The sequence below is a fragment of the Lampris incognitus genome, chromosome 2 (genome assembly GCF_029633865.1).
Source record: "Lampris incognitus isolate fLamInc1 chromosome 2, fLamInc1.hap2, whole genome shotgun sequence".
NCBI lineage: Eukaryota > Metazoa > Chordata > Actinopteri > Lampriformes > Lampridae > Lampris > Lampris incognitus.
The window spans coordinates 33,597,903-33,658,850 of NC_079212.1; the positions used below are offsets into that span (position 1 = coordinate 33,597,903).

Consider the following 60,948-nt stretch of genomic DNA (forward strand, 5'->3'; position numbering starts at 1 on the left):
TTAACCGGCAAAGGAAGAGCATTAATTAGAGTTAAGATGGCAATGCGCACTATTCACAGAGGAGCTGGGAATGGTTGCAATCACAGTATTGTAAGATGGCGAAGGGTGTCAAAAAAAAAAGAAAAAGTCCCCTCCCGATTTAGGAACGGTTGTTCCCTCTTCGCATGACCTCTTAGAGTACATCTGTCGCCATCCTACAATGCTGTGATTGCAAAAATTCGCGAATCCTCGGTGAATAGTACACATTGCCATTGAAACTCTAGTTAATGGTCACGTCAATTTGCATATTGTAGCGAATTCGGGGGGGGGGGAACCACAGGAACTGCCGCAGTTGGGACGCGAACCCGTATCTCCCGCACCGCGGGAGACATCGCTAACCGCTCGAGCGGTTAACGTTGTCGCTTGCGGTGCGGGAGCCCCAGGTTCGCGTCCTGGCTGTGACGAATCCCGAAGGAAGGGGGCAATGTGACGATCACGGATGACTAGGCTCGCTTAGCCCTTGGCTAACGGGTCGGACCCTTTAGTCGAGCGGTTAGCGATGTATGGGTTCGCGTCCCGGCTGCGGCAGTTCCTGTGGTTGCCCCCCGAACTCACTACAATATGAAACTGATCGTTGGTTTCGGTCGTTATGCCACTGTATTGTTTATAAGGGTGGGGATACCTGCAGTCAGTTGAAACTGAAGAGGTCACTTAGATGAGTGATGAAACGTTTCTCTCTCTCAGTAAGGGTTGTGTCCAGATGAACTGATTCAACTTTATTTGGTTTTCTTACGTGAATTATTGAGCATGCATAAAGACGGTATACAGATATGAAGAGAAGTGCAAAACAAATGTGCTTTCAACCTGGTGATCAAGTACGGGTCAAAAAGCCACGGAAGGTCTGGAAAAGAGAACAAAAGTTCACACAACCAAGAACGGTGGTGAGAAAGAAAAGCCCTTACACTAACCCTACTGGATGACTGAATTGAATTGAACAGATTCTATTTCGAAGATGTAAACAAATAACAAATAAAAGAAAAAATGACCAAGCATGAACAAAAAAACAACAAATGATAAAAATAAAACCAAAAAAATCCAACAAATATACACTACCGTTCAAAAGTTTGGGATCACCCAAACAATTTCGTGTTTTCCATGAAAAGTCACACTTATTCACCACCATATGTTGTGAAATGAATAGAAAATAGAGTCAAGACATTGACAAGGTTAGAAATAATGATTTGTATTTGAAATAAGATTTTTTTTACACCAAACTTTGCTTTCGTCAAAGAATCCTCCATTTGCAGCAATTACAGCATTGCAGACCTTTGGCATTCTAGCTGTTAATTTGTTGAGGTAATCTGGAGAAATTGCACCCCACGCTTCCAGAAGCAGCTCCCACAAGTTGGATTGGTTGGATGGGCACTTCTTTGAGCAGATTGAGTTTCTGGAGCATCACATTTGTGGGGTCAATTAAACGCTCAAAATGGCCAGAAAAAGAGAACTTTCATCTGAAACTCGACAGTCTATTCTTGTTCTTAGAAATGAAGGCTATTCCATGCGAGAAATTGCTAAGAAATTGAAGATTTCCTACACCGGTGTGTACTACTCCCTTCAGAGGACAGCACAAACAGGCTCTAACCAGAGTAGAAAAAGAAGTGGGAGGCCGCGTTACACAACTGAGCAAGAAGATAAGTACATTAGAGTCTCTAGTTTGAGAAACAGACGCCTCACAGGTCCCCAACTGGCATCTTCATTAAATAGTACCTGTTAGAGCCTGTTTGTGCTGTCCTCTGAAGGGAGTAGTACACACCGGTGTAGGAAATCTTCAATTTCTTAGCAATTTCTCGCATGGAATAGCCTTCATTTCTAAGAACAAGAATAGACTGTCGAGTTTCAGATGAAAGTTCTCTTTTTCTGGCCATTTTGAGCGTTTAATTGACCCCACAAATGTGATGCTCCAGAAACTCAATCTGCTCAAAGAAGTGCCCATCCAACCAATCCAACTTGTGGGAGCTGCTTCTGGAAGCGTGGGGTGCAATTTCTCCAGATTACCTCAACAAATTAACAGCTAGAATGCCAAAGGTCTGCAATGCTGTAATTGCTGCAAATGGAGGATTCTTTGACGAAAGCAAAGTTTGATGTAAAAAAAATCTTATTTCAAATACAAATCATTATTTCTAACCTTGTCAATGTCTTGACTCTATTTTCTATTCATTTCACAACATATGGTGGTGAATAAGTGTGACTTTTCATGGAAAACACAAAATTGTTTGGGTGATCCCAAACTTTTGAACGGTAGTGTATGTTCGAAAAGGATAATGGAAGGATCTGGAATGCATCAGACCTCTCTCCACTACCAGAGTTGAACACTATAATGGACAATGACAGAGAACTGGCTAATCCCCAACCAGACTCATGCTAACCATTCTAATGAACAAAAAAGACAGATCAGGTGTAGAAATCCGCCTATCTGGGCTAAGGACTATGTTCTGGGCGAAAAAAAATGCATGGATGCTGTTGAATTCAATTAGGCTGGCTGATTTGTCTGTTGCAAACGAGTACTTAGTGTTACGTCATCGTTATTTATGAAGTTACCTTTACTGAAAGAGGGAGATGGGGTCAGATTGTGTTGTACTGCATTTGCGCGTAGACGTTGTGGCCTGGTTGCGGTGTCCTGCCGCTAGAGGGTACTGTTGGTTAAGTGAGTGGATTAGTGGGGCAGGATGAGAGGCGAGGGAGAAAGACGTGTGGTATGGTGCGGAGAATAAAGATGGAGGCCTGGTAATTATGGAGCACTAACATAACATTGTCTAGTAGCCAGTGTTAGTGGCCTACAGTTCATGTTAGAGCTTGAGTCTAGTTGAATCACGATGTAGAACAAAAACACCTTTAAAAGTTGCCCCCCACACACACACTTACACCCCCACTTCCCATGCCCTTATGCAGTAGGTTTCAACATCATGCCACCAGCCTGTTAAAAATAATCTTTGTCACATTTTACAGTGTATCCTTTTTGAATAAACAAATAGAAAATGATTAAATATGAGGATGTGGACTACAAACTCAGCTCTGATCTTGGTGTTTTCTTAATACATTTTCAATACGTTGCTTCTGAGGTTCAAACAGCTCAAAGCAAATGGACTCACCTGAAAATTAAAAAAAAAAATTCACATACAGGTCCAAGAAAACTATCACAACACCAAGAGACAGGGGTCTTATTCGATTTGTCAAAACTGATTTATATAACTCGGGAATTTTGATTTTTTTTTAGATTAATTAAGTACATTTAAAAATACTGCTTGTTTTTGTTGTCAAAAAATAAATGGATTTAAGCTCACCATCTGAAATCATAATGAACAGATTCAACACTTTGCATGAAGGCAAGCTGCAGTGGAAGCGGTGCAGCACCATCAGATGTGCCATCAGCAGGGCTGGACTGTAGAGAAACGTCTGTGTGTACAAATGCGTTTGTAACTGTGTGCGCGCTGTGGTGATCAATCCATCAGCATGTAACACCTCGAAGGTCATCGTACCCAACAATGGATGGTTCAATGCCGGGGAGGATTCTCCAACAAAACCAGCACCTCCTCAGCCTCCAGATTCCAGCCCTCACATATCCCCATCTGTGGAAGGACAAATTCCTCTTTACATTTCCCAAGGCATCAATGTCACTTTCGTTTGTGGTTGACTGCTGATGGATGGGGTGTATACGTGTGTCTGTGTATATGTGTATACATTCAGAGGTGCTGCTGCAGCCACAGCACTGTGTTGAGGAAACAGTCTGCCTGTGTATCCACTCTAGCCAGGGAATGGCCGTCCTCTGGAAACCACAGCAACCTAGAGAGAGAACAGCATTTTAACACCATCTCCCACATTACAGAGCATTAACACCGGATTATGGGACTGTTTATTGTTGACTATGACAGAGATGCAGCTAGGTTTGATGCATACACCCGAATGCATCCATCAACTTATATGCATTCTCTGAATTAAGTTATAATACATATAACTCAGATATTACAGAGGTCCAACACAGAGAAATTCATAGTACAAAAAGCATAATCCCCTGCATATGGTTGAACTATCAAAAACTTGAGGGTGTAGATTATGGCTAAAATGATAACCGTGATAACTTCAGTAGATATTGCGATCACAGTTATCATTCAGTTTTTAATCAGATTTATAATTCTTGATGATTTTAGGGGCATGCATTTGTCTGTACTTTTTGCACACTCTTGAAACGCCATAACGTTAACATGTTTATCAGCTCCCTTTTACAGTCTAAATAACAAAATTTTTCAATATTGCTGATACGCCAATCATTCTATAATCATTAATATGCAAGATTAAATCACAATTTGCATTTATTCATGATCAAATGTACATTTCCACCAAGCATTTTTCTGACAAGGCTGAGCCAATTTAGACATCTTAGAGATGATTTTGGCAAAGGCATGTGAGGCAGGTGGGTTGTGGTTTGGTTATCGGTTTAGAAGCAGGAAGTGGCTCATTTCATCAACCTGTTAAATATCCTCATTTGTGTGTGTGTGTGTGTGTGTGTGTGTGTGTGTGTGTGTGTGTGTGTGTGTGTGTGCATGCTTGGGACCAGATTGAAGTTGCTTTCAGCCCCTATAAAGAGATTAGTAGAGAATGTAGACTGTCCCTGAAATGACGACTTCTGTTGACTGACTGTCTGGCAATTGTTTTACTCCTTTATTAATTTGTCTTGAACAAATCCAGACTACAGTTATCTCAGTGTGTTCTTCCGCTCAGGTGCACACAACAGCAAACTATATGCTAGCCAAGAACATCCACTCTTTCAGTTGGTCTCACCTGACAGGGGAGCCTCTGCTCTTCAGGACTTTGTAGAGCTCCAGGCCCTGGTGGGGAGACACTCTCCTGTCTCTACCTCCCAGCATCAACAGCACGGGGGCCTGGATCTGCACACATCCACGCAAACAAGTGCCAACATGCACACAAATCCATTCACACAGACATGCAGGCAGGCAGCCATACATTAATATACACAATAACGAATATACGCATGCAAAAACGAGGCCTCATGAATTCCATATATGTTAACGATATCAATATTAATGATTTTATATATGTATATGTATATGTGTGTGTGTGTGTGTGTGTGTGTATATATATATATATATATATATATATATATATATATATATATATATATATATATATATATATATTATATGGCATGAAACAGGATTATACTGTCTCATAAAGAATTTGCTTGACTCACTGGATTATTTTGCTCCTTATTTGTTGAGCACTTCCCCTTCCGTTGAGTGTGTCTTTTAACAAAGTTGTATATATATATATATATATATATATATATATATATATATATATATATATATATATATATATATAGTAGCTACTTGGGAAGATGGTCACTGGACTGATGACGGCTATAGTGCAAGGGATTATGGGACTGTTATGTTCACATTCAGGTCATTGTTTTATTAATGTTGTGTTCATGTTTTGATTGTTGTATTGTTGTTTGACTCGGACTGAGTAGATGACCCTTTTATGGACTGACTGACTGACTGTAGGACCATGTCTAATACTGGTGTGTTTAATAGTGACGTGGTTACGGGAAGCCATTGTGCAGCAACCACTGAGGAGGGACAGAATAAATGAGCGCTCCTGGGGTCGTGCAGCACATGGGACACAGGAGCTGCTATTCAAACTGAATCTTTGCCTCTCCTTTACTGTCAGTTCTGTTTGGTTCTGACAGTGTGTTTAAATTAAACAGCAATCCCGGGGTCGTGCAGTTTATGGGACACAGGAGTTGTGATCGAAAGCGATCTCTGTCTCTCATTCTCCACACAAACTCACCACATTTCATATATATCCAAAATTCACTGGGTCCCTGGTGGCTTCATGCGTGCTCAACAGGGTAAAGAGCAGAAATGTATCTATATATCTATATCTATCTATCTATCTATCTATCTATATATATATATATATATATACACTACCGTTCAAAAGTTTGGGATCACCCAAACAATTTTGTGTTTTCCATGAAAAGTCACACTTATTCACCACCATATGTTGTGAAATGAATAGAAAATAGAGTCAAGACATTGACAAGGTTAGAAATAATGATTTGTATTTGAAATAAGATTTTTTTTACATCAAACTTTGCTTTCGTCAAAGAATCCTCCATTTGCAGCAATTACAGCATTGCAGACCTTTGGCATTCTAGCTGTTAATTTGTTGAGGTAATCTGGAGAAATTGCACCCCACGCTTCCAGAAGCAGCTCCCACAAGTTGGATTGGTTGGATGGGCACTTCTTGCGTACCATACGGTCAAGCTGCTCCCACAACAGCTCAATGGGGTTCAGATCTGGTGACTGCGCTGGCCACTCCATTACCGATAGAATACCAGCTGCCTGCTTCTGCTCTAAATAGTTCTTGCACAATTTGGAGGTGTGTTTAGGGTCATTGTCCTGTTGTAGGATGAAATTGGCTCCAATCAAGCGCTGTCCACTGGGTATGGCATGGCGTTGCAAAATGGAGTGATAGCCTTCCTTATTCAGAATCCCTTTTACCCTGTACAAATCTCCCACCTTACCAGCACCAAAGCAACCCCAGACCATCACATTACCTCCACCATGCTTAACAGATGGCGTCAGGCATTCTTCCAGCATCTTTTCATTTGTTCTGCGTCTCACAAACGTTCTTCTTTGTGATCCAAACACCTCAAACTTGGATTCATCCGTCCAGAACACTTTTTTCCAGTCTTCCTCTGTCCAATGTCTGTGTTCTTTTGCCCATCTTAATCTTTTTCTTTTATTGGTCAGTCTCAGATATGGCTTTTTCTTTGCCAATCTGCCCTGAAGCCCAGAATCCCGCAGCCGCCTCTTCACTGTAGATGTTGACACTGGTGTTTTGCGGGTACTATTTAATGAAGATGCCAGTTGGGGACCTGTGAGGCGTCTGTTTCTCAAACTAGAGACTCTAATGTACTTATCTTCTTGCTCAGTTGTGCAACGCGGCCTCCCACTTCTTTTTCTACTCTGGTTAGAGCCTGTTTGTGCTGTCCTCTGAAGGGAGTAGTACACACCGGTGTAGGAAATCTTCAATTTCTTAGCAATTTCTCGCATGGAATAGCCTTCATTTCTAAGAACAAGAATAGACTGTCGAGTTTCAGATGAAAGTTCTCTTTTTCTGGCCATTTTGAGCGTTTAATTGACCCCACAAATGTGATGCTCCAGAAACTCAATCTGCTCAAAGGAAGGTCAGTTTTGTAGCTTCTGTAACGAGCTAAACTGTTTTCAGATGTGTGAACATGATTGCACAAGGGTTTTCTAATCATCAATTAGCCTTCTGAGCCAATGAGCAAACACATTGTACCATTAGAACACTGGAGTGATAGTTGCTTGAAATGGGCCTCTATACACCTATGTAGATATTGCACCAAAAACCAGACATTTGCAGCTAGAATAGTCATTTACCACATTAGCAATGTATAGAGTGTATTTCTTTAAAGTTAAGACTAGTTTAAAGTTATCTTCATTGAAAAGTACAGTGCTTTTCCTTCAAAAATATGGACATTTCAATGTGATCCCAAACTTTTGAACGGTAGTGTATATATATATATATATATATATATATATATATATATATATTGCTTGCTTGCTGGTTGTCCATCGTGCCCGGTGATGACCATCTTCTTCTATTTGTGGGTCCTTTGGTGGCTGAATAGTCCGATCCTGGATGCACAGTTGCGGTTGCAGACCGGGCATGTAAAAGTGGTGCTGGAGGGGGTAGTGGTAGCTTTGCGAACATGCCTCTTCGCACGCTTTGCTACACGGTGTTGTGTGCACTGGTTTTCCATGTACTTAACTCCCTCTGACATGTGAGAGCGCCAGGTTGTGCGGCAGAAAGCAAGTTCCCTCAAAGAAGAGGGGTTGATCTGACATCTTTTTAGTGTGGTCTTCATTTGGTCTTTGAACCACTTCTTCTGCCCACCAGCAGTGCATTGGCCAAGGCGTAGTTGGCTGTAGAGGACTTTTCGTGGGAGTCGTTCGCTGGGCATGCAAATAACATGCCCAAGCCACCTGAGTTGATGGTGTTTTAGGGTAGACTCCACGCTGCAGCTGCCTGCCCGCTCCAACACCTCTGTGTGTGGCAGTCTGTCCTCCCAAGTAATGCCGAGGATCCTCTGGGTGGAAACTTGGGCGGACATCCAAATTTCTTCAGGACTTGCCACGGCAGGGCCCGGTTAACTGTATCAAATGCCTTTGAGAGGTCTATGAATGCTATGTATAGATCCTTGTGCTGTTCTCTGCATTTCTCCTGGAGCTGGCGTGTCACAAAGATCATGTCAACGGTCCCTCTATCCTTTCGGAAGCCGCATTGTGACTCTGGTATGACCTGTTCGGCTATTGCGAGTGTTAGTCTGCGGAGCAGGATCTTGGCTAGAACCTTTCCACTAATGGCCAGTAGTGAAATACCCCTACTGTTGGAGCAGATGGATTTGTCTCCTTTGTTTTTATAAATGGCCACAATGTTGGCATCTTTCCACTGTTGGGGGACACACTCGCGACTCCACACCTCAAGGATATAGAGATACAGTGTCCTCGTACAGAGGTAGCCTCCTTCCTTGAGGATTTCAGCAGGAATATTATCAGGTCCAGGGGTTTTGTTGTTTTTCAGGGTCTTGACTGCATGTAGGATTTCTTTAAAAGATGGTGGGAGGTCTAGGTCTTGCAAGGTAGGCTGTTCAGGGAGTTCTGCCAGTACAGTTGAGTCCACTGGGGTGGGCTGGTTGAGCAGGCTGTTAAAACGCTCGGCCCACCGCTCCATTAACAGGGCCTGATCCTTGATGAGAGTTGTTCCATCAGCAGACCTAACGGGTGTCAGGGAGCAGTTTCTGGGACCATAGATGGCCTTAACTGCATCATAGAAACCATGCATGTCGTTCCTGTCTGCATTAGCCTGGACTTTGTTGGCTTTCAAAATCCACCACTCATTTTGCAGTTTCCGCAGAGCTGCTTGGGCCTCAGAGCGGAGGTCTTGCCATTTTTTCTTGAGAGGTTGGGATAGTGGGTTGCTGAGGGCAGCTCTGTGTGCCTTATGCATGTTGTCCAGGAGGGTGGAGATCGTTCCGGCATTGTCATCAAACCAGTCCTGATGTTTCTTGGTTTTGAAGCCAATGGATTGGGCTGCATTGTCAAAGAGGGTGGTGCTCAGAGAGGTCCACTTTTCATCCATCCCAGACTCTGAGTTGATGAGCTGTTCAATGTCAACTAAGTTGTCGGCTAGAGAACGACGGAAGGTGTTTCGGGTATCGCTGTTGGGATAGTCTGGCGCAGTGGAGTGGTTGGCGTCTCTAGGGTCGGACATGTACTCTGACTTTTGTCAGGATCATACGGTGGTCTGTCCAGCAGCCTGCTCCTATATATATATATATATACTAGAAGAACCCCGCTATAATGTAGCGGTTTGGTTATCCACCCGTCTAAATCTCCCTCCTCTTCATCCTGCCAGCTAACCGCCTTCCCCCTGCCCCTAAACCCCCCCACACTCCAACTCCCTCCCCCCAAATGCTCAGAATCATCTGAAATGCCGAGAAAAGTGGTTTTTAGACATTTTTAGAAAATGCATAATTATGCATAATTATTATAATTATTTTAATTTTCTGCTATTTTCTGGTCCTCTCTGGAACAATACCTACCACCTCCAAAAAAAATTAGGATCATAAGTGCATTTTTGCAAAAATGCATATTTTGCATAAGTCCCAGAAATTTTTTTTATATAGGTGAAAAAAATCAAAGATGCTCAGAACCGTCTGAAATGCCGAGAAAAGTGGTTTTTAGCCATTTTTAGAAAAATGCATATTTTGCATATGTATGCATAATTATGCATAATTTTAATTTTCTGGGATTTTTCCCATACTCTCCGGAACAATACCTACCACCTCCAAAAAGAATTAGAATCATAAATGCTTTAGTTTTCGGTCCCGTCATCTACACTAACTAACTAACTAACACACACACTAACACCACACACACACACATTACGAAAATATAGAAGAACCCCGCTACAATGTAGCGGTTTGGTTATCCACCCGTCTAAATCTCCCTCCTCTTCATCCTGCCAGCTAACCGCCTTCCCCCTGCCCCTAACCCCCCCCCCCACTCCAACTCCCTCCCCCCAAATGCTCAGAATCATCTGAAATGCCGAGAAAAGTGGTTTTTAGCCATTTTTAGAAAATGCATATTTTGCATAATTATGCGTAATTATTATAATTATATTTTAATTTTCTGCTATTTTTCTGGTCCTCTCTGGAACAATACCTACCACCTCCCAAAAAAAATAGGATCATAAGTGCATTTTTGCAAAAATGCATATATTTTGCATATAGCCAAAACATTTCAAAGTCCCAGAACATTTTTTTTACATAGATGAAGAAATCAGAGATGCTCAGAATCATCTGAAATGCCGAGAAAAGTGGTTTTTAGCCATTTTTAGAAAAATGCATATTTTGCATAATTATGCATAATTATGCATAATTTTAATTTTCTGGGATTTTTCCCTTGCTCTCTGAGACAATACCTACCACCTCCAAAAAGAATTAGGATCATAAGTGCTTCAGTTTTCGGTCCCGCTATCTACACTAACACCACACACCACACACACACACACATTACGAAAATATATGAGTAGATATATACATACAGTGCATCCAGAAAGTATTCACACCCCTTCACTTTCCCCACATTTTGTTATGTTACAGCCTTATTGCACAATGGATTTAATTCCTTTTTTTTCTCATCAATCTACACACAATACCCCATAATGACAAAGCGAAAAAGGTTTTGTTTAAAATTTTGCAAATTTATTAAAAATAAAAAACTGAAATATTGCATGTACATAAGTATTCACACCCTTTGCTATGACACTCAAAATTGAGCTCAGGTTCATCCTGTTTCCACTGATCATCCTTGAAATGTTTCTACATCTTGATTGGAGTCCACCTGTAGTAAAGTCAATTGATTGGACATGATTTGGAAAGGCACACATCTATCTATATGAGGTCCCACTGTTGACAGTGCGTGTCAGAGCAGAAACCAAGCCATGAAGTCAAAGGAATTGTCTGCGGACCCCCGAGACAGGATTGTATCGAAGCACAGATCTGCGGAAGGGTAAAAAAAAATTCCCACAGCTTTGAAGGTCCCGAAGAGCTCAGTGGTCTCCATTATTCGTAATGGAAGAAGTTTGGATCCACCAGGACTCTTCCTAGAGCTGGCCACCCAGCCAAACTGAGCAATCGGGGGAGAAGGGCCTTGGTCAGGGAGGTGACCAAGAACCAGCGTTCCTCTGTGGAGATGGGAGAACCTTCCAGAAGGACAACCATCTCTGCAGCACTCCACCAATCAGGCCTTTATGGTAGAGTGGACAGATGGAAGCCTCTGCTCAGTAAAAGGCACATGACAGCCTGCTTGGAGTGTGCCAGAAAGCACCTAAAGGACTCTCGGGCCATGAGAAACAAGATTCTCTGGTCTGATGAAACCAAGATTGAACTCTTTGGCCTGAATGCCAAACGTCACGTCTGGAGGAAACCAGGCACCTCTCATCACCTTGCTAATACCATCCCTACAGTGAAGCATGGTGGTGGCAGCATCATGCTGTGGGGATGTTTTTCAGCGGCAGGAACTGGGAGACTAGTCAGGATCGAGGGAAATATGAATGGAGAAAAGTACAGAGAGATCCTTGATGAAAAACTGCTCCAGAGCGCTCAGGACCTCAGACTGGGGCGAAGGTTTACCTTTCAACACGACAACGACCCTAAGCAAACAGCCAAGACAACAAAAGAGTGGCTTCGGGACAAGTCTGTGAATGTCCTTGAGTGGCCCAGCCAGAGCCCAGACTTGAACCCCATTGAACATCTCTGGAAAGACCTGATAATAGCTGTGCAGCGACGCTCCCCATCTAACCTTACAGAGCTTGAGAGGATCTGCAGAGAAGAATGGGAGAAATACCCCAAATATAGGTGTGCCAAGCTTGTAGCTTCATACCCAAGAAGACTTGAGGCTGTAATCACTGTCAAGGGTGCCTCAACCAAGTACTGAGTAAAGGGTGTGAATACTTATGTACATGCAATATTTCAGTTTTTTATTTTTAATAAATTTGCAAAAATTTCTACAAAACCTTTTTTGCTTTGTCATTATGGGGTATTGTATGTAGATTGATGAGAAAATAAAGGAATTTAATCCATTTTGGAATAAGACTGTAACATAACAAAATGTGGGGAAAGTGAAGGGGTGTGAATACTTTCCGGATGCACTGTATATACACACACACACACACACACACACACACACACACACACACACACACACACACACACACCATAGTATACTGACGGTCTTTCTTGGAGTTCTACATTTCTTGTCACTGCCTAGAGAGATATTCACAATACATAAAACAACAGAGGTGCGTCAGTTAAAGGACAAACACATCTGTGTGTGTGTGTGTGTGTGTGTTTGTTTTGTCCTTGTATCTCACCTGACTAGCATGTGTGATGGGGGATTTCTCTAACATTGAAGCCAAGGCTTCAGCAGTTGGTATCTGGTCAAAGGAGTACTGCAGACCCACACTGGAGTAACGCCTGGATGAATGACAGATAAGACAGAGAATGTGTGACTGAGTGAGTATGTTTGTGTGTCTAAGTGAGAGTGGGCAAGTATCTCACCAGTCCACTATATCACTGGTTCCCAGTAATGTAGCTGCATTGATGACAGGGTTCCGGGCTGCACATGCTCTGTAGAAGTCTGGATACTGACCAACCAGATGACAGGACAAGAAGCCACCATGTGAGCCACCAATCACAGCCAAGCGTTTGGGGTCAAGGGTCATGTCACTTTGCAGTGCCGTAAGTACAGCTCTCTGGGTAAAAACAATAATTTCAAATGCTTTTTTAGTTTCCGTTTATAATTTTTTAATATAATGACAGTATATAGAATATATTCTGTTGGCACTTAAAGTTGAAAAGTTGGTGCCAACTGCCTTTTTTTTATGAAGTTGAACATTACCACCACAGAGAACTAGTTCCACTTTTTTCTTTAAAGTTAAACTTTTTTATTAATATGCTTCACCACAAATTTACATTTTGCTGCGCAGATTGCCCATACTGGGAGCAGCACAGCATCAGCTGCAGAGCAGAGCCACCCAGGGCAGCTTCAGGGCAAAGTGCCTTGCCCAAGGGCACAACGTATGGATCTGGGATCCTGATACAAACAACCCTTCAGTTGTCAGCACAGACCAAACTAGGTTTATCCAGCCAGGCATGGAATTTGAACCAGCAACCCTCCAGTTACGAGCTTTATTCTCTCAGCGCTGGGTTACGGCGTTTCCTTATCAGTTGTCATACTTTATTGCAGAGATTTACATTATTCATATTATTTACTGTCTTTAACACTGAGACTGCTGACAAACCTCACTCCACCTCAGGCTCTGAAATCATGAGGGGTAAGTAACCAATACCTGCACATCTCTCACATCCTGGTTACCGATCTGACCAATCAGGGACAAGATGCTGTCCTGGCCAAACCCTGTGGAGCCACGGTAGTTCACTGGTGAGATGGAATAAAAGAGACGGCGAAAGAAAGACGGAGGTAAAGAGAGAGAGAAATATCAGCAATTAATACAGTATGATGACATCATCACAGGCTTTAATAATGTGAAGCTTATCTGCATGTGAGCAAATTGTAAGACTATGACTGCCAAAGTGAACAAGTGTGTGTTGGTGTGTTACCCATGAGCACAGCGTAGCCCAATTTGGCCAATCCAGCTGTGGTGGTGTTCCATTCTGCAGGGAACTGGGAGTGTGGACCACCTGGATTAGAAAAACAAATGCAACAAACATGAGCTAATAATAATAAATCAGTGGTCTAAAACACCACATGAGTGATCATGATGACACAATCTATGATGATCATAAAAGGCTGTCTTAGAGCAACTGTCATGGGTGGTTTTGAGGTGACACAGTACAAACCGCAATACCGGACAATTTCACTGATTGGAATGAGCCACAGACAGTAGAAGAACCTAAGAGATACAAGAATCTAGCAAATGAAAAAAAATAAAAGAAAATTGAGAATTAATCAGAGCTGAATACTGACCATGGATAAAGACAATTAGAGGTATTTTGTCTCCACGGAGAGAACAAGGGGGCTTCACCAGCACAGCCCCAAAATCTAGACCAGCTGGATGGACAGAAAGAATGAAAAAAAAAAGAAACAAAGAAAGACAGAGGGAGAGAGAGATAAAAAGAGAGAAAGAAAGACTTAAGACTCACTGATTGGTGGATATATTTACTAAGTGGCCATTAAGACCGGTTTCTGAAGTTGATGTATGGATACTTTTGGCGACGGTATTTTGTCATAATGCACATATTTAAGGCTTGGCTTTCCATCTGCTGTCTCGTGTTTGTGTGTTTATGTATGTCATACTGACAGTGACATGAGTTGTCCTCCTCTGGTGTTGGGGTGACATCCAGAACAGTCCAGCTCCAGTCAAAGGTTACTGGTGGCTGTTGCAGAGTGACCCAGGCCACAGCCTCACCTGCCGAGGGGATGACACCCACCCTCTACACACACACACACACACACACACACACACACACACACACACACACACACACACACACAAACAATTGAAGAATGACAACCTATCAGGACTGACAGAGGAGCCATTAAATTTGGAGCGGGTTACACTCTCCGAGTGCTCTTGTTTTAGCGCTTTTGTAGTGGTCCAAGCGTGAATGCCCATATGAGTGCCTGTGTATGTCTACATACCAGATTGTCAGTTGTATGCATATCAATGCACATGTGCCATATTGTACATCGTTGGCCTCATGTATACCCGGTATCAAAATGTGAATAAGGATAAAATATTTGGACACGGGGGCATCTGCGTAGCATAGCGGTCTATGCTGTTGCCTACCAACATGGGGATCACCTGTTCGAATCCTCGTGTTACCTCTGGCTTGGTCAGGCGTCCCTGCAGACACAATTGGCCGTGTCTGTGGGTGGGAAGCTGGATGTGGGGAGGTGTCCTGGTCGCTGCACTAGCGCCTCCTCTGGTCAGTCGGGGCGCCTGTTCGGGGGAAAGGGGGAATAGCGTGATCCTCCCACACGCTAGTCCCCCTGGTGAAACTCCCCACTGTCAGGTGAAAAGAAGTGACTGGCGACTCTACATGTATCGGAGGAGACGCGTGGTATCGGACGAGACATGTGGTAGTCTGCAGCCCTCCCCGGATTGGAAGAGGGGGTGGAGCAGCAACTGGGACAGCTCGGAGAGTGGAGTGATTGACCAGATAAAATTGGGGGGGAAACAATCCACACAAAAAAAAAAAAAGTATCTATATATATATATATATTTGACATTTGGACAGTAATTATACGGTGGTGCGCTGGACGCAGCGGCTACTGCGGCTTCCTGTTCAGTGTTGTGTTTTCTTTGTTATTTATATGCTAGTTTTAAGTTTATTTACAAGTGTAGGTCATGTGCTCTTCTACAGCCATCAGGAACTTTTAAACCTCGAACAGATTACTCACTTCCCTCTACCATCATGGACAATTTCCCTATCGATATTATCTGCTCACCGGTCTCGCAGTGGAAACACTGTCCCTGTCGGCAACATAAACAGAAGAGGGGGAAACGAGGCGGGCTACATGCTAAGCTCAGTAGCGTTCCCTTCAAAGTTTCTCTCCCCAGCGTCTTCATGGCTAATGGCTGATCGTAAGCTAACAAAATGGACAAGACTCAGGCTATCCTCTCAGAAAAGGCTGGAGAACTGCTGCTGATGTTTACAGAGACTTGGCTCAACAGCAACATAGCCGACTCGGCTGTCGAGCTAGCAGGCCGCACAGCCTTCTGTGTCGACAGGACAGCGGACTCCAGCAAGATCCGTGGAGGAGGTTTGAGTATTTATGTCATTAACTCTTGGTGCAACAATATAAAGGTCGTTGAAAGGCATGTTAGATTAGGTGACCACATCTCCTCCAACCTCACCCTCAGCACAGGTGCCCCTCAAGGCTGTATTCTGAGGCCTGTCCTTTTCTCCCTCTTTACCCATGACTGCCTGCCAATCTACCCTTCAAATGTAATAGTTAAGTTTGCAGATGACACCACAGTCATTGGCCGCATCACCAACAATGACGAGACGGCCTACAGGGACGAGATTTAGCACCTCACATCATGGTGTACTACCAACAATCTTGTTCTCAATGTGCAGAAGATGAAGGAGCTGATTGTGGACTTCAGGAGGTCTAGAAGCTGTAGCCACTCCCCCATACACATCGATGGGGTGGAGCGTGTCTCCAGCTTTAAATTCCTTGGAGTCCACATCAGCGAGGAACTTTCCTGGACATCAAACACCCAGGCACTTGTGAAAAAGGCCTAACAACACCTTCATTTCCTGAGGAGTGCCTGTTTATCCCTCAAAATTCTCATCAACTTCTACCACTGCACCACAAAGAGCATGCTGACCAGCTGCATCTCTGCATGGTACGGCAACTGCACCTCAGTAGACCAGAAAGCTCTGCAGCGGGTCGTCAAGGCAGCCCAGCATATCACCGGTACCCAGCTCCCAGCCATAAAAGACAATTATCACAAAAGCTGCCTTCGAAGGGGTCTCAGCATCAGCAGAGATCCCACCCACCCCAACCATGGACTGTTCTCCCCCTTGTGCTCTGGGAGGCGCTACAGGAGCCTCAGAGCCTGCACTACTATGCTGTTACCCATCTGAACCTGGCTACCCACTGAATGTCTGTAAATATTTTTAAATATTTTTATACTCGTGCTTTTTTTTAAACTTATTTTTAGCTTTTAGTCTTCATCTGTATATATCTTATACTATGTTTGCTATGTTTGTCTACTATGTCTGTCTTACACTGTTTGGTGAAGCCGCAGCCCTTATTTCATTTTTAACATGTGCCTGCACATTGTTTGAATGACAATAAATTGAACTGAATTGAATTAATGTCGACTATCAACAAAAGAAAAACAATGTGCTTTTTTTCCCCCTTTATTTATAAAACAGATGTGCATGTAAACTGCCTGGGTTTAGAAGTGTGTCAGTGTATCTGAATCTGGCTAAAGCTCACTAGATCCCATTCCAGTATGACTACCTCCAAAGGTGGTCTGGCAGATTCAGTGTCATTCCTATGGCAGTGCGAGTTGTACAAATTTACGCCTCGCGTGCATTTTCTTTAATCTTGAAAAGATATGCAGAACTAAATCCCATCGGACATCTGCATGTGTAAATGCTTGTCTTGTGTGTGTGTGTGTGTGTGTGTGTGTGTGTGTGTGTGTGTGTGTGTGTGTGTGTGTGTGTGTGTGTGTGTGTGTGTGTGTGTGTGTGTGTGTGTGTGTCTGTCCTCTGACCAGAGTTGGTGGTGTGTTGGGGCTGGAGCAGCAGACAACCATCAGGTCCTTCTGAACTGTCAGCAGCTTCCAACTTCCATACGCCATTGAGGGACCTTGGTAAACCAAGGTACACAGGAAGTTATGACATTAATCATCTTTAAAACACTTCTTTTTGTCTCAAATTAATATGCATATAGGTGCCTCCACAAACAAATTAATTTTGGGTGTATGCATAACATTTTATTGAAAATTATTTTTATATTTATGGATACGGGCATGGTCATTTAGAATATCTGTGACAACAAAAATGTACCTCAATGGGGGAAAACAAAGTGTAAAAAAAAATCCATTTATTTATTCATCGATTATTATTAACTATATATTTACTTTCTCCAATAACTGACGAATGCTATACAGGTGGCTTAAGCAACACATTCACGGGCTGAAGCCGCCATATTTTAGACAGACTGAAGGATGAACAGCTTTTAAAATTAAATCAAAGAGACAGAGTCTGGGATTTTGAGGGCTACAGAGTCATCTCATATGCATCCCCAACAATATTTAACTGAAAAGATGAATTACCAGTCAAAATCAACCATCTGCACTTGACATTTATTTTAAAAATTAGCAAAATTCATTAATGCAAACTTTTACTTTGAAACTTCCAGAAAAAAGTTAACGACAGATGTTGGTTCCCTCTCTCTTGTATGCTTTCCATTTCTTTTTCTTTCTATATCTTTCTGTCTGTCTTTCATACCTTCTGAATCTTTCTGTTGGTGGTGCTGATGAAGACGAAGAGGGGGCTGAGAAAGATTGGAGAGGGGAGGAGGAGGAGGAGGAAAGGGATGGGCAGAAGGTTGAGGAAGAGGAGAACGAGGAGGAGGAAGAAAGGGAGAGAGGGGAGGAGGTGAAACGGGAGGCGAAAATGGAGGTGGAGGTGACGGGGGAGGGAGAGCAAAACAGGCAGGGGGAGGGGAAGGTGGAGATGGAAGGTCCGAGGGGGGCAGAGAGGGTAGGGGAGGGGCGGAGAGAGGAGACAGGGGTGCAGGGAAATAATTAGAGGAATGAGAAAAAGACAGGGGCAAGAGAGGAAGAGTAGGATTACAGGAGAGAGGAAGAGGAGAGAGAGGAGAAGGTGGCAGAGGAGGAGGGAGAGTAGAGGATGGACTCTTACTATCAGAGAGGAAGGTAACCTTCTTTGTTATTCTGTCAACCACAAAGAGGTCCTGAGGGAACGAGAGAGAGAAAGGAGGGCTGGTGAGTGTTTAAACATGTGATATATACACAATATAGTGTGTGTGTGTGTGTGTGTGTGTGTGTTACCTTCCAGTTCCTACATGCACTGCTGAAAACCACTCTCTGACTGTCGTTGGACCAGCAGCAGGATGGGAGAGCCTCGTATAAACCTGCAAACTCACCTGAGGAGAAGAGAGATAGCAAGTAGAAAAGAGTGACAAAAAAACTTTCAATGGCATTTAAATACTCTTAAACATGAGAGGAAATATCCTTTAACATCTTGTAAACAACTACTTGAAAAAATATAGAAAAACTGCTTAAAAATAATTTAAATGCCCACTATGTGAAGACCGGGGTTGGGAGGGTAACTTAATAAATGTAATCCATTACAATTACAAGTTACCTGTTAAAAATGTATCGGTAACTTACTCTAGTATCACAATATTAAAGCAATGTAATCTCGTTACTTTTGGATTACCTTGATGCCAAACATGAAAAAAGACAAAAGAAAAGATATCAATAACATGACTTAAGTGCATTTTGTAAGACAACAAAACAATGTAACCTTAGACAGGACAATGGGGACACAAGACTCTTAAGCATCCAAACATGTCACAAAAAGACAGAGACAATGCTGTTTTAGTTTAATACATAGATTACAGGCACCCACACCCACCCTCTCTTTTAGGTCTGCTACATGAATTAAGAATATCCACGGTGGGGTTTTTTAATCAAGTCAAGTCAATTTTATTTGTATAGCCCAATATCACAAATTAAAAATTTGCCTCAAGGGGCTTTACAGCAACACAACATCCTGTCCTTAGACCTCGCATAAGGAACAACCCCAATCAACAAATCAGGTGACCACTTACTGTCCAGTCAAAAAGTACATAAAATAAATCCAGGCAGTTGGCCTATGGACTCCACATTAAAGTATAGGTTATGTCTATATGTGTCTCACATTGTCCCACACAAACACACATTTGGTTTGTTGGCATCTGGTCACCCTACATGCAAGCCAGAGGAAAAGAAGGTGCCACAGAGACAAATCTGGGCAGCCCGTCAGTAGGGTTCCCTCATTTAGCTCAGAAAAATAAGGGACACTTAACCCTATCCCATCTCAGCTCCTACGACCCCTACCCAGACCCCATAACCCCCACCTCAATGGAAAATATGGCTTTTTTTTTTTTTTTACAATTTCCCTGATTCTATGGATGCACACACGGTGTGGTATTAGTTCAGAATGTAGAACAGAGGAGTGAAGTATTGGGAGCATTTCAGTGTGTAGACCTCACACTCCTTTGTTCTCCATCCATCCATCCATCCATCCATCCATCCATCCATCCATCCATCCATCCAATATCCAAACCGCTTATCCTGCTCTCAGGCTCGCAGGGATGCTGGAGCCTATCCCAGCAGTCATTGGGCGGCAGGCGGGGAGATACCCTGGACAGGCTGCCCCCCCCACCACCACACACACACACACACACACACACACACACACACACACACACACACACACACACACACACACACACGCACACACACACACACACTCACATTCACATTCACATCTAGGGACAATTTAGTATGGCCGATTCACCTGACCTACATGTCTTTGGACTATGGGAGGAAACCGGAGCACCCGGAGGAAACTCACACAGACACGGGGAGAACATGCAAACTCCACACAGAGGATGACCCCCAAGGTTGGACTACCCCTGGGCTCAAACCCAGGACCTTCTTGCTGTGAGGCGACCGCGCTAACCACTGCGCCACTGTGCCACCCCTATGTTCTATGTTTTACAATTTTTGTCTTGCATCCATTTTTTTTTCTGGATGTGTGCATACTTGGTTCTTCTTCATTAGCTCAGAAAGTGACAGGCTTGAAAGGTCAATGTAAAGGGAAATATACAGTAGGCTATACACCTGCCTACAGTAAATAGACCTGTCAGAGTAATATGTCTCTAGATAACACACATGCAGCTACATAATGCTTCAGTTAAGGGCTTTATTGTGTATCTGATTACATAGCGCCCGTTACTGTATTCCGTTACTCCCCAAACATGATGAAGACTCCTACACCCACCCACAGAGGGACAGAGAGAGAGAGAGAGACTGTGGCTCTACTGACTGGACAGTTAGCAGATGTGTAATGACAATTGGAAAGTGTGATGGATGAAGGTTGTAGGATGACTACATATTTGTGTGTGTGTGTGTGTGTGTGTGTGTGTGTGTGTGTGTTTAAGAGAACCCTCTCTGGGACAAATAAAGTTGAAAGAAAATAAGAGAAAAATTATACTAATATGAACTGTCTAGCCTACCAGTCTGTGGTCTGTTAACAACCTCCAATAGTGCAGAAATCTTTCTGCTCTGCAGGTCATACTGTAGTAGAGAAGTGAAAAGGGACTGTTACTACAAAAACAGAAACACACACATGCACACACGCACAAACTCAAAGCCCATTTCAATTTCAGACTAGGGCAACATGTCTTGAATGCTTATATCTGCCACCATTTTGCCATATATTGGGATTTTTTATGTATTTGTGTTTTTATTGTACATGTATGGGTAAAAATTATTGTTATTTTCCTGTACTAATAATGCACATTGTCCAACCCCCCCAACAGATTCACTCTTCAGCCACACAACTTAAAGGGTAATTTTTTATTTTGTTTTGTTTTTACAAACTAGGTTTTATATTTTTAGTTTTTTGAACATTGTACATATCAGTTATGGTATTTTACTCGTCGGCTTCATTGTCAAAATCTCTGATACAGGACAGCTTTACAATGGCATTTTATGGGTCAACAGAAATGAGTGTCAGACATGTTTCAACTAGTCCAATTTAACCCAGTTACCTAAACCATGTATTTGGGAATAAAAATGAAAGTACAAGTTAAAAGTTATCACCTTAAATTTCCAACATTATAAATGGTATTAACATTGCTAGCTACTTCCTGGTTCAACTTGCAGAAATGACCATCTTATTGACTGTAGGTAGTGCTACTCATAGACACCTGGCCAGCACAACTGAGAAGTAATAGATTGGGAAATCATGTACATAATGAGGTGCTACATTTATTCATTTATTTTTGGTAAAAGGACAGGTTTAAGACTTGTCTCCATTTGCCCCATAAGACGCCATTGTTAAAGTGTGTCTAGTGGTAGCCCCATGTCCAAAATCTCTACAGTAAAGCCGGGGGGGGGGGGGGGGATGTTAAAAGACACCATAACCGAAGATAACAAAAACGTAGAAAATAAGAGCCAGGTTGTGAAAAAACACAATTATCCTCTAAATGGTGATAGTAATAATGATATTCATGATAATCTTAATCAGCTTTTCAATAGTTTGTGTTTTTTGGAAAATGCAGTTGGTCATAGAAACACACACACACACACACACACACACACACACACACACACACACACACACACACACACACACACACACAGTACCTGCTGAAGACTGAGACACTGGTTGTGTGGTCCAAACACTTGGCCCTGTAGGTAGATCAGACTGGTTCCATCTGGACTCAGCCGGGGGCAGGAGACCGACATGTTGTCCCCTGATAGACACTCTGGAGGAGGAGGGAGGAGAAAGTGTGTTAGGGTAGAAGTTGGTGGATCACTCTGCATGCATGAGTGTGTGTTGCATACACTAATGTTCTCTCCCTGTATAATCCAAGTGCACAGCCAGCACAAACGAAGACCAGACAGAGGCTATATTCTTTCTTCTTCTTCCGGCTTGTTCCCTGTTTCTCAGGAGTCGCCACAGCGGATTTTATAGTTTCCATCGGTACCCTGTGAGGGCACAGCACCAATGGCAGTTGTTGTTAACCCCGGCCTTGAGCAACCCAGTAGTGAGCCTCAACTGATCTGATATGGTCTTGTCAGCCGCATAATGATGTGGCAAAATTTTACATCGGATGCCCTTCCTGATACAACCACTAACCCTATGGACTGGGGCACAGATAAAGCGCTGGATGCCATCCCTGTATTCATAGACTTGTGCCCATGCTTGTTACCAAAAGACAGAGGCTATATTGTTACTATATATATATGTATATATATATACACACACACACACACACACGCACGCACGCACACACACACACGAGTAGAAAGGTGAAGGCATTATCCAACTAAACCGAGCAGACTTGTGAGGAGCTGCAGTGAGGGGGTGTTTTACTACAATACTGCCACCTTCAGTCAAATCCACACCATCACCACTCTCCTCCACATCAACACCCCTTTTTATCTTGATGCATGCTCAATAATCCAGGTAAGAAAAAGACGGTTGAATCAGTTCATCTGGATACAACGTTTACTGGCAGATACATTTCATCACTCACTTAGCTCACCTGGTTGAGTGATGAAACGTATCTGTCAATAAATGTATCCAGATGAACTGATTCAACCTTCTTTGAACCCCTTTTTATCCTTTTTATAAATGAGGGTAGGCGGAAACAGGCTAAAAATTAATGTTGACTTATTCTTTAGAAAAGTACCCAGTACCGTGTTTGGATGTTTGTATTTTGTTCAATGCAATGTCTCTTTGTCTCTTACCACAATTGTACTTTTTTTTATTCTTTGTGAGGAATTTTACAGTGTATTGTATTGAAAAACATTGTATTTGTATTTATTGCTATTGCTGTTTGAAAAGTTGTACATGTCTTCAATGCTATGCAGGGTGCCACAGATTGAAATTAGTTCTGGTTTGCCTTTGGTTGTTGTCTGTGTGTAAGTCTGCATCTCCTTGACAGGAAATTAAAGATCGCAACATGCAGTACTCACCACAGTGTCCATCCAGGTCAAGTTTGAATAATGCAGACCTAAAATAAAAAGTTGAAAGGTTAGCAATGGAAACTGAAAATTTTTGATTTTACTAATTTCATACTATGATTATACTTTACCATACTAATATTTATACTTATATTCATATTTATACTTGTACCAACAATGCCAAGTAAAAATCCTACATGGCAATAAAATAATTTCTAATTCTGATTCTTTAATTCAAGTATACTGACTGGAACATTTCTAGGATTGACCTGTGGACCATAAAGTAAGGATTGGGAAGTATGGATTCAGGGACAGGCTTGCAAGTCACTCACAGAGCTCAAAGACTGAAGTATTTTCCTATGGTTAACCAATAATGAAAGTGCTCTATCACAGATGTTTTTTTATGCTGTTAACTAAAACAAGTAAAACCAAAATTAAAGAATTTAACCTGCGGTTGGAGCAGAACTTAAGGCCCAGTCTGAAGGGTTCGTGCCACCAGCCGACAAACACGACTGACTGACTGCCTGGAAGCCACAGAGCCTGGAGGGTCACACACGCACACACACGCACACACGCACACACACACAGAGGGGTAAACACATGACAGTTCTTACACTTAGATTGTTGCCTAGTCGACAGTACACCAGTATTTTTGAAAACGTAGCTTTTTCTTTGCGTGTTGGCCTTTCATCCACACGCAAACAGTGTTTTAGGTCACTGAAAACAGACCTTTTGGAAAACTCCATCCAGGGTGAACATTTTCAGAAACTCTGTTTTCAGTGTTGACGTGTAGACAGAGTTGTGGCTAGAAAACAGGGCTTTTAACTGGGCTTTCTAGTATACATCTAAAATAAATGTTAACAAAATCTAATATATGGTAGTTAATCAAATATATGGAAGTGAGGGCTGTGAAGAAAAATCTTTTTTTTCTTTTCTTAATTTGAATTATCTGTTTATGATTTATTATTATCCATACACATTCCTGGATGAATATTTTTGCCTTGACCCTATACGATTTATAGCTTGTACTGCATTGTCTGTTTCTGTGCTTCATTTGTTGTATAGTACCTGCTGCAGACTTCAGTTTCCCCACAGGTAATAAAGTTTGGACAGGTGTCCTCACCTGTCCAGGTGAGACGTACGGCGGGACCCCCCGTAGTACTTTGACCACTCCCGTATTTAGATCCACCACACAAACCACTGGGACACTTTTACTGGTCAGGCCCTCTCCCCAGTCCTCGGAATACACACTTCTGTCCTGTAATGAACACACACACACACACACACACACACACACACACACACACACACACACACACACACACACACACAAATGTAGAAATGGAGAGTTAAATATTTCACGCGAATTAGTTTACATCGTAAAAACGTTTCGTGTAATCCCAAAACCTTCCAAAGACTTGGAAATTTTCAATTACCATATTTCACAAGATTTTCCAGATCAGTGAAGGAAGCATGTTACATGGTGGTGATATGATGATGTTTGGCTGATGAGATTGCATGAGTAAGGAAATGTTCACATCGATGGGTCTACATTTTGTGTGTATATGTGTGTATAGGTTTGAGTATGTGTGTGCATGTGTACGGAGATTTTATGTTATACCTTCCAACAATCAGACCGTCCAGCATGTGTTGAAGTAGTCTTGCTCTCCTCTGCTATGTAGAGCAGTCTGGTCTCACATTCTGACCATGACAGACAGCCAAACTGGGCTGGACACAGGCACACACAAATAATAACACACACAAACACATAAATATACACACACACACACACACACACACACACACACACATTCATGGGCACACAAACACAGAGACACACAATAGCAAATTAATACACACACAAGGCCACATAATAGAACGTACTTGAAGGTGAGCTCTACCTTATGATCAAACATCTCAGAATAAAATTTCAAATCAGAAGACATTTACTTTGTTTTCTTCATATTTTTTGTTTCCCTTTCAACTTTTCTTCAGTTATTCATGTGTTATTTGTTTTTGTGAACACAACAGGGCTAGCTAGTATGTAAACGCACACATCAGGGTCAACGCATTGCACATCACAAACAAGCCGACATCTGAGCATAAACCAAGCTTTATTCGTGTCATGTGAGCAACCCACTGACTCAAACTCCTTCTACGTACACACTTATTTGGCAAATGAAACAGTTCCTGATCCCAGTGGTGTTCAATCTGGTCCTCAGACACCACCAGTGCTGCTAGTTTGCCATTCTGTCAGGCAGTTAATTACATTCAACCAACAGCGGACTGTGAGGTCTTGCACTGGGACTTTAACGGCTAGATTGATGAACCCGCCACAAACACACACTGCCAGCGACTCATTGCCTCTAGCTCCCCTAAAATCGAAACAACATGCATTACAAAACTGCCTTCTGACATCTGTTTGACTCATGTGCTCAAACCACCCAACAAGTTGAAACTATGCAAATTTAGTTGTTTCTCCCACTAAGACAAATGCATTAGCAAAATTGCCAACTGGCTTCCCAGTGGCCTAGACATTTGCTCTTGTTGCTCAATAATCAGCCAACAATAAAGGAAAGATTTTTTTTAAACACAGAAATTAGGCCATATATCTCAAAGCAGCAAATTCAAGCATTGTCAACAACAATCTTAATCAACTCAACTCTATAGATAATTAATACAGCAGGACCCACCAGTCATTTGAAAACAAAATCCATCCTTCGTTCCTTTCTGAGGAAACGATCAGCCTATTTTTTTTGTTTTTTTTTTTACAGTTATGACTGTATGATGAAAAACCTTTTGTGGTTGCAGTGATTCAAAACCTTTGAAAAATGTTTGTTCTCGCTACCGCCGCTCCCTCTCTTCATTCACTGACTAGCTCACTTGACCAAAGCTGCTCTCTGTCGCTGACCAATCTGAGTCAACCGTGCACATGTGCATCTCACATCTACGGTTGACTCAGATTAGCGGGCAGTGACATGATGAAAAATTATTAAAAGAATTTTGATAAGCCAAAAAATCTGAAAGTTATAAAGGAACAGCTTCCTCTAGGTTGCAGTCAAAACACGAAGTGCTTATTCTTGTCGCTGCCTGATCTGAGTCAACCGTAGATGTGAGATGTGCATGCGCGACCATAAATGGTTTACCCAACTTTATGAAAATAAAGACAGGGTTAAGGTTAGACCAAAATGGTTGCATAGCAAAACTTTTCTTTTTGGAAAGTGCAAGTTCATATTTAGACTTCGTCGCATTCATGTGAGGGTTCGCCCAGGAGGCTGCACATCCACAGACTGACAGGCAAAATGTTTTTATTTGGTAGATTTTTTAGCTTGAGCGCTGCATATAACCCCCCCCCCCCCATATTTCCCATTCAATTACCTTGGACGCTGCGCAAGAGTCTTATAATGGCTGGAAAAACTGGTTTTCTGTCTGTGTGTGCACATATCTGTCCGCTGCTAATCTCGCATACTACTGGGCCTGTCAGCCTAATAATTATTGTGCACAGTTATGACTGTATGGTCAAAGACCTCTCATGGTTGCATTTATTCAAAACCTTTGAAAAACCTGTTTTATACTACAACTGAGTGCTAACTCCTCAGCTGGTTTTTCACCTAAGTCCGAGCACCGGAGAAGGGGAGATACACAGACAGTGCCCCCATATTTTTCCTTCTCCCAGTAGGCAAAAAAGAGGTGGTTTGTGGCCAAGTTCGAGCACCTGAGACGGAGAGATATGCCTGGCGGGGATCTGCACTCTACTGAGTACATTCTTCTTGCTATGGTTAATAATAATAATAATCATAATAATAATTTTACTTATATAGCACTTTTCTAAAACAATGTTACAAAGTGCTTCACAAAATAAGATAAAACCAGTCTGTTTTTGCTCTTAATATGAAAATGAATCTTTGGACCTTTTTGTATCACAAGTCTGTCAAGTAGCCAACCAACGTGTCCGCGAAGTGAGCGAATCAAGAACACATCCGGGGTTTCATGCATTCTTGACTAAATGAGAACTTGTGGTTTGGACTTGGGCCGAGACAGATGATGTTTCATGAGTTAATGAGGACATAAGTACAGACAAGTAGATTTTTTGAGAAACGCCGTGAGTTTTTAAGCCTGACCCAACAGGTGAATTTAATTAAGTACCTAGCAGAAGAGAAAACCAGCAGTACGATGAGTCCCCATGGACCAGATTAAAAACTACTGCCTTATCCTACTCTTACATTATATTGTTAAGTGATGCAACGTGTTTGTTTATGCGTTACTTCTGTTGTTATGGTTTTTTATTTTGTTGTTCTGTAATATAAAAAACTGAGGCAAGTCAGTATAACACTTTTGTCTTACCATCGTCGTACACTCTGCCATGTTTGTTGAGAGCGGTCAAGTCTAGGCTTTTCCTGAGGCCGTGGCTGTCCCATATCTAAACCGAGACAGTGAGACAACAGCTTGCGAGATACATAGGTGAATAGCTACCAGCCTAGCTAATTAAAAAGTAAGCAAATAAGTAAAGCTTAGCAAGTAAGCAGGTAAGTAGGCGAGAAAGCAAGTTGGTTAATAACGTAGTTTTCCTTACCTCAAGGAGCTGATGACTGGCTGTGTCCCTGACTACGGCCCTCAAGCCTTGAATGGGTGAATATCGGCTCAGCAGCCTAATTTCAATAGGGGAGAGAGGAACATGAAAAACGGGTGCATTTACATCAGGATTAGAATCGCTTCAATGACCGAAACACAGTCAATATCTTGGTGACTTTGGTGCAGAGATGATAAGAATGTTTTTACAGAACATACTAGCTCAGCCCTTTTCTATAGGATTGTTTCAGGTACAGAAGAGAGGTGAAGAACAGAGTGCAGGCAGGGTGGAGTGGGTGGAGAAGAGTGTCAGGAGTGATTTGCGACAGAAAGGTACCGGCAAGAGTTAAAGGAAAGGTTTACAAGATGGTTGTGAGACCAGCTATGTTATATGGTTTGGAGACAGTGGCACTGACGAAAAGACAGCAATAAGGCAGCGCTGGAGGTGGCAGAGTTGAAGATGCTAAGATTTTCATTGGGACTGACGAAGAACAGGATTAGGAACAAGTATATTAGAGGGACAGCTCAGGTTGGACGGTTTGGAGACAAAGCAAGAGAGGCAAGATTAAGATGGCTTTGACAAGAGAAGGTTTATGGATGTGGTGAGGGAGGACATGCAGGTGGCTGGTGTGACAGAGGAAGATGCAGAGGACAGGAAGAAATGGAAACAGAGTATCCACTGTGGCAACCCCTTACAGGAGCAGCCGAAAGTAGTAGTAGTAGTTTCAGGTACTTATTTCTCGTGAACCATCCATACTGGGAATCTGAGGTGAACGGAGCGCGCGCCCACTTCTGTTTCCATTGTGTGAATACATTGTGATAGTGTGATGTTTTAAAAACACTCTGAGACATTCTGATATACATTTGCTCCCCTACCAGGATGGCAGCTCATTCAATATGGGAAGCTGATTTTGTTAGATTACTTTGATGGTCTAAACTACTAGTAAGTCATCCTGAGTGGGTAGGTCAATTTGTCAGAACAACAACACTGCCTCGGTGTGCTAGCTGATGGCCAAGATCAGAATCTGGCACGTTGTACCACATCTTTTGTTTTGTTGTTGGCACCACTTAAGACTGCCAAGGTCCATAATCTTCTGGTATTACTGCTTCATTTTTTTTTCTTTAGCAACATCATTTCTGTGCTCAGGCGGCACGGTGGCGCAGTGGTTAGCATGGTCATCTCACAGCAAGAAGGTCCTGGGTTTGAGCCCAGGAGTAGTCCAAGCTTGGGGGTCATCCCTGGTTGTCCTCTGTGTGGAGTTTGCATGTTCTCCCCGTGTCTGTATGGGTTTCCTTCAGGAGCTCCGGTTTCCTCCCACAGTCCAAAGACATGTAGGTCAGGTGAATCGGCATTACTAAATTGTCCTTAGGTATCTTTGCACAGATACTCGTAAGCAGTAGGTGGAGGTAATGCACCTTAAAGCTGGTTTACTAACTGCCCTGAAAAATGAAGAAGCAGAAGAAAAAGAAGATGCTGATTGGTGCTTGTCGCCCAATCGAGCTTGACGGAACGCACGGACGTCACGATGCTATTGGCTAAATGACATTTTTTCTTTCACTTGTTTAGCGTTTAGCTGACACGACTCAACACAAATAAACATCCAGCCTGCTACAATGGACATCGACTGGTTAATTCCAAAACCCACAAGACTCCGGCATGCTAACTAGTTACGCAGCCCTGTGCGGTCGGCGTCCAATTTCTTAGAGGGACAAGTGGCTTTCAGCCACGTGAGAATAAATATCCGGGGTTGGACATACATCACACTGAGCTGATCCCAATGGGCAACCTCTGGCTCTTGAGATTGGCGCGGGGGACCGTTCACGATGGCGGCATGAACAGACAGTAGAACCTTCTCCAAAATGTTTTTCAGTATAGCAACTTCAGTTTTGATTAGTATCACACCATTCAACTGAAACAATAGGACAGTAGCAACAGGAATTGTTTTTCACTTTAATAGTCAACCTTTCGTTGGCGTTTCTCATCAGTACAGCGACTTTTCAAAGTAGCTAACTAACTTTCATCGTTGTGCAGTGAAAACCCTTGCCATGGCTAACAACGTGAACAAACGTAAGTCTCCTAGCGTTGGGGCAAGCTCATCAACTCCAGAATCCCCATTGAAAACCCCAACCGGCAAAAAACGAAAAATATGCGTTGAGGGGGATATTGCCCAAAACATCGTTGCTAATCTGACACAGGCGATAAATGAAAGAGCAGATGGCCTGCAGGCCGGAATTGTCAGTTTGAAAGAATCAGTTGAGTTTGTCTTAGCTGAGGTAAAAGACCTGAAAAGGACGATGGAGCATACGGTTATCAGAGTCGACAAAACAGAACGAAAACTGGCTGAGACGGAAAACAAGGTGCTTGAACTGTTACGGTACAAAAGACGCTGGGATTTGTGCCTGTTCGGTGTTCCCGGAGAGGAGGTGGAGGACATTCGAAAGAAGGTCATCTCCATTTGCCAGATGACGGCCCCAGACCTCAAGGATAAACTCCCTGACGTGATCGACAGTGTCCACTGGCTTGGAAAAGCACCTCAGGACCAGCAGCGGCCAAGGGGTGTCATTCTACAGTTTTTGATGAGGCACTACCGAGATGGTCTCTGGAAAGCTGGGAAACACTCAACTTTCCTCCAAGAGAAGAAACTGCGCTTCAAGGAAGATTTCTCACCAGAGGACAGGGCAAGAGGTAGTCTGCTGTGGCCGTTGGTGGAGAAGGCTAGGAAAGAAGGCAAGCTAGCCTACTTTGTCGGGGCAAGAGCCTTCATCGAGAGGAAGGAGATTCATCCCCCAACAAACTGATGATCGCTAGTTAGCGTGCAGGTTTGATCAGTCACACATTCTGACATTGGGTTTCACATGTGAATTCACTCGATTCCGTTTGAATTGTTCAATAGTCTGACTTTGTAACGTTAACGGTAACTTTCAAAAAAGTGGAAAAAGATTTATTACTGAACAAACTGCCTTTATTCTCAGTCATATTTGAACTTTACTTTGTCCTAACTCAAGTTAATTACTGTGCATATGTTGTTCTCGTTTTTGCACTATACAGTAAGTGTGGTCTATATAATATAAAGTCGTTTACTAAAGTTGCTCTGTTATGTTTTAAATAAGGAGAGCGTTCTGCTCCAGAGAGAATACTACTCTTCAGTTCTCAGGATATAAAGCTACATAGCCACACTCTAGCTCACTGTAGGGCGTTCTTTTTTTTAATTTTTTTTTTCCCTCATCATTTCATCCTTAACAGATGTTTCGTTTAATGCTCGGGGCTTAAGGGACAAGGTAAAACGAAAGGCTATTTTTCTTTATGCAAAGAGTTTTAATGCTGACTTTTGTATTATTCAGGAGACTCATTCAGAGGCAAATGACTTAAAATTTTGGAAGTCACAATGGGGTGAAGAAGTATGGTTCTCCCATGGCTCGAATCATTCTGCAGGTGTCTTAACGTTAAAAGACAGGTTCAGTGGTAAGATCCTTCTCTACATTTCTGATCCTCTTGGTCACTTTATTTTTTTGGTTATCTCACTAAATGAGGAACTTTTTTTGCTTGGCAACATTTATGGGTATAATAATAAAAAAGAAAACATTGAATTAATGGAAACATTGAACAATAAAATAGAATATATACAGGGTAAATATACAAATATGAAAATGATCGTGGGTGGAAACTTTAATTTGACTATAAATGATACGATTGACAGATGGCCTGCAAAGGCTAGTACCAAACCAAATGCCCTCTTGATAGACTTCATACACAATTTAGGTCTTACAGATATTTGGAGACTAAAGAACCCAAATATGATCGATTTTACATGGGGAAACAAAACCGGTTCTCTTAAATCTCGAATAGATCTATGGTTAATATCTGATTCTATGGTGGACTCCACACTCAGAGCTGTAGTCTTACCGTCCCCTTATCTGATCATGAAGTTATTCTATTGGAAGTGGCTGTGTCTGCCTGTCACCAAACAAGAATGAACTGTGGTTACTGGAAGCTAAACAACTCTTTATTAGCACATACATGTTAAGAAAGGGATATCTTAGAGAAAATAAATAAGTACTGGCAACTAGGTCTTACTCAAAACGCTTTTAGTAAAAATTAGGAACTCCTCAAATTCGAACTCCGGAAATTGATGATGAAATTAGGAGCTGAATTAGTCAAGTCCAGAAGAGAAGAAGAAACCCAATTAATTGCAGATATCATCACAATAAATAACTTGGCACCTAATAATATGTTGGAGGAGAATAAAGTAAAATTAGCAGAGTTACAACTCAAATTGGACAACATTTACATTCATAAAGCAAAAGGAGCCTTTGTACGTTCCCGGAAAAAATGGCTCAAAGAGGGAGAACAAAATTCATCTTATTCTTTTAAACTAGAAAAACACCATCAGAAGAATAATTGCTTAATGAAATTGAAAATTGATGATTCGGTCATAGATGACCCCTAATGATTTCTAACCACTGTGAACATTTCTACAACAAACTATATGAATCCAAATCCTCAATCTCTGAAATACACAATTATATCCAAAAATTAGAAGATGTTAAAGCATTAAATGATAAAGATTCTATCGACAAGCTCAAGTCTAATAAGTCTCCAGGGACTGATGGTCTAACAGCTGAATTCGATAAAAAATTCTCTAATGAATTATCTCCTTTCCTACATAGGGTATTCATGGAAGCTTTCGATAATGGATATCTCCCTCCTTCCATTAATCAATCAATTATTATTTTGATTCCAAAGCCACATAAAGATAAATTGCTTATTGATAATTGGAGTCCAATTTGCCTCCTCCAAAATGATTACAAGATAGTACCCACATGTACTATAAGGATGCTCTTACTGATATAATAGATGAAACCCAGTCAGGTTTTATGGTAGGTAGACACATAACCAACAACATTAGACATGTTCTAGACATTTTAGATTATTCAGACTTGGTGGACGATGTGGGATTTATTTTTTTTCTTAGACTTCTATAAGGCCTTCGACACGACAGAGCATGATTTAATTGTTGAAGCATTAAATATATTTGGCTTTGGTAGTACATTTTCAGATGCAATTAGAACCCTCTATAGAAATAGCAATTGTTCCATTAAATTATCACATGGCACTTCTAAAAGATTTAGCATTAATAAAGGTCTTCATCAGGGTTGTCCAGTTTCACCATATCTCTTTTTGTTTGCTATGCAAATTCTCTCGATTCACATGAAAAACAGTGGTATCATGGGTATATCCATTGCTGATAAATCTATCCTCATTAGCCAATTACCTGATGACACAACATTATTCTTAAAAAATAAGGTCCAAATTAAAAAATCTATTGATGTAATTAATGTCTTCTCCAAAGTTTCTGGTCTCTTTTTAAACATAACAAAAAGTGAACTACTTCCCATTAAGACATGGGATGATGAAAGAATACAAAACATACCGGTGAAAAACATAGTCAAATATCTAAGTGTAATCATAAAGAGAAACAAGAACCTCAGAGCACTAGAAAATGTTCATCCTTTGATCAAAACAATAAAGCACAGATTCAATCTCTGGCTTCAGAGAGATTTGTCAATTTCTGGAAGATATTTTGCTAACAAAGGTACAAAGGTAGAGGGGTTATCTAGACTTATTTATAATGCCCAAGCAATGGGTGTACCCAAGGATTACTGTAGTAAAATAGACAAACTTTTATTTAATTTTATTTGGAAGAGGAAACCTCACCTAATAAAAAAGAGTGTGTTGATGAATAAACCATGCTCTGGTGGTATCAATGCATTAGATTTCTCTACTTTATATGTGACCTTTAAGATAAACTGGATCAAAGCCTATCTCAAGAATCCAGCCTCAATCTGGAATTTTATACCCTCTTATGTTTTTAATTCTTTCGGTGGTCTACCCTTTTTGTTAAGATGCAACTATGATATTTCCAAGATTCCACTGAAACTTTCAACTTTTCATAAACAAATGCTCTTAAACTGGTCATTAATGTACAAGCACGACTTTTCTCCTCATAAATATTTTATATGGAATAATACTGACATAAGTTTTAAGAATAAGACTCTATTCAATAAGAGGTGGTTTGACAGAGGAATACTTTTAGTTAGTCAACTATTCAGCTCAGCAGGCCATCTACTCACATGAAAAATTCCTTAACATGTATAATTTTCCTGTCAGTCCAAAGGATTATGCTGTTGTGTTTGATGCAATCCCTTCTGGAGCCAAAATGTTATTATCATCTGCGCCCAAAGGAGATGTTTGTATGAGTCCTTCCTTAGACCCTGTTAACATTTATATTGATTGTGAATGTCCTTTACTAAGTGTCAAAGCTACTAACCAGCGCATAAGGAATATTATTGTTAGGGAAACAGTTACTCCTCTCTCTGGTGTTTTCTTTTGGAATAACATATTTGACAACATTCAGTGGAAATTTTCATAGCATCTCTCAAAATAATACTTGTTAACTAACAAAGTTAAGGAAGTGTCATTCAAAATAATGCACCGCTGCTACCCTGTTAAGAACTACTTTTCTAGATATAGGATTGATACTGATGTTAGCTGTAGCTTTTGTAGAAATGAGGATGAATCCTTAACTCATTTTTCCTGGGAATGTACATATAGCGGCATCTTCTGGACTGATGTTAATAACTTTATACATAGGAAAATCACTAACGTCAATGTGAAAATGGAGCATGTATTATTCGGAGTAACTAAAAATGACCTTGAGAATGTCCAATTTTTACATATGATTAATCTTCTTTTAATTTTTGATAACTATCATATCCATACCGGCAAATTTACTGCCCATAAACCCAACTTCTTTATCTTCAAAGCCATTTTTGACCAATATTTAGATACTCTCAAACTTAGTAAACACAGTAAAGCCATCAAAACTAGAAACATTTGTGAAACTATTTTGCCTTCCTGAAAATACTGTACTGAGCCCCCCAGTTTATACGATTTCATTTTACACAACCTTTGCTTTTTGTTTTTTTCCTTTTGGAGTATGCTTTGTTTTCTTTGTAGCTTGCTATTCATTGTATAATTGTACATCTGTTCATTGTACATTGTATTATTTGAATTGTACTTATTTTGATTAATAAAAAGTTTTAAAAAAAAAACCACTGGCTCTGGGGAAGAAAAAAAAACTACCCTCTGGCTCTGAAGGATGCCCAGGCTTCCGGTGGAGATGGCGCTGTGAGTAGACGTGTTTTCTGCAGCGGAAGTTTGGCGAAGGCAATTCTCTCAAAATTCTACACATTAAATAACAATTTGCACAGCAAAAGACTGATCTATGTTCTCCTAAGGAACTGATTCAAGTTTTTCGACTGCTAAAGTAAGTCTCTCTACATTCAAGTAAGCTAGCTAAGATGTCCACCCAAGAGTTAGTTGCCGTGTGGAAGGTATGGATGTAGATCTCTCCAAACAAAATAGAAGAATTAGTCAAACTCACTCTTACGCCTGTAAAGCCATAACTGGGGGGAAATGTGAATCCATCCCAGATAAAAGCCAAGCCAACAAAAAATTGATGAATGCTCTGTCACCTCCTGAACCAACCCTGATTGAAGTGCAAAATAAAATCATACAAATCCTCTGGGAAAATCAATGAAAGAGCAGATCAACTCGAAGGGATGATCAAGAAGAACTCAGCTGAAATTGAGAACGTGAGTGAGGCTCTTAATTCACAGAGATGTTGTGGAATTAAGGAAGGAAAGTGATATGCTGAAAATAGAAAATGTGGAGTTAAAGGAAAAGATGGCACACTAGAATCAAGAGTTAATGAACAAGAGTGATAGAGCCGAAGATGGTGTCTACGCCTGTAAGGTGTAGCTGAAAATGCCAGAGTCAGATAAATCTGCAGTGCAGTGATTCCAGAGACGGAGAAGAATGAGGTGGCAGCAGCGGTTGACATAGCACACCATCTTGGTTGACTTAAAACCGGGGAAAAAAGAAATATGAGTCCACACCCGATCATCATGAGATTTGTGTCGAGAGCAGCGAGGGATCTTACATGTAAGCATGCCAAGCAAAGCGTCTTTCTGAAAAGTCATGGATACAGCTTCAAGGAGGATCTCACCACCAGTGACAAAGCAGCAAGGAGTCATCTGTGGCCAGCGGTGGAGAAGGCAAAAAAGGAGAGCAAGACTGCCTACGTCAGTGGAGTCAGAGCGTTTATTGATCGTAAAGTGCCTCCTGATGGAAAGCAAAGCTAAATGAAAACTAACATGACCACAGTATTGCTGACACTGAAGTTGATAAATGTGATGGTGAAGAAACGCCACTATGGTTATGATAAGGTTTGACTGCGAAGTTTAGATTGTTTATCGCTATTCAAAAATCACTGAAACTTCAAAAGTGACTGCTGTGAATATAATCTTGCATATGTTGTGAAATTGCTAATCCTACACGTTCAATATGAGAGAATCCTATAGCCTATAGGAAAAGGTTAAGTTCAGTCTATACAAGTCATTTTTTTCCCTTCTTTGTTCTATAAATGTCAGGGGTATACAAAACCTACTTAAGAGAAAAGCTCTTTTTTATATGCAAAGATAAAGGTGCTGATTTTCATTTTCTTCAGGAAACTCATGCACGTTCAACAGATGGACCGTTTTGGAAAAATCAGTAGGGGAGTGAGATGTGGTTTTCCAATGGCAGTAATAGTTAAGCAGGGCTCGCCATTTTACGGGATACATTTAGAGGTCAGATATTGCACAGTGAAATTGCATGTCTGGGATATTTATGCCACCAACAATAAGTATGGTAATTTAGCACTGTGTCAAGATATTGAGTCAAAAGAAAAGAGAAATGCTGAATTTGCAGCAATAAATAAGTTGATGGTAAATGGCACTATAACTAATGATCCTAAAGTAATTACTCAGCATGTAGCTCAATTTTATCAAATTTTGTATTTTTCAGCCCTTGCACCTACTCATATTGAATTCTTCTAAGACAATATTTCGATAGAGACAAATAAAATAAATGATGACTTTAGAGATTTTTGTGAAAAGGAGATATCTTTATCTGAAATTATTGAGTGTATTAAATGTCCTAAAGATAAAATCTCCAGGTATGATGGTCTGACAGGGGAATTTTAGAAAACCTTCACCTCAACACTTGCACCTTTCTTACTAGCCATAGCCATGTTAAGAAAATCTATTCAAAAGTGTGAGCTTCCTAGTACGTTAAAGTAAGGGGTCATTACATTAATTCCCAAGACAAACAAAGATAGACTACACATTGAAAATTGGAGACCTATTAGTGTGCTTAACAATGAGAGCAAATTATTTGCTTTAGTTTTTGCTAAGAATAAAACAAGGATTAAATCAGATAATAGATGAAGAGCAATCCGGTTTTATGCAAAAGAGACGTATAAGTGATAATATTCATTTGATAGATTATAATAATCTAATACCTGATGAAAGTTTTATTTTGTTTATCGACTTCTACAAGGCTTTTGATACAAGTGAACATGAGTTTATCTTTAAAGCCATTCCCCTTTTTAGTTTTGGAAAATATTTTCAAAATGCAATTCAAACACTATATAACGGCTGTTCCAGCTCTGTGAAGTTAATGTATGGTATGTCAGAAAGATTTAACAGTCATCGTGGTATTAGATAAAGCTTTCCAGTGTCTCCATTTCTATTTTTGTTAGTTACCCAAACAATGGCTACGCATATATATATATATATATATATATATATATATATATACACACATGTATATATACACATATACATATACATACATACATACACACACATATATACATATATATATACACACACACAAACACACATATATATGTATATATATGTGTGTATATATATATATGTATATATATATACATATATACATACATACATACATATATATATATATAAAATCACCCTTCCTGGGAATAAATGCAGTGGGGAAGAATTTCAAACTTTGTCAACTAGCAGATGATACTGCAATTATCCTGAAAGACCAAAGTCAGGTTTCAAAAGCAGTGGCTTGTATAAATGAGTTTACTAATGTTTCAGGTTTAAAAATTAACTTGGATAAATCTTGTCTTATTCCCAATTAAACCTTGTGTTCTGTCAGATTGTTATGGGATCCCAATTAAAGAAAAGGTGACTTACTTAGGTATTGTTATTTGTAAGAATTTTGGAACAATTATCGAAATTAAATTTTGACCCTATTATTGCAAAAACAAAATTGAAATTGAATTCGTGGTTAATGAGAGATATTTCCGTATTTGGTAGGGTTATGTTATCCAAAAGAGATGGAATCTCTAGATCAGTATATGTATCATTGTTGCTCAGTGTCATTGCTAAGGAATCGGATAAAATGCTATATGACTTCATTCGGAGGAAAAAACCCATTATCTTTAAGAAGTTATCAGAGGCAGTAAAGAACAAGGTGGTCTTGAAGTCTTGGATTTTAATTTATTGAATAACACTTTTAAGATTAAGTGGTTTATATAACTTTTAAAGAATCCCAACAGTATCTGGTATGCTTTTCCCACATATTTAATTTAATTCTACTGGTGGCATTAATTTTTTTTTTTTTTGTTAAAGTGTACTTTTTCTGTTGACAAAATCCTAACTGAATTAGCTAACTTCCATAGACAAGCTCTTTTAGCATGGGTATTGGTATATAGTAAACACAATTTCAGTCCTCGTAGATACTTTATCTGGAATAATAAGGATATTTTATACAAAAATAAATCGCTGTTTTATCGCTCATGGTATGACAATGGAATCTTACTAGTTGGTCAATTGGTAAATAGTAAAGGTGAGTTACTGTCAGTCAGAATTTCTTCAGAAATTTAAGATACCAATCACACCCAAAGAATGTGCTATTATTTTTGATGCAATTCCCATGGGTTCTCTTCAGCTTTTAACGAGTTTGTAACCTTACAGAAATGAACAATATTAGCTTTAAGCAAATCTCTATTTGAGATGTTGATATTTGCAATAAAACATGCACTAACAGACACATCAGAAATGCTTTGGTTTGGACTGTGTTACACCTCCTGCAACAAGATTCTTCTGGTCTTCTATCATGAGGGATTTACAATGGAAAAAAAACTTGTTGTATTCTACACAATTATTGTATTAATAACTAAGCGAAAGAAGTATCCTTCAGATCTTACATCGAATTTACCCTGCTAAAGAAGTCTTGGAAAGATTTAAGCTAAATATGGAATATACTTCTGTTTTTTGCAATTCAGATAGAGAAACTATATTTCATTTGTTTTTTCACTGTGCCCATTCAAAGTTATACTGGGTTAATATGCAAGACTTTATAAATGGAAAAATGGGTACTAATGTACAGATTAATGTATTTGATGTGATGTTATATTTTGTGTTTTATGGGATGGACAGCAATATTACCGATATAATTCAGCTTTTGATTATTCTTGGTAAATTCCACATCCACAAATCTAAATGGTCTGACTCCAAACCCTGCTTTCATCGTTTGTTGTTGAACTCCAGCAGAATGGCACCTTAATTGAAAATGGGAAAAACAAAAAAGCTATAAAGATTTTCGATATTTTAAAGAAAGTACATTTTATTTTAACTCTGACAGGACTTAAAACGAATTGACTTTGAACTCCCCAGGTATGTAAAAAAATGTATTATTATTTTCCTGTGCATGACAATTGTTTACCTGTTTGTTGTAAATAAAAGTTTTTTGGGAAAAAATTATCTTGATTCACAGAGGCAGTCACACTTAGTTAGCTCCGGGACTAAAGTTTATTTGTATGTTCAGTTGTGTTAATAAACGCCATTAGCCCCCCCCCCCTCTCAAAAAAACAAACAAACTCTGGCTCTGAAAAGTGAAGCCAATGCGGAAGTGCATTAAACCTGCATTCTTTCTATTGGCCAGCAGGGGGCAACTCCACTGGTTGCAAAAAAACAAGCCTGACTTCATAGACTCCCATGTTAAAATGCCCAACTTTACAGCAGAAATAAACATATTTACAACCTGGTTCATAAAACGGTTTGGTCTCTACAGCTAATTTCCCCCACCGTGAGGGGGAGTTTGTGCATGTAAACATCAAATTTAATTTAAAGTCACCATCATTTGGGTGAGCTTTATGCCAGTAATGAGATATTCAAATATTCTAGCCAGTAATATTACCCCTTACCATGCATGTGAAAAGGTTTTGTGTGTGTACTTACTCTCCCTGTGCAGGTATACAGGATCCTGGAGGAAGCACAGCTTTGATGCTCTTTTGGTCCTTGTTGTCTGCTATGAGAGTCCACTGCTGTGTGTAGCAAAGTCTGGAACCTCGAACTAAATCATTCAGACTCCATTCTGGGTATGGAAAGGGAGAGGCTTATGAACATGTAACACTAACATGTAGTTTCATTATATTTTCTCATACAAATGACGGTATAAAAAGCATGTATGAATACTGAATAGTACTAGATTTGATAGACAAACTAGATTTTATATTGTTTTTCTCTGTGGCATTTTGAGCAAAAACAAAGTTATTTTATTCCCTTTCCCACTTGATATTCCTAGATATCCAGGTACCCTTCAATTCCTAGACTCTGTTGGTTTTCTTGCTTTAGGACAATGTGTTCCCCTCATGTCTTCTGTATGAGCATCACACCAAGTCAAGCTCCTTTATGTGCAAACTTACATGGCAATAAATAATACTTGCAAACTTAACAAAACTCACAAAAGTTATAATAACACCTTATTTATCCATACACCTGTGTAAATTAAATATGTACTTGACACTAAACAAGGGTAGCAGTGCAATTCAGTGGTTTCTAAAGGAGGATCTGAAGACCAAATAGGGGTCCTGCGGGGGATTTCAGAGGGTTCTCAGAGCTAAAAAAAAAAAAAAAGAAAGAAAAGAAAGAAAGAAAAATACGAAAAGCTTAATATCACTACAGTTTCAGCCACGACATAACGAGCACAATAAAACTATTTATATTGAGAGTATGACTGTTACTATGTGTTACTATTAAGGCTGTATAAAAAAATCATATTTAAGAGACCAATAGTCATTATGTTGCATTTTGGACAAACTCATAATATAGGTCTAGTGTGGTACCTTGATCTGAAAAACCGATCAGAAAGCCCCTTACCCTAATTGGTTTAATATATGCTGCTGAAGCGAAACCTTACTCTCTACCACCAGCAAGTTGATGATTTGAGACTAAGACACAAACCGATACAGTAACTCTTAATGTCGGGGCAGAAAAGCAACAGAGAAAGTGTGGGTCTGGTTATAATGGTATGTCAGGTATCAGGATAACTGGAACAAATGTTTTCTTTGAGGAAAAAAAAACAGAGGAAAACGCCTACTTATAGCACACCCCTATTCTACTACACCTGTAATAATACGGGTTTGCAGTCTCATACTAATTTCCATATTGTAGCGACTGGAGAGGGCGCTCTGACTGCCAGCAGCTCTGCGCTGAGGGAGCACAAGGCATTCTGGGACTGTTAACGTTTGTGTTAAAATTGTTGTTTTAGTGATGTTGTGTTCATGTTTTGGTTATTGTGGTTTTGTTGTGTGTCTGGAGGTTCGACTCGGGCTAAGTAGACAGCCATTTTACTGGCGGGCTGAGTGAGTGACTGACTGTAGGACAGTGGCTAATGTTTCCAGAAGTGACCTCAGCGGGTAAACCGCTGTTTGGCAGCCAGTTCAATGTGCAAATAAAAGATCATTCCCGCGGGTCGTGTGGTGCATGGGGCCACGGACATCGTCATTAAAAGGAAATCTCTGCCTCTCGACTCCTTCTTCCACACCAGCTCGCCACAATATAAACTTTATTCCTTTCTTAATTTACACTTTTCTATCTTGCTGCGTACAGGTGTATTTTACAATGTTACAATTTAATTTAGCAGGCGTTTCTACATACATCTCAGAGTTGATACTAGCGCCGCTCGATTAATCTAATCGCAATCGCGATGCCAACCTGCGCAATTGTGTAACCGCAAAAGGCTACGATTTAATTAAATAGTAAAACGTGTGCGTGTGAACCTCTGTTTGTGTGCAGTGTGCATATCTACACCCGTAATTAAGAGCTGACCAATCAGGCTCTGTTTAGGCAGTGAAGCGTGAGCAGTCTAAGGTCACGTGGCTATCCAGTGCGCTGTGTGCAGACCAGAAAGAAGGATAAAATGGATACCGATGACAACGAGCAGGTTAACGCCGGTGAACCGGTAGCAAGAAACGAAAAAAACGCGACCACTGTTATATGGCAATATTTTGGATTCAAGCTCAGCGACACTGAGCAGAAAGAGGTACTGTGTAAAACATGCAAAGTGGGCATGAGTTGGGTTGATCTGAGCTGGATATTGATCTGTTGTTGTAAGGATGGACTGGCTGGGATGACAAGGAGCTCAGTCTTAGACTGGTTAAACTGAAGGTGGCGTTCTTTCATCCATGCAGAGATATCAGCAAGGCATGACGATATCCGTGCCGAGACTGTGAGGTCATCTGCTGGGAAAGATAGGAAGAGCTGGGTATCGTCAGCATAGCAATGGTATGAGAAACCATGGAAGTGGACGATTGTACCAAGTGAGGTGTTGTATATTGAGAAGAGAAGAAGACCGAGCACTGACCCTTGAGGCACCCCTAAGGTCAATCCTGGACTTTTTACGTGCTTATTTTATACAGGTACTCAGTCTTTGTTCTGCTAATCTTTAGTCCTCTAATCTCTAGTGCTTTTCTCGAATCTTCAAGAACTTTCTCTCCTTGTCCTTGTTTACTAGCACAAGGTCATCAACAATTATCATGCTCCATGGTGGCCCTTTCTTAAGATGTTTTGTGAGGCTGTCCATCAGTATCACAAACAGGAAAGGGCTCAACACCGATCCTTGATGCAGTCCCACCTTTACCTCAAACTCGCTTGTTGTTCCCACTGCACATTGAACTACAGCCTCACAGTCCCTGCACATGTCCTGAATTATGCTGATGTAATTTTCTACCACTCCCTTTGCCTCAGGCAATACCACAACTTCTCTCTCAGTACTCTTGTCATATTACTTCTCCAAATCAATAAATATGCAGTGCAATTCTTTCTGTCCTTCAATGTATTTTTATTTTTCAGCTTATTCCGTTGCCTACCAACACAGGGATCTCCGGTTCAAATCCCCGCATTACCTCTGGCTTCGTTGGGCGTCTCTACAGGCACAATTGGCCGTGTCTGCGGGAGGGAAGTCGGATGTGGGTATGTGTCCTGGTCGCTGCACTAGCGTCTCCTCTGGTCAGTCAGGGCACCTGTTCAGGGGGGGGGGGACTGGGGGGAATAGCATGATCGATCCTCCCACATGCTATGTCCCCCTGGTGAAAGTCCTCACTGTCAGGTGAAAAGAAGCGGCTGGTGACTCCACATGTATTGGAGGAGACATGTGGTAGTCTTCAGCCCTCCCAGGATCGACAGAGGGGGTGGAGCAGCGGCCAGGACAGCTCAGAAGAGTGGGGTAATTGGCCGGATACAATTGGGGAGAAAAAGGGAGGAAAATCCCACCAAAAAAAAGAAAAAAGAAAAGAAGAATGTATTTTTCAGCTAAGGTCCTGAGTACAAATATTACATCTGTGGTACTTCTTCCAGGCATGAATCCAAATTGTTCTTTCCGTATAGTCACCTCCTTCCTAAGTCCCACTTCAATCACTCTCTCCCATAACTTCATTGGATGCCCCATCAATTGTATCCCTCTGTAGTTGTTGCAACTTTAAGCATCACCTTTTTTTTTCTTGTAAATTGGTACCACTATGCTTTTTCTCCATTCACCTGGCATTTTCCCAGTCTGTATTATATTGTTGAAGAATCTGGTCAGGAACTCTATGCTAGTATCGCCCAAGTATACCAGACTTCTGGTATACTGTCCAGACCCACAGCTTTTCCATTTTTCATTCGTTGAACACATTTATCACCTCATCACTTGTAATCTCTCCCAAGTCCTCTTCGTTCCTTGGTGGTTCACCTGTCCTTCTTTTGTTATTCTCTTCATTCATTTGGTGACTGAAATAATCCCCCCCCATCTCTGTAAAATATCCTCATCTTTTGGCAGTACTCTTTCAGCTGCGTCCTTGATCAGTTTTACTTGTTCAGCATCCTTGCTTGCTCTGTCTCTCTGTTTGGCTATTCTATATACGTATATTCTTCTCTCCTTCCTTTGTATCTAGTCTTTTGTACAGGTTCTCATATGCTCTTGCCCTTGCTATCACTACCACTCTCTTAGTGTCTTTCTTAGCGTTCTTGTATTCATTCTTGTTTTGGTCATTCTCACTTTTGTCCAGCTTCATTTTGGCCAACTTTTTCTTCTATATACAGTGCTACACTACTTCCTCCCACCACCAACTTTTCTGTCCCTTCTTTTTACCCCCTGAGATTCTCGCCTGCCTGTTTCCCTTAGTCCTTCTGCTGTTCTATCCCAATCTAGTGGCAATCTATCTCCCAACAGCTGAAAAGAAAGACTCTTTTTGGATAAAAACTGGCATCGGGGCATAAATGATGACATACAGACTGAACTCTTTGTCCCTGCTCTCATTTGAAAGAGAACTGATGGACTTGTTGGACTATAATGAAACAATTTCAGTGTTCACCACCAAGCCCTGTCATCTCCTGCTGTAATCATCAAAAGTAAGCTACAATTTACAATTTCAGACTGTAGTAGCCCATTTCAATATTATTGTTTATTGGGTATAGTTTTGTTGGTGTACAACTGGAATTTATACTGGTGTGTGTGTGTGTGTGTGTGTGTGTGTGTGTGTGTGTGTGTGTGTGTGTGTGTGTGTGTGGTTTATGTGGCCGCCGTCCCAGGCTATGTTCAAGTGTCATCTTTATCCACAGATAATGATTAATGATGCTGTTGCGTCTATCAACTGTGTGTGTGTGTGTGTGTGTGTGTGTGTGTGTGTGTGTGTGGTGTGTGAATGAATACCTGGCTGTCGTGTCAGGCTATGTGACACTGTTAATGTTCGTCTTGGTGCCTGTAACATTACCTCTGATGATGTATAAGGCTTGCATGATTAAACTGTGTTTCATTCAGGCAAGTATAGTTGTAATGGCCTATGTTGGTTAACATATGCGTTTCAGAACCTAATAAGTGTGATTGGTCTTGGACAGGCTAGGCCCACCTGATTTTCTCTGTGCCCACCCACACTGTGATTTCTGCCTACGCCACAGGTAGTATTGTATTTAGAAATCACGTCAGGACACAGCGCTGTCGCTCGACACAACCTCTACGTTGCATTCTTTATTTAGACTGACACAGCATCACAGGCAGACCCGATCAAACAACCCAGAGTCCGCAGGCATCACCAATCGATCCCAGCACAATAGAACAGCACCAAATCAAATGCAGCACTGTCGATGTGTGCAGACATAACATCCCCCCCCCCCCCCCAGCAGGATTTCAAACATGAAAGGTTGACACAAAGTCCTCTAGGTGGCCAGGGCGTAAACGTGTGCGAACAGGTCGCGGGGCGGCCTGAGGCTGGGCAGGCCGAGGTGGGGAGGGAGAAGGCAGGGGAAGCTGAGGCCCAGGAATGTCTGGGGCCCGTGTAGGAGCTGCATGAAGCCCCGGGGCATCTCGCCATGCTGAGGGAATGGCTAAGGTTGTGTCACCAGCTGTGTGTGGCGGAGCTCACACCTTCCGTAGACGACTGGAGTGCCATCGCTGAGGAGGTAAGTGGCTGGGCCCAGCTGACGGGTGACTTGTAGAGGAGAGGACCAGTATGAAGCCATTTTATTGTCCCTGTGGGGCCTGCGGACCCTGACCCAGTCTGACACATTGATGTCTGGCACCCTGGTTCGTTTTGACTGGTCAAACCGTTGCTTCATCCGCATCTGCTGACGAGTGACTGAGGCTCTGACCCCAGAAGGAGGTGCCTGGGGTGTGGAGGGGCGGAGCCTGTCATGGGGCATGCGCAGTTCCCGGCCTAGCATGAGAGAGGCTGGGGAGACACCTGTGGTCGAGTGCTGTGTGGCCCGATAGTGCAGCAGAGTGTGACGGACAGCCTGCGTGAAAGAGCACCCTTGGGCCATGTGTGCTCTGAGGCCGTTCTTCAGTGACTGGTGAAAACGTTCAACGCCGCCATTGGCCTGGGGGTGGTAGTATGCAGTGCGTATATGACGGATGCCCTTGCTTTCGAGATAAGCAGTGAACTCAGCAGAGACCAGCTGAGGGCCGTTGTCAGTGGTGATGGTCTTTGGGAGGCCCCAGCGAGAGAAAAGAGAGTCCAGGAAGTCGATGATGATCTGTGAGGTCACAGTGCCGGAAGTGGTGAGTTCAGGCCATTTTGAGTGTAGATCGTAGGCGACCACCATGAAGCGTTGGTGGTGGGGAACTCCATGGATCTCACCACAAATGTCCAACTGCAGGTGTTCCCAGGGCTGAGAGGGCCAGGCGAGAGGTTGCAGGGGTGGGGGAGCCTGGTGGCCAGTCTTGCCACTCACAAGGCAGGCAGAACAGTCCTTCACCAGAGCCTCAATATCTCTGTCTATCCCCGGCCACCACACCAGGTCTCGGCAGCGCTGTTTCAGTTTCACAATGCCCAGGTGGCCTTCATGCGCCATATTCAAAACACGTGCACGGAGAGCAGCTGGGACCACTGTGCAAAACCCACGTGCCACGCAGGTGTCGTTCCAGCAGGAGAGCTCCTGTCTGACTCGGGCGAACGCAGCCAGCTCCTCTGGGACCTTGTGAGGCCAGCCATTCTGGATGTAGGTGCGGAGCTGGGAGAGGACAGGGTCCTGTTCGGAGGCTGCCCTCAGCTTCTGCAGAGAGACAGTGGCCTGAAGGGGTGTGTGTATTTGGACAATGTCCTTTTCCACACAGTCAGTGTCCGTCTGTGGAGCTGGGGTGGAGACAGAGCGAGAGAGCAGGTCGGCGACAACATTGTCTCTGCCTGGGGTGAACTGCAGGCTGAAGTTGTACTGGCGGAGGCGGTCAGACCAGCGGTGCAACCTCAGGGGTTTGTGGCCTGTCCCAGATGTGGACAGCAGCGCTGTCAGGGCCTGGTGATCTGTCCTGAGGGTGAAGGAGCGGCCATAGAGGTAGAGGTGCCACCTTTCACAAGCCCAGATACAGGCTAATGCCTCACGCTCACCCACTGAGTACCGCTGCTCGGTCAGGTTGAGGGCACGGGAGGCGAAGGCGATGGGCTTCTCCACACCGTTCTGGGTTTGAGACAGCACAACCCCTATCACTGTGGCTGATGCGTCACAGGTCACAAAGGTGGAGCTGGAGATGTCGAAGTGAGCCAACACTGGTGGTGAAGTCAGTTGAGTCTTGAGATCACGCACAGCGTCACTGCATGCCTTTGACCACACCCATGGCTCGTCCTTACGCAGCAGCTGGCGCAGGGGGGCTGTGGTCGCAGAGTACTGGGGAAGAAACCTCAGGTAGTAACTTGTCATACCCAGGAAGGAGGCGACCTGGGCGGCCGAGCTGGGCTCAGGGATGGCCTGAATGGCGTCCACGTTGGATTGTAGTGGAGTTACACCGCTCGCTGACAGCCGGAACCCCACGAACTCGATGGCTGGCACAGAGAGGACACATTTCTCAGCATTGAGAGTTAGCTTGTGCTTGGACAGGGCTGCAAAGACCATGTTGAGGCGCTTGTCGTGGATTTCACTGGTGGGCCCGTGTACCACTATATCGTCCAGATAAATGGCCACGTCCAGTATGCCAGCCAGCACGGAGACCATGATTTTCTGGAAGCAGCTAGGGGCGGAGCTGAGACCGAAAGGCATCCTGGTGTAGCGAAACACTCCTGCATGTGTCACAAAGACTGTGAGGTTTCGGCTGCTGGGGTGGAGGGACACCTGTAAGTATCTCTGTCTGAGGTCGAGCTTGGAGAACACCTCAGAGCCATAGAACTGAGCAGTGAGTTCTTCTGGGGTGGGCAGAGGATACTTATCAGGGACCACTGCCTTATTTACTGCACGTAGATCGACGCAGACACGCAGGCCCCCCGACTTCTTCTTAGCCACCACGAGGTTTGAGACCCAAGGTGACGCGTCCACCAGTTCAATGATGCCAGCTTCCAGCAGTTGTTGCAGCTCGGCGGAGACCCCATCACGGAGAGCCAACGGGATACGGCACAGTGGTTGGATGACAGATTTCACAGCAGGGTTGAGGAGAGGTTCATGGGCGAAGGCGGAGAGGCAGCCCAGCCCCATAAACAGCGATGGCCACTTCTGCTGCCAAGGTGTCGCAACAGTCAGGATTGCTGCCCCCCTTGTGTCTAAGAGGGAGAACCCCAGAGCGGAGAACCGGTCCAGGCCCATCAGGTTGGCCCCACGGCGTGCCACATGAAAAACTGCATTGGGCACCAGCTTGGTTCCATAGCGGACAGTCACTTGGAGAGAGCCAACCAGATCGATTTTGGAGTCACCATACCCACAGAGGACAGCTGAGGGTGCGGACAGTGGCAGTGAACCGAAAAATTGACTGTAGGTATCTACATTCAGGAGAGACACACCTGCACCGGTGTCCAACAGCAGGGGGATGCACACATCATTAATGTTGACTGTGCATGATTTGAATGACACTGGCCCAGAGCTCACCTTGTGAATGACAGCGGTTGAAGACTGGGGGGTGTGGCCCTCTGACCCAGCCGGGGAAGATCGACAGACGTTGGCAAAGTGATTTTGCTTACCGCAGCTACGGCATGTCTGGCCACGGGCAGGGCAGTTGTGAGCCCTTGAAACATGAGACCGAGATCCACAGTTACCACAGGACTGTTGAGGGCGGGGCCGAGAACGCCGTCGTTGCAGTTGCAAGACGTCCCCAGTGGAGTTGGCGCCCGCCTCGCTCTGGCTGGGTTGCGTCCCGAGGGGCAGCCGTGAGTAGAGGGAGGAGTCGTTGGCAGCTTGACTGGAGGTGGCCACTTGCTGTGTATTTAGCATAGCAGCACACTCAGCTGCTCCCTCAACCTGTTGTAGTGCGATGGTAATTGCTCTGGACAGCAGCAGATCTTCTTTTTCCAGCAGGAGAGTCTCACGCACCTTTGCGTTGTTGGTGTGTTCGATTAGCTGGTCGCGAACCATCTCGTCCTGAAGCGTGCCAAACTTGCATGAGCTAGCTAGCCCTCGCAAATTAGCTACATACTGCTGCACAGACTCACCAGGCAGTTGGTGTCGCTGACGGAATATAAATCGCCGAAGGAGGGCACTCTGTGGAGCAGCGAAATGGGTGCTCATAAGTCCCGCAGCTTCGTCAAAGTTTGTGACGTTCCCCAGAGTCCCGAGCACACGATGACCCTCTGCTCCCAAGCAGTGTAGCAACAGAGCCGTCTTCCTAGCCTGGCTCACGTCGTCGAGCCCTGAGGCGATGATGTAATTTTCAAAACTATGTAGCCAGCGAGTCCATGGTACCGGAGGCTCGCCAGGTAATGCCAGGAAGGGGGCAGGTGGTGGGAGAGAGATATCAGCCATCCTCGTCGCCAATATTGTATTTAGAAATCACGTCAGGACACAGCGCTGTCGCTCGACGCAACCTCTACGTTGCATTCTTTATTTAGACTGACACAGCATCACAGGCAGACCCGATCAAACAACCCAGAGCCCGCAGGCATCACCAATCGATCCCAGCACAATAGAACAGCACCAAATAAAATGCAGCACTGTCGATGTGTGCAGACATAACAGGTAGACCGGTAGTTTTATTTAAAAAGATATACACTTTATGACCCATTTCTATGTACAAGGAGCATGCACACTTCCCATAAAAATAAAATAAAATAGATGACTGGCCCATACGCACCGCTCTCACGCCTGGAGCAGCGGTTTCATTGAATATAGTTGAAGCTAGTAGCGATGCGCGGCTCGGGGTTTTTTAATACCCGCACCCACCCGACCCGTTATGAGAGCCCATCCGTAACGCCCGACCCGCTAAAATATGCGTCAATTAACCACCCGAACCCGACCCGCAAACCTCCAGATTTAGCCCCAGACTGCAGCAAAGTGAGCAGCGTTGCACTATTTCGTTCCTGGGCTGTTTGCCCAGCATACTACAGACTGCAAGGCATAGCCAGCTGAATATTAGCCTGTTAACTTTTCTCTAAGTAAGTCCGCCGTGGCAGCCAGCCTCTTCTTTCTGCTGGTGTAAACAAAAGCTACGGGGAAAATCTCGCCGGAAGCCTCAACACTAAAAAAACAGATGCACTGACCAAAACCATCATCGCAAACCGATGATAAAACTGCGTGCGTGCGTGCGTGCACGTGTTTGAGAGAAAGAGAAGGTGGACTAGTAATGCGCAGCCTAGCCTGCTGCGCACAGCATTTCTGTACGTTATTTATAGCTTACTCGGAAGGCTGCTGTTGTAGGGTAATGTTATGCAGCCAACAGCTCCCCCTGGGGGCACTGATTGATGTATACTTGCCCTGTGTAACATGCCTCAGTTGCGTTATGGGCACAGCCGGTGAATACATATTACTAAGCGACACAGCCCGACTCTGTCTGTTATTTATATGCACCTACACTTGCAACATGGTGTCAGAAGCTGTATTGGAACCCAACGTGAGTCTTACGTTGCCTGTTGCTTGAACAGTGTGCGTTTATTTTTTTACTAAGCGTAGCTAGAAGTTTCAGTTAGCCTGCTAGCATTAGCATCGAGCCAAGACGATGGCTTCCAATATTCCGCCGCCGGAGCCCATGAAGATGACTGGGGATCTTCACAGCAACTGGGCTAGCTTTCGATCAGAGTTTGAGGATTATTTGCTTCGACCGGGATCGACAAGGCAGAGAAGCCGGTGCAGGCAGCGACGCTCCGGAGGCTAATGGGGAAGGAATGCCTCCATGTTTACGTGCACAACCTGGGACTCACAGCGGAAGAGCAGAAAGACGCCGGAGCGATACTCGACAAACTGGGGGAATACTTCACACCTACCAAAAACGTCATTTTTGAGAGGTATGTGTAACGGGGGCAGTCCTATGCTGTTCTATGCTGGTCAGCCTGCAGCACGCCCGTCACTCTCATCATTAGCTCTGCGTTGTGTTCTATTTTCGGTGGGGCCCCAGGTGTTGTTGGGGGGGTTCTCAGTCTCTCATCATCATCATCATCATCATCATCATGATCAAGGAAGGAGGGGGGACACACAGGACTCTATTTGGCCCACCTTGCCATTTATTTTGGTTTCAAACCCTTCGACAAACGTCCAGTCCTCCAGCGGGAGCGGTGTTTCTTACGGACGTGGGGGTCGAAGTTCAACCGCTGCCCGGACTTCACTCGTGTGCGTTAGAAGGAGAAACCGTCCACGGGACTCCGATGTAAGAAAGGATAAACAAGTATTTTATCCCACAGCTTGCAGTATCTTCTTACAGGGATACTCAAGGTTACGTTCTCCTCAACCAGCAAAACTGTCCTACGGTAAGAAACACGTGTGGCTCGGCTCGATCGCTGCTTGAGACTCCTCCCACAAAACAAAAATGGCCTCTCCCGCGTTCCCTCTTCCGTGTACCCACAAGACCTCTCTCTTAAAGCGACAGTACACGTATATGACGGTCGTTGTAAAACATACATAAAAGTAAATAATGACATAAAATAAAATGTAGTAAACACAAATAACAGCACACAGACAGGATTTGGTGATATTTCATACTCAAACAAAATAAAATAAAAACATTAATTTTAACCTGGTTACATTCACCCCTCTTGAAATTCACCAACATCCTGACAGCAGGATAAAAAGAGAAAGAGGAAAGGAAAAGCCCATCACTGACTACTGGCACAAGTGAAAAGAAGGACCTAGTCCTCCAGTCAACTTAGGAGCTACCTCGGTTACGAGGTTCAGAAAATAATGAGGTTGATCAAGTCACCACTCTGGTGTGCCCCTCTGCATCCTGAATCTTGTAGACGTGGATATTGGGGTTGACACCGACAACCGTGTACACTCCGTTCTCCCATTTGTCAGCCAACTTTCTCTTCCCTCGCTCACTCTGGTTCGCAACCAAAACACGATCCCCGACAGACAGGACAGTGCCCTTGGCATGTCTGTTGTACTGTCGCGCCTGATGCTGCTGCTCAGCCGTGGAGTGCTTCTGAGCGATCTCCATTGCACTCCTTAGACAGGAAAGCAGAGACTGAGCATAAGAGTCATAGTCAACAACGTGAGGATCATGCAAAACCTGCCTGAACATAACATCCACCGGCAGTCTTGGGACACGCCCATACATCAGGAAGAAAGGTGCATAACCCGTGGTCTCGTGAACAGTGGCATTGTACGCGAGCGTGAGAGAATGGATCTGCTGAGGCCACTGTTGCTTCTGCTGAAGCGGAAGGGAACGGAGCATATTCCCCATCGTGCGATTAAAACGCTCTGTCCCGCCATTACCCATAGGATGGCAGGCCGTCGTGTGGGACTTCGCTACACCCGCCAACTTGAGAAGCTCTGCAATCAGGTTGCTCTCAAAGTTTGTGCCCTGGTCAGAATGTATTCTCTCCGGAAACCCGTAAACACAGAATACATGATCCCAGAGTTTCTTGGCGACCTGCTTCGCTGTCTGATTGGTGCAGGGGAACGCGTGAGCAAGCATAGTGAAGTGGTCAGTAACCACTAAGACATCGACTGACCGCTGCTTACTGTCCTCAGCGGACCAGAAATCCATACACACAAGTTGCATCGGTGCGGAAGTTTTAATGCTCTCCAGGGGCGCGCAAGCAGCTGGCTCTGGGGTCTTCCCAAACACACATCTCCGACAGCATCTGACATATGCTCTGATATCCCTCTCCATGTCAGGCCAATAAAAACGCTGCCTTGCAAGAGAGAGAGTACGGTCCTGGCCCTGATGACCAGCGTGATCGTGGATGCCAGACAGTGCCTTGTCTTTCAGACTCAGAGGTAAAACATACTGAGACCTCCTCTGCTTGGACACTGGGTCCTTTGTCACCCTGTACAAGACACCATCATTGACTTCCAACTTCTCCCACTGTTTCAACAGCCTGAGGACCTTCTGGTCAGCACCATGCCTCTCACGTCTCGATGGCCGCTTCCGAACAGCGACAAAGGGCAACACCTTGGAGATGCAGGGGTCCTGCTCCTGACTCAACCTGAGCTCCTCGGTGGATAACATTGGCAGTGTATCCTGACCACCCGACAGATGCTGAACGTGCTGGACCAAACTGAGTGCTGTGAATACTGATGCATCAGGCCAGTCACATTTGGCTTGACAAAAAGCCCTGACCTCAGCTGCATCACAAGCAAACCCAGATCGCGCACTACTCACTGTTTGGGACTGGCAACTGAGTCTGAAAACATCCTGCACAGAGTCCCCCTCAACCCCGTCGGCTTCCTGAACAAGGGCCGGGTAGGGCTCCCTAAGTAGCCTCTGACTGACGGGCTTGGAAAAAGGGTCGCGACTTAAGGCATCCGCCACCACGTTTTTCTTCCCTGGCAGGTGTTTGAGATCGAAAGTGTAAGACGCCAACTTAGACACCCAGCGGATCTCACACGCGTCAAGCTTCGGCTTCGTTAGGAGATAAGTCAGCAGATTATTATCTGTCCAAACGGTGAAGCTTTGACCCTTCAGCCAGTGGCTGAACTTTTCACAAACACTCCACTTCAGCGCCATGAACTCCAGTCTATGAGCTGGATACTTCCGCTGTGAGGCACTGAGGGACTTGCTTGCAAAACCAACAGGTCTGGCCTTGGACTCTCCTCGGGGCACTTGAGACAGCACCGCGCCGAGTCCGTCCAAAGACGCATCGACCGACAAAATGAAAGGCACCTCAAAGTCTGGATGGGCAAGCACCACACACTCCAGTAACATCGTCTTCAACAGATCAAATGCTTCCCCACATTCCACCGTCCAGTCTGCGGAGGTAAGCTTACGGAAGCTGCCATGGGGCTTCTTATCCTTAGCCGACCTCCCCCTCCTCTTTTGTCCAGCTGTAAGGGCGAACAGGGGCTTAGCCACGGAGGAGCAGTTCGGGAGGAAATGCTGGTAGTAAAATACCATACCAAGGAAAGATTTGATCCTACGAACAGAAGGCGTGCACCCATCACCTTCCATGAGATCCTGCACTGTCATGTTGGAGATGACCTCTACTTTGGAGGGATCGACAGACACACCTCCGCCATCAACCACGTGGCCCAAAAACCGCACCCGCTTCTGCAGCAGATGACACTTTTTCGGAGCCAGTTTCAAGTTGTTCTCCCTCAACCTCTGAAACACAGTGCGGAGCCTCGACAGAGCCTCAACCTCTGATGGCGCGAAGACAAGAAGATCATCAAGATAGCACAAAAGCTTCGTGAAGTTCAGATCCCCAAAGATCCCAATCATCATTCTCATGAAGGCTGCAGGGCTATTACAAAGGCCCTGTGGCATGCGATTGTATTCATGCAACCCAAGGGGAGTCGTGAAAGCAGTGTACTTCTTGTCATCTTCATGCATTGGGATGTTGAAGAAGCCAGAGGTGAGGTCCATCATACTAAAGAGGCAGTTACCACCCAGCGCGGCAAGACAGTCCGACTGGTGTGGCAAGGGATGAGCGTCTTTCAAGGTCCGAGCATTCAGCCATCTGAAATCAGTGCAGATCCGAAGCCCGCCATCCTTCTTCCATACCATAACCAGCGGTGAAGCGTATGCGCTCGAGGACTTCCGGATAATCCCTTTCTCCTCCATATCAGTGAGAACCTGTCTCAACTTCTGATAGTGGGCTGGGGGAACCCTCCTGTAGGGCAAGCGAAAGGGGCGCTCATCCACCAGATGGATGCGATGTGTGTATCCTGTGACCTCGCCACAGTCCAGAGAGTCCCTGGAGAAGATGTCATGGTACTCGGTGAGCAGCTGAGTGAGCTGGGACTTGCATGCCTCACTAACCTGACAGGAGCTGAGGTCAATGTCACTGAGTCCGAGCTCTGACAAACTCCTAGCCGGCTGGACAGGGGGACAGGCACTACCTGTGGCGTTGGACTCATGCCTCCCCGCAACTGATTGCAGTCCCTGGAAAACATTAAAGTCCTCAATCGCCAAGCATGGAAACACATCGGCCAACTTGCAGTTCCTTTTCAGCGTGATGGCTTTGTCAGATGGATTGACAACAGTCATGGGTACCCACCTATCACCCCAGAGCGGTGTGACAAGTCGACCTACGAGGACACCGCGTGGCATGGCCTTGGAGTCTGTCGGCTCCACAACAACAGTGCTTCCAGCTGACATAGGCACCTTAGCAGGAAGTCTGCCCCAGACTAAGTGCTCGTGCCTCGGTAAGAGTGTCACGGCCTGGGTGAGCTTAACAGTACCTATCTTCTCAGGAACTGCACCACCCCTCCAGCGCTCTACATTCGTGAACATGGACAAGAACTGTCCAACGTCAGGACTAGACGGATGTTCCTGTCTGAACGCGATGTCCCAGTACTCAGTACCACTCTTGAGTACATGGGCCACATGTTTAATGACGTTTGTGCCGACTATCAGATCATCATGCTGACCGGGCATGACCAGAGTGGTAATGACAAAGGAAACACCATAAAGCTGCATGTTGAGGTCATAAAAACCATCAGGCCTAGTCTCCAGACCACCGCAGCCAATCAAGACAATGTTCTCTTCAGGCTGCTGCTTCTCAGGTAAAACACCCCCAGAGCGGAGCTTCTCTACTGCATTTTCACTGATACTGCATGACATAGAGCCAGTATCCAACATGCCATTAAGCTGCACACTCTGGTTGACAAGAACAGGAGCATAGAACAAGTCACTGAAAGCCTGAATCCTCTGTGTCGCCTGAATGACCATACGCGAACCCTGAGGTGCTTTGGAACACTTGTCATCATACCATTTAGCCAAGTCGGAGACATCAGTGAGGGATACATCTACATTACCCACACCATCCCTCTCTAGGTGTGGGTTTAGTAGTTTAACGGACGAGACTGACAACGAGCTCTTCCACCAGGCTGAGAACGGAGCTGGTTGGGCGGCTGAGGGTGAGGACAGTCCCTCTTCCAATGACCAGGAGACAAACAGTTTATACATCGGTTCTCCCGGCTGCAGTGGGAAAATGTGGAGTGATCCGGAGACTTACAAACCCTACACAACCGCTGCGGTGCGTCTGGCACCCGCCCTGCGGCGCTAGCTGGCGGTTGAGTCCGCGTCGGTGTCTGGACCGCAGCGCTAACTGGAACCTGAGTCTGCATTGTGACCAAACGGTCTAGCAAGCTCACCAAACTCCTCATATAGTCATCACCGCCAAAGACAGGTGCGGGAGACGGTGTAGGACACCTTGCACAAAATGGTGTAGAAGACGCATGAGCCGGGACAGGAGATGGCACCACCGGCACGGTCGTGTTCAAGTCGGGAGCCACGTCGACTACAGGGACATGAACCTGTGAATGGAACCTACGCTCTACCGCGCCTGCTTCACGTTGTCCACCTGCAGCAACACGGGACTTCCTCTCCAGCATGTGCTCATCAAGCCTCTCTTGGATCTCGCTAGCAGACCATTTCCCTGCGGACTTGAACTTAAAAACATTGGCAAGAGACTGATCTGGACAGTGTTTGATAAACATCATGCTTACCTCGTGGCTTGGCTCTTCAATACTACGGCCTTGCCGCTTCAAGCATTCGTCAGCCACCTCCACTGTCTTATTAAGCCTAATTCAATACTCCATAGCGTCCTCACCTGGCTTGGGCAGCGTACTGTAAAAGTCCGCCAGGGGCATGCTCGAGTATGTGAAGTCACTAAAGTGTTGCTTCAGTACATCAAAAATAATGTGGGGGTTCGCTATGTGGTCGACAGATGTGTTGCGCAGCTTTATCCTCACCACGTCCCTTGCTTTCCCCATAAACTTAGCTAGAATCTCATGTGACTGCTCACTAACTGGAATGGCTCGCTTCCTCAAATACAAAGTCATAAGGCTCTCCCACTCATGAACTGTAAACTTATCAGAGCTATCGCCCCTGAAAATAGGAAGCTCCCTAGCGTCTGTCTGCATTACTACTCTAACACTAGCCACTGTCTCCGAACACTGTTCAGCAGACCTAGCACTGTCTGTGTGTGTGTTTCTAAGCATTTGTTTTTCCTGTAGCTTAGCAGTGATTGACTCTCCTATCTTCTCTGCTAACTGAGTAATGAGCATTGCTAACTCACCCACTGGCTGCTCGCTGTTACCTAGCACAGCCCCTTCGCTGATACCTGGCCTGGCCCGTTCTATGTAGCGTGTGGAGGTGAACTGAGGAGTGCCAAATGTGGTCAGGTCTCTAGGTCCTGGTGCTCTGGTGTCTGGTTCCCCGCCCTCTAAGAGCTGCCCGAAACTCCTACCTACACCTAGCCGTAAACCCCCACCCACATCTAACTGGTACCCCCTCTCCATAGCACACTGGCGATCCAAAAGATCCTGATCAGCAATGTTACCCCCACCTACGTACGAACCACCCTCTGCCATGTTCCTACCTCTAACACTCAGATAAAATAAAAAATAAAATAAAAAAGTGAAAAGCTCAATTCATTTAAATAATTGAATCTAGAAATCACTAAGAGATTGAAACAATCACACACAATCAACAAATTCACCAATAGACTAATCACATATTCACATATCTAGTAGTTTACATCAATAGATTATTCACACGAGTCCTTCAATCACATCAACATTAACCTTTTTTCCTTTTTTTTTTCGTGTGTTTTTCTTCCTTCAGTATATACAAATGTCCTGTTCACAAGCCCAGTCCATGGTAACCACAGCTATGACTGTCCAGTGTCCACACAGCTCAACTCCAGTCCACTGTAACATGAGCGTACAGTCTATAGAAATACCTGAGGACGTCTGGGGCTTGATGACGACAGCAGTCTCCCGCGGCGAGCAACTGATGTCACTCTCAGGATCCAGGAGGGTCACGGCACCAATGTAATTGATCTACTCCCAGACCTGTCGGCAGAAAAGACCATCCGAAGGTGCAAGGCGCAGTTTGCACGGTACGGTATCCCTGACCGGGTCATTTCCGACTGCGGAGGTCAGTTTGATTGTGGAGAGTTTCGGGCGTTTGCGAGGGAGTGGGGCTTCGAACACGTCATGTCCTCCCCGAGACACCCAAAAGCTAACGGCAAAGCAGAGTCTTCAGTGAAGATTGTGAAAGGCCTATGCAGAAAAGCAGACCGGGCCGACGAAGACCCCTGGAAGGCTTTTCTACACTGGAGAAACACGCCCACTGAGGACATGCGCTGCAGCCCAGCACAACGGCTGATGTCACGGAGGCTGAGAACTCTTCTCCCTGTGGTCGACCAGCTACTAGCACCTCAGATCATCACTGGGGTCACAGACAAGCTGAGGGTGAAGCATCAGGCAGCGAAGTTGACATATGACAGAACTGCGAGGGATCTGCCAGAGCTAAACGTCGGCCAGCCTGTCAAGATGAAACCAATCCCGGGTGACAGGACAGGCCGATGGAGGAGAGCAGTATGCCTGCAGCAGGTGGGACCGTGGTCCTATCTCGTCAACTTGGAGGGAACCACGTACCGTCGCAACAGGGTTGATCTCCGACCAGCAGAGGTTGCCCCTCCACAGCCGTCAGCCCACACAGAACGGCCACCGGAGCAGCCTGTGGGCGCGTGTGCAGCTGAAGGAGGCCATGTGAGCGGGGGCAGCATGGAGGAAGTTGTCAGCAGCCCTGTAATGTCTCCAAGGTCGTCAGCCCCGAGGTCGCCGCCATCTCCCCCACAGGCTGTGACCACACCATGCCGTGAGTTACAGGGCCGGGCCTTCTCCCGGAGTGGGAGGCAGATTAAGCCTCCAGAAAGACTTGACCTATAGGTCATACACTGTATGTTCACTTCTAATGTTCTTATTCAGTGGTCTTGTGGATGTTCTGATGCTACCATTTTGTCGTTATTGTTCTGCAGAGGTTTTGGTTGATATTGACTTGCTGTTCCTCCTTGATGCACTATTTCCATTGCACTATTTAATATTGGGATATGAGCACTAATGTTCTAATGGCTAATACTATCCATTATATTATTTGGTATTGTATTCTATGAAAGGAAGGGAGATGTTGTAGGGTAATGTTATGCAGCCAACAGCTCCCCCTGGGGGCACTGATGATGTATACTTGCCCTGTGTAACATGCCTCAGTTGCGTTATGGGCACAGCCGGTGAATACATGTTACAGCCCGACTCTGTCTGTTATTTATATGCACCTACACTTGCAACAGCTGCTTTGTCGCTTTTTGACCCGACCCCGTGATACTTTCTGGTAAGCTCGACCCTTGGGACCCGTGGGTTGACCCGGCGAATCACTAGAACCTAGTGTTGGAGTAGCCACTCCGCACATGTTCAGTGTACACGTCATACCTGGCCAATGACAAAACATATGCTTTGATAAGAAACTGTAGAGACTACGTACGTACGTAGTGTGTGTGTGTGAGAGAGAGAGAGAGAGAGAGAGAGAGAGAGAGAGAGAGAGAGAGAGAGAGAGAGAGAGAGAGAGAGAGAGAGAGAGAGAGAGAGAGAGAGACATTCACCTGTTATGACAGAGTAGATCCTCTGATCGCTGAGTTGTTGTTCCGCGACATGAGCAGAAATCGGTGTGGGCAGACCGGCGCACTGGGCGTAGATCGCGCTGAAAGTTGAGTTTTCCATCGGTGTCTTCCGGCGTGCACAGCTTGTGCATAATCCCCATCTAGTCTTGGTCCATGAACATTTACAGCAGCGCTGCCAAAGCCAACTCGCGAATCCCGCCCGAAGCCTTTTCCGTTAAACGCAGCGCGTTGAACGCCTAACCGCAGCTAATGCAGCGGAGACAGAGCAGAGTTGGTGACTGCATCCATTTGGGTACGGCCGACGCTCGGCCACAGCTCAAAACTTAACAACCAACAGTTTCTCTAAGGTTGCCTCCATGTTGAATGCATAAATGGACGATACCACTTCGGTCTGGCGTGCGGGGTTGTAAGACGGAGACCGACCGAAGGGAGACTGCAAAAGCTCAGACACTGTCGCGACTCCAGTTACGAAACCCGGAGTGACTCGAAATGTAAACCCTAGCAGCTGCAACGACGCGTCTACCGCAGCAAGCGGCCCCGTCTCGTTCACTTTCATGACAACGATGCGCTTGATTTCGACGATTTTTACGCGTGGCAACTGGCAACACTTGTAGTTCTTTGTTTACATGTCAACTATATATTATCCTTTTTTCTTTGTTTGCCTATTATATTGAATATCTCGTTCTCTGCATAATCTCAACTCTTGTGGACGGTACTTAAAGCTGCACCACGCAATATGTTTGATTCTAACAGTGAATCATATGACTTTATTAATATGGACGGATTGTTAATACTAGTCACGGTTCGAGTTGGGATAAATAAATATACAGCCTAACGGGTGTGCTTTCCGACACACACACACACACACACACACACACACACACACACACACACACACACACACACACACACACACACACAGCGACACTGACTTCCCTGCTCATTAGTGGTCCTGTGTGGCGGACACTAGGGGCTATGCCTCTCACCCAGCAGGACTGTGAGCTGGGGGCGTGGTTTACGTTCCCGGGCTCGCCGGGGCAGGGTTGTCCCTGCTGCAGTTGGTTTTTGGAGTTGAGGAATAAACATCAAACTCGCCTTGGTCTCGTGCGTTTTTCCTCATTCCTGCCACATTGGTGACCCCGAATTGAACATGTTTGGAGCAGAAGATGTGTGTGAATCCACTTCGGCCACGCCGCCCCAACTCTCAGCCGGCCGTTCTCGCCACGGCTGTGAAGCTCCCAGAGTTCTGGCAGAGCGACCCGGCCTCGTGGTTCCAGCATGTCGAGGCGCTGTTCCACCTGCGTGGAATCTCCGCGGACGACTCCAGATACTATCTGGTCGTCGCTGCGCTGGATCAGCAGTCCACACGCCGGGCCATGCAGCTGTTGCGCGCCCCTCCGCAACACGATAAATACGTCGCCCTCAAACATCTTCTGCTCCGGAGGTACAGCCTATCTGCCGCAGAGAGGGCAGATCGAATCCTTTCCCTATCCGGTTTGGGCGATGGGACGGCTGTGGTCATGGACAATATGCTGTC

The 60,948-nt window shown here is 44.0% G+C and overlaps 1 protein-coding gene across 1 annotated transcript; it reads right to left on the bottom strand.

The window, feature by feature from the left end:
- Positions 1-3,214: 3,214 nt before the first annotated feature.
- Positions 3,215-59,511, bottom strand: zgc:136971 (S9 family peptidase). Its single transcript, XM_056299437.1, has 22 exons — positions 59,394-59,511; positions 40,144-40,279; positions 27,986-28,061; positions 27,757-27,832; positions 25,034-25,140; positions 24,536-24,670; positions 23,861-23,952; positions 23,425-23,462; positions 22,087-22,208; positions 20,952-21,012; positions 18,715-18,809; positions 18,566-18,617; positions 17,410-17,504; positions 14,476-14,608; positions 14,142-14,225; positions 13,775-13,855; positions 13,504-13,592; positions 12,713-12,906; positions 12,526-12,628; positions 4,816-4,922; positions 3,718-3,819; positions 3,215-3,605 (listed from the first exon to the last, which is right to left on the bottom strand). The coding sequence occupies exons 1-21, from the start codon at positions 59,509-59,511 to the stop codon at positions 3,720-3,722; spliced, it is 2,094 nt and encodes a 697-aa protein (XP_056155412.1). The 3' UTR covers positions 3,215-3,605; positions 3,718-3,719.
- Between the last annotated feature and the right edge of the window lie 1,437 nt (positions 59,512-60,948).

What these genes read in the sequence shown, in the direction of transcription:
- zgc:136971 (XM_056299437.1), bottom strand. Translation starts at nt 59,511, where the DNA reads ATGGAAAACTCAACTTTCAGCGCGATCTACGCCCAGTGCGCCGGTCTG. An exon ending in GACGGTCTGATTGTTGGAAG is followed by an intron (nt 24,671 to 25,033) that starts GTATAACATAAA and finishes TGTTCATTACAG; the next exon opens with GACAGAAGTGTGTATTCCGA. An exon ending in TCTAATTGTCTTTATCCATG is followed by an intron (nt 13,856 to 14,141) that starts GTCAGTATTCAG and finishes TTTCTAATCCAG; the next exon opens with GTGGTCCACACTCCCAGTTC.